Here is a 71,729-nt window from a genome sequence, read left to right as displayed (position 1 = left end):
CACAGTAGATTTAAAGCAGTATTATACCACTTTAATGGTAAGGGTTTTCCCAAAGAATCCTAGGAACTATAATTTGTTAAAGGCACTGAGAGTCGTTAGGAGACTCCCATTCCCCTCACACAGCTACACGTTTCAAAGTGGTTTAAACAACCCGTTCCTCTTCAATCTGGGAATCATAGCTCCATGAGAATACGGGGTATCCAAGCAACTCTCAGGACCCTGAACAAACTACAGCTCCCAGGATTCTTTGGGAGAAGCCATGCCTACTAAAGAAGTATATTCTTTAAATTTAAGGTGCAGATGAGGCCTTGTTTTAGGGTCTGGTAGGGACTCTACATTTGAAGAATTCCTCTAAGCTTCTTTGGGGTTGGGGTGATGTTGAAGGTCCAATAACTGTCATAAAATTTAGCAGTTCTGGTGCAGAATTCACATGGGTGGCACTGTGGTCTAAACCACAGAGCCTAGGACTTGCCAATCAGAAGGTCGGCGGTTCAAATCCTCGCGACGGGGTGAGCTCCCATTGCTCTGTCCCAGCTCCTGCCAACCTAGCACTTCGAAAGCACACCAGTGCAAGTAGATAAATAGGTAACATTGCAGCAGGAAGGGAAACACCATTTCCGTGTGCTCTGACTTCGATCACAGTGTTCCATTGTGCCAGAAGCAGCTTAGTCCTGCTGGCCGCATGACCCGGAAAGCTGTCTGTGGACAAACTCCGGCTCCCTCGGCCTGAAGCAAGATGAGCGGCGCAACCCCATAGTCGCCTTTGATTGGACTTAACCGTCCAGGAGTCCTTTACATTTTACCCTGCCTCTAGTCACCTTTTTAGTGGGGAAAGACATAGAATCACAGAATTGTAGAGTTGGAAGGGATCCTGAGGATCATCTAGTCCAGCCCTCTGCAATGCAGGAATATACAGCTACCCCACACAGGGATCGAACCTGCAACCTTGGTATTATCAGACCACGCTCTAACCAACTGAGCTGAGCTGTGTAATAATGCAAAGCTGTATCCAAAATGCGTTCCTTTCTTCTCCTTCTTGTATATAAAAAAAGCCAAGGTAATTAGTTTAGCATGAGAGTCTTTGTCAAAAAGACTACAAATGCTCTTCTGAAAGAAAAGGGAAACAAAAGGAGACAACAGATTTCTCCCATATGCAGATTCATATAGGCATATAAGGAGGGCTGTCTAAACCGCAGAACAAAAGCTTTAAAGAGAGTTTTCAAAAGCACAGCCGTTCCCTCTGCTTGGTTAGATGTTTTTTTCTGGTAAATGGACAAGCTGTTGTCTTTCATAAGGGGAGAAAGAACTGAAGGTCGGAGAAAGTAAAATAAACTCTCACAATAAACAAGAGAAATACCTCAGCAGAATCCGCCAATAATAATTTAAAGCCCAAGGGAGCCGGCAGTGAAAGATCTCTTTAGCCAATAATGGTTGGTTCGCCGTTAGACTGATCGTTGGAAACGCTCCGCAAAGCTTCTGGGGTTTGAAGTTTGCTGTCTGCATTTATTGTTTGCCTGGAGGAGACAATGGATTCACCAGCGAGTTTTTCATTTCACCAGCACACAGAAAACCAAAACCCTCCGAGTGAGGAATTCACTTGCGTAGGTACGATTTTTAAAAAGTAAAATGACTGCATGGTTTCAGAAGAAGAAACGGGTCATCTCTCTTCTCTCTTTCTCTAGTGCATAACACTAGAACTCAGGATCCCCCAAAGAAATGTACTGGCAAAGGATTTCTTCAGGACAAGGTGGAGGAAATAGAAGTACTTTATGCAGTTTGTAATTCAGTTATGAAATTTACAGTCACAAGAGGCGGCAATAGGCCCCAGCTCAGGCAGCCTTCAAGGGGGATTAGACCAAGTTGCAGAGGAAAAGTCTATCAAGAGCTATTCCGTACCCTCCAGCATTTCTCCGATGAAAATAATAAGACAAGTTTTATTATTTATATTACACCCATCTGACTGGGTTGCCCTAGCCACTCTTGGGCGGCTTCCAACATATAGTGGAACCCCGGGTTGTGGATGTAATCCATGACGGAGGCATGTCCACAAGCCACAGCATTCGCAAGCTGAAGCGCCGCGTCTGCGCAGGTGCGATTTGGCGCTTCTGCGCATGCGTGAGTGGCAAAACCCGGAAGTAACCCATTCTGATACTTCTGGGTTTCCCGTGGTCCGCAACCCGAAAACACGTAACCTGAAGCAAATGTAACATGAGGTATGACTGTATATAAAAACCACGATAAAACATTAAACTTTTTTAAAAAAAGAACCTTCCCTATTCAGGGCTGCCTTCAGATGTCTTCGAAAGGTTGGATCTCCTTGGCTCGGTGGTTGCATAACTCCGTACTCTCCAGTGAAAATAGGGACGTTCTACCATACCCTCCAGCATTTCTGTGAGGAAAACAGGGACGTCCTAAGGAAAAGCGGGACATTCCAGGATCAAATCAGAAACCAGGATGGCTTCTGTAACTCCGGGGCTGTCCCTGGAAAACAAGGACACTTGGAAGGTCTGCTATTCTTCATGGTGACTATATGGAACCTTCCGGTTTCAGAGGCTAAAGGCCTCTTCATACTGGTTGCGAGGAGCCAGCATGAAGCTGTGCCGAAAGAGTGCTGGACCAGGCCCAGGGACATCCAGGTTCAAATCCCCACTCAGACACTGGGGGACCTTTGGCTACTCAACACACCTCAGCTTAACTTGCACCTGAGGGTTGTTGTGAAGATAGTGAGAGAATTATAAGCCAGCCACGTACACTGTCTTCAGTGACTTTGGGGGAAGACAAAATACAAACCTAAGAATCAAGACTTGTTGCCTTCATGCTCTAGTTGTCACTTCCTGGCTGGCCACTGGTTGAAACAGGATCAACCTTCCTTCTGATCCAGCACAGTACATGTTCCCTTATTTACATTCTCTCTCTCTCTCTCTCTCGAAGGGATGCAGGTGGCGCTGTGGTCTAAACCACAGCACCTATTGGGCTTGCTGATCAGAAGGTTGGCGGTTCAAATCTGTGAGATGGTGGTGAGCTCCCATTGCTGTGTCCCAGTTCCTGCCAACCTAGCAGTTCGAAAGCACGCCAGTACAAGTAAATAGGTACCGCTCCGGCGGGAAGGTAAACAGCATTTCCGTGTGCTCTGGTTTCCATTACAGTGTCCTGTTGTGTCAGAAGCGGTTTAGTCATGCTGGCTACATGACCCAGAAAGCTGTCTATGGACAAACGCTGGCTCCCTAGGCTTGAAAGCAAGATGAGCGCCGCAACCCCATAGTCGAATTTGACTGGACTTAACCATCCAGGGGTCCTTTACCTTTACCTATTCTCTCTCTCTCTCTCTCTCTTACACCCACCCACCCAGAGAGAGAAAAGAAGGAGGAGGAGGAGGAGGAGGAGGAGGAGGAAGAAGAAGAAGAGGAAGAAGAAGAAATCTAAACCAGGAGTGAGCAATCATTTTCAGCAAGAGGGTCACACTGCCTCTTGGACAGTGGCAGGTGAGGCCAGAGGCAAAAGTGGGTACCACCACACAAAGCTGGATAGCTCAGCTGATTAGAGCGTGGTGCTGATAATGCCAGCGTTGCAGGTTCGATCCCCTTATGGGACAGCTATGTATTCCTGCACTACAGGGGGTTGAATTAAGTGATCCTCGCGTTCCCTCCCAACTCTACATTTCTATGATATCCATGACAATATTCCTGCACCAGTGCCTGTTCTCAAAACATCCCAGTTTCTTAACTCCAGCCATGCAAATGTCATCGGTTTACACCCACCCCTCTGCATCCTCTATTCAGGGAAGGCACAGAGTGCTAAACAGGGAAGTACTTGGTGAATAAAAGGCTATTCTAAGCAAAAGGAGCAGAATGACAGGAGAAGGGGAGGAGGCAAAAGGGGCTGACAAGCCTGAACAGCGTCTGGGGATTTGAAAAGTGGCCTACATGACAGACAGGGGAGCAAAACAGTCAGGAGGAGATAGGAGGAAAGAGCCTTTGCGGAGTAGAAGAAATCCCTTTCAAATTATCGCTTCCTGGGAGATTCCCCATGCAGCCTGCAACGAAAGACTAGGAAAACAGAAGGGAAAAGAAGAGGTGAAATGGGAAATGGTGAGACAGGAAATACAGGAAGAGAGTAATATTACACAAAGCACTCTACACCTATCCCTGTAAACCAGAGGAAATACCCTTCTAGGTTCTTCTGTGGCTATGCTCCAGATCAGGGGTTGTCAACCTGGTCCCTACCACCCATTAGTGGGTGTTTCAGGATTCTAGGTGGGCAGTAGGGGGTTCTACGGCACAAGCTGAATCCTCCTTCCATTGAGCACTGGTGGGCGGTAAGGAAATTTTACCATCAAGAAAGATGCGTTAGTGGGCGGTAGGTATAAAAGTGAGAGCTGGACCATAAAGAAGGCTGATTGCCAAAGAATTGATGCTTTTGAATTATGGTGCTGGAGGAGACTCTTGAGAGTCCCATGGACTGCAAGAAGATCAAACCTCTCCATTCTTAAGGAAATCAGCCCTGAGTGCTCACTGAAGGACAGATCCCCCCCAAAATCCACAAAATTCCCCCAAAAAAATCAACAAAAAATTCCAATACATTTTTTTCTAACAAAAAAAAATTATATTGCCTACTTCCCATCGCATTTTCCATGAAGTTTTTCTTATGCCCCAATTTGCTGGACCCTGTCCTCCCTCTTTTTTTAACAGTTGTAACACAACAATCTTTAATTATTTCTGCTGCTCGTAGTTCAAAACTTGCTCGCGGATTCTTCATAATGTAGTATTTTTTTCAAAAAAACTACCATGCAGTTTTGTATACATGTGTTAAATCACCTCTTTCTCACATTTTCACTACACTAAAAGCCACAAGTCACAACCTTCCTTAAAGCAGAGTAGTTCCAGCCCCTCGCAGGATTGCTCTTTCCTGAACCTTTTCCCAATTCTACAGTACCCATAACACAAGTTCACAATAGAATTCTAGCTTATTTAGATGAAACTCTCCTGCTGTTCAACCAACAGGGCTCCCATATATTTCCTTTTAAACAGAGCAAATACGAAAGGAGCTGTTGCAACCATACAAAGCCAGTCACTCAAACTGGAACTCAGACTTCACCTGTACTCAGATCTGTTCCCGAACTGTCAATGTTCAGATTTGAACTCTCTCTCCGCTTCATAGTTCCTGAAATTTTACGTTTTTGATCCGTCGTATCTTGCAAATACAAATTGGGGGTGGTGTGGGATGCTGTTTTCAAATTCTTCCATATATATATACCGTATTTTTTGCTCTATAAGACTGACTTTTTCCCTCCTAAAAAGTAAGGGGAAATGTGTGTGCGTCTTATGGAGCGAATGCAGGCTGCGCAGCTATCCCAGAAGCCAGAACAGCAAGAGGGATTGCTGCTTTCGCTGCACAGCAATCCCTCTTGTTGTTCTGGCTTCCGAGATTCAGAATATTTTTTTTCTTGTTTTCCTCCTCCAAAAACTAGGTGCACCTTATGGTCTGGTGCGTCTTATAGAGCGAAAAATACGGTATATATTTTATAGTGGAAAACCTTACGTTTTCATCCTCGTCAAAAGTGTCTTGTCAGGAGCTACATTTCTGGGCGGAACATAAGAGATTAAATGATGGCGCCATATACACAAGAGAAGCTGGTGGCTAGAAAGACCCCTTAGGGGAACATCCTTCAACAGAGAATGCCATGTTTAGATTGCAGAGCACATCAGCAAAAATGGCTTTCCGAAACAAGAAAATAATAATGTTTATCTGGAATATTGTTTAGATAAATATACCCTTCCCTTGTGGAGTTTGGCTCTCCCAGCTGCTCATCTGGCTCAAAATTCTCTGCAGCAGCACAGCGCAGACTAGAAAGATGCAGGGAGCGGTGTTAGTGGGAGGTTTATGAACAGCATGCAGCAGCTCTGATCCTACCATCGCCAGATGACTCCGGCTGTATCAATTACCGTTTATTAAAAAGGGGGGGGGAGCCAAGAGAAACCCACACATAACACAAAATTGATAGATGAAGCATCAGCTTGCAGAGAAGCGATGCCAACAACAGGTTGCTCCTCTCCGAGGTCTTTAACAAATTCAAAACATTAAAAAAAAAATGGCACTGCAGTGAACCCGCTTGAGTTCTACTAGTCCCCACGTAACAACGGGACAAAGATGCAAACCATGCACATCTGCCCACCTCTGAAGAGCATGATGCAGATGTACATGAAGATGTGGATCTGATCCCAGACATGGACCTCTCTTGCTGGATCAGAGCTTATGTCTGCAATGGCTTTCTATAACCTTAGACATAATTCGAAGTAGGTAAAGGACCCATGGACGGTTAAGTCCAGTCAAAGGAGACTATGGGGTTCGGCGCTCATCTCGCTTTCAGACCGAGGGAGCCGGCGTTTGTCCACAGCTAGCTTTCCGGGTCATGTGGCCAGCAGGACTAAACTGCTTCTGGCGCAACGGAAGACCCTGACGGAAACCAGAGCGCATGGAAATGCCATTTACCTTCCCGCCATAGCGGTACCTATTTATCTACTTGCACTGGCATGCTATCGAAGTGCTAGGTTGGCAGGAGCTGGGACCGAGCAACGGGAGCTCACCCCGTCGTGGGGATTCGAACCGATGACCTTGCAATCGGCAAGCCCAAGAGGCGCAGTGGTTTAGACCACAGCGCCACCCTGAGCCTTGGGCTTGCCGATCAAAAGGTCAGCGGTTCGAATCCCCGCGACGGGGTGAGCTCCCGTTGCTCACCGTTGCTCAGTCCTAGCTTCTGCCAACCTAGCACTTCGAAAGCACGCCAGTGCAAGTAAATAAATAGGTACCGCTGCGATGGGAAGGTAAACAGCGTTTCCATGCGCTGCTCTGGTGTCGGTGTTCCACTGCACCAGAAGCGGCTTAGTCATGCTGGCCACAACTCGTTAAAACTGTCTGCGGAGCGGACAAACGCCGGCTCCCTCAGCCTGTAAAGCGAGATGAGCGCCACAACCCCGGGGTCGTTTGCGACTGGGCTTAACTCTCAGGGGTCCCTTTACCTTTACCGTTACAGTGGCATGTGGACAATTCAGAAGCTGCCTTCGGACATCAGCATTTTCTAAGACGTGAGGGTGTCCAGGGTGACTTTTCCAGTGCCAGTTCACCAACCTTGGACCTATTGTCCACCAGAAGTCTGAAAAAGCCCAAGATATGGGGCAGAAGCAATAAGAGATTTTTTGTGGACATGGATAATGAGCAGGGAGTGCTTTCAGTGTCTGGTTTGTTTAGACAGGGGCTAGGCACCTTAAGGCTTTGAGACAGGCCGAAAAACATGGCACACATTTAAAAGGGACACAGGTTATGCGCTATGCAGGAGCGATGCCTTGAAATAACGAACACTTGACACCTTTACTCCCACTGGGTTCATCTGACAGGTCTCGCTGCCTTCTGAAAATCATAGAGCCGAAAGGGACCACGAGGGTCATCTACAGTGGTACCTCAGGTTAAGTACTTAATTCGTTCTGGAGGTCTGTTCTTAACCTGAAACTGTTCTTAACCTGAAGCACCACTTTAGCTAATGGGGCCTCCCGCTGCTGCCGTGCCGCCGGAGCACGATTTCTGTTCTCATCCTGAAGCAAAGTTCTTAACCTGAATCACTATTTCTGGGTTAGCAGAGTGTTACCTGAAGCGTATGTAACCCGAGGTACCACTGTAGTCCAACCCCTTGCAATGCAGGAATCTTTTGCCCAACCTGGGGTTCGAACCCACGCCCGTGAGATCAACTGCCTCGTACTTGCAGGGAAACAGGCAGGAAATATATGAGGACATGTGGCTAAGTATTCACAGGTGAGCTTGAACAGGAGCCTGGATAGCTCAACTGGTTAGAGCGTGGTGCTCATAATGCCAAGGTTCGATTCCCGTAAGGGACAGCTGCATATTCCTGCATTGGAGGGTTGGGATCAGGGTCCCTTCCAACTCAACATTTCTATGACTCTATGAGCATCAGCCCCATGAACTGGCAAGGCCCTGCGCACCTGGAACAGCCTGTATCTTGTTTTCTCCCTTCAGACGCCACAAAAGTGCATCTCTACCCAGCACTGGTGAAGGGAAGCGCCACACAAAAAGATCCTGGAGCCCTATCAGGCTTTCATGTACCCAGAGTTAACACCTAACCCTTCAAACAACACAAAGACAGCTTTTTAAGCTTGTACCTTCAAGCATCCGAGAGAAAAGAGCTTCTGTAAGAAGCCTGGAGACAGCAAAGCATTTGAGGTCAGGTGAAAGGTTTGGATGTGGTAAACACAGGTTCAAATCCCAATTATCCTTTCAGCTTCACAGAGTTGTAAACAAAGCCAAGTCTTAAAAGTGTATTGTGTACAGTGGTACCTCGGGTTAAGAACTTAATTTCTTCTGGAGGTCCGTTTTTAACCTGAAACTGTTCTTAACCTGAGGTGCCACTTTAGCTAATGGGGCCTCCCACTGTTGCTGCGCCACCGCCACGCCATTTCTGTTCTCATCCTGAAGCAAAGTTCTTAAGCCGAGGTACTATTTCTGGGTTAGCGGAGTCTGTAACCTGAAGCGTCTGTAACCTGAGGTACCACTGTATACCAAAAAGCAGCATGGTTTCAATTATTTTACTGGCCGTACGAAGGGTATAGTGGCATAGCTGCCCAGATACAAATTTCAGTCAGTTCCACCTGTATAAAAGCAAGGTTCAGACTTGAGTAAGCAGCCCCAAAGTCTGTGGAAATGTGGGGGATGTTGGGGACAGAGGGTAGTGAGAAACTGCTTTGGCAAAATGGAGGGTTTTTCTCTTGACCATAGCCACCCAGTAATTAAACTTATATTGCCTCTTCTATGGTTCAGGAACAGCTGTGAACTTAGCAGTTCCCATACACTGAGGGAAAACTCCACGAGAATTCAATGCATGCCATTCTCTCCTATGGAGACGCCCTCACTCACTGGTCCCTGCTTGAGGTGGAGCCTCTATAGAATCACAGAACTTTAGAGTTGGAAGGGACCACAGGGGTCATCTAATAATAATAATAATAATAATAATAATAATAATAATAATAATAAAAAATTTTATTTATACCCCGCCCTCCCCAGCCAGAGCCGGGCTCAGGACGGCTAACACAAATAAAATAAAATGACAGTAAAAACATAAGAGGGGGGAAAGAGAGGGAGAGGGGAAAAAAACCAATTTAAAATACAGGTTAAAATGCAGCCTTGTTTTAAAATAGCTGATAAATCAAGACCATAAGAGATGGGAAACATAAGGGTCAGACCGAGTCCAGACCAAAGGCCAGGCGGAACAGCTCTGTCTTGCAGGCCCTGCGGAAAGATGTCAAGTCCCGCAGGGCCCTGGTCTCTTGTGACAGAGCGTTCCACCACGTCGGGGCCAGTGCTGAAAAGGCCCTGGCCCTAGTTGAAACCAATCTAACCTCCTTGAGGCTCCGGACCTCCAAAGTGTTGTTGTTTGTGGACCTTAAGGTCCTCCGCGGGGCATACCAGGAGAGGCGGTCCCGTAGGTACGTGGGTCCTCGTCCAATCCCGTGCAACGCAGGCATCTTTTGCCCAACGTGGGACTCGAAGCCATGAGCCTGAGATTAAGAGTCTCATGCTCTACCGACTGAGCCCTCTTTCCCACAAAAGAACGAAACAGCTGCTTAAGTAACGCCCAAACGGTGCTGCAGTGAAGTGGATGCGTGCAAAGCCAGAAACCTGCTTGCTGACCAGAAATAACTGGTCTGAGGTAGATGTGTGTGTGTGTGTGTGGAGAGAGAGAGAGAGAGAGAGAGAGAGAGAGAGAGAAGAGGCCATCCTGTCGGTGCCCATCTCCCTTGATCCTTTGCCTGTCAACCAGGAGGTGGTGTTTCCCAGAGGGGCAGTATCCGGAACCCATTCTCGACCTCATGTAGATGCTAGATCACTTCCTGCCACTGAAGGGGAAAGCTCCTGCATGCATGGTTTTCCTGTGTGTGCATCTGCACACTGGGTGTGCAGCTTTAAATCTGTGCCCACATTCCCATTTGTAAGCTCCCCATCTGCGCCGTTGGTTTTTGTTCTCGCTTTCCCGACTCTTTTAAGAAACGAAGCAGGCTATAAATCTAAATGCAATCAATCCACTTGCTTGGGGGGAATCTCCCAAAGGTGCGGAGGACATCCATTCTGGGTCTCTTCTTCCCTCGGAGGGGGAAAAAAGGCCACACAAGTCCCTGAACAGATTACCTTTTCTGCCTGTGTGTCTCTGCCTCCCCGGGGAAGTCGATTGCCAAAACCAGCCTCGCTTTCCAGTCAAGCACCTCCCTGAAGAAAAGGCAAGGCTGGTGATGTCAAGGCCCGTTTAACTTGTTGCAAGTGTGTCTTGCATCCTGCAGCTGGAAGCCGAGGCGAGAGACTCCCTGAGCAGTTATAGCTGCTCCCGCAAACCCAATGGGGATGAAGTCTTTGTCATGTAGCAGCGAACCTTTCAGTAAACAACACGGCTCTTTCCCTTGGAAAAAAATCAGCCAGCTTTCTTGCTCATACCTAGAGACAGAGATGCTACGCGATCCGACACGAGAAAACCTTCCTGCTATCGGAAAACACTTGAAATGCTGTTTCAGACTGTATCTAGGTGTCTCGCACTTACACCAGCGATGCATTAAGAAGAGGTGGGGGGGTGAAGCGGGAAAAGAGAACCAGTTTTCAAAAGGACACACCGCCATGTTTTTTTGCCTGACTTACAAACCACTGCTAAGAAATGACTGTGGTGGGTCAAAGGGAAGTTTCACTTTGCCTCTGGAACTGGTGTGGGAAACTTGTGGCCTTCCAGGTGCTGCTGAACTACAACTCCCATCATCCCTCAACACTGGCCTTGCTCGCTGGGGTTGATGGGAGTTGTAGTTCAGTAACACGTGGAGCACCAATGGTTCCCCCATATGTCTTAGAAGACGTGGAGCAATGGTTATTCCAGAATCTGGTGAGCGGAGGCCATGAGGTTTCCATTTTTTAGTGATCGACACCTAAAAGCTATTCATAGACCTACCTGCCATGTATCTGCCTAATAACTCTTTTTCCAAGCAGGGGAACAGGCTGCTGCAGTCAGCATGGGGTACGGGTTCGAGTGCCAAGACTAGGACTGGCAAGACCCAGGTTCAAAGTCCTGAACGTCACCTTGACATCCCTGGAGGAAAGTCAGGCTACAATTCTAATAACAACGTGTGCTTGGAGAGAAGCTAGAGTGTGCTGTATTTCCAATGGCAAATGCAGCCTGGATTAAAAAGCTACCCTGGCTGTAGATTGTGAACTGTAAGGGCTGCTTCAGGGCTATCATCATTGCCTCATCTTAAAAGTCCTTGCATGCAACTCTCTTTTAACTTCTCTTCAAGGCAGCATAGCACAACATCATGTTGCTAGCATTTTTTTACTGTGCTTTTCAACTGTGCAAAATGTTCCACGTACAAAAAGGCATCAGCAAAGCTCAAGGATGCAGGCCAGCCAGGGGAAAACATTCAAGGAGAGGCAAAGCAGGACTAGGGAGGAGTGTGGCTCAGGAGGGAGTATGGCCAGGCAAGAGTCCTCTGGGGCTGCATTTGGCCCTTTATGCTGTGAACTGCCCTGAGATCTACGGGTGAAGTGTGGTATACAAACAATAATAATAATAATAATAAAGTGGTACCTCGGGTTACATATGCTTCAGGTTACAGAATCCGCTAACTCAGAAATAGTGCTTCAGGTTAAGAATTTTACCTCAGGATGAGAACAGAAATTGTGCTCTGGCAGCGCGGCGGCAGCTGGAGGCCCCATTAGCTAAAGTGGTGCTTCAGGTTAAGAACAGTTTCAGGTTAAGAACGGACCTCCAGAACGAATTAAGTACTTAACACGAGGTACCACTGTATTACATTATTAGCTCAGTAACCCTTACCACCAACCCTGCAGGGTGAGTCAGTATTATCCGTGGAGATGGTGAAGGGAAGAGGCTGAGAGAGAACAGAGGCAGCAGCCCAAATCGTTCCCAATTATAGTGTCCCACTCAGTTATGATAACCTTACTCCCAATTTACAGTTCTTTGCATCGGCTGCCAGCTGTTCCGCCCACACCCAAAACAAGTTGCGGCTTCTTACATCTAATTACCTATTCCTTCTTCTCCTCTCCTTTTCTCCTCTAATCTTTTTTAAATTCTCCTGCTTGGTCTCTCCGTTTTTCTGATAACTGTTCTACTTGTTAGTTTCTACTTCTCTTGCTCATTTGCCTCTCTTTTCCATCTTGCTTCTTTTTATCGTTTGGGATTTTCCTCTCTCCTCATCTCGTGTCCTGGTGGCATACTCTCCTTTCCCCAAGACCTTATTCAAAACCTACCTTTTTCCCTCCTAGAAGCAACCAGTATGTCTGGAAATCAGCAAGAAATCTCGTTTATGTTCATGACACTTCTGAATTTCCTGTTTCAACTTATTCCTTCCCCCTCTCTCCATTGTGCCTTGTTTTGTTAAGACTGTAAAGCTGTTGCTGTGGACTTGCCTTGAATTTGTACTAAACCTGGCACAATATTATATGTATTATATTACTCACCGCCGTCTGACAGCAAAATTCCTCAGGGAAACGGCAAGACACCAAATATACATTTCAAAAAGCAAGTCCCTGGCCTCTGCTCCCCATCTATAGAAAGTGAGTAGCAGAAAACTTATTCACAAGGGGCCCGAATACAGAAACTAGGGTGTGAAACACTGCATGTGACCCTGATATTCTGCTCTAGAGTCACAGTGGAGGCCCCTAAAATAGTATAACCCCAGAAAGAGCTTATTGGATTTGACAGCAGGCACGCTGTACAGCCTGAACATTAAGAGAAAAGCTTCAGAACTTGCGTAACTATTATGTTCTCCTCTCAACTCACCTCAATTAAGAACGTGGGCACCTATTTACAGGGGAATCTTCCATAGAGAGCGATCTCCACCACAAGTGATTGCTACTGAAATCAGAGCCAAAACGTATCCAAACTCCAAGGTTCAGGGAAGCACAACCCATCTTCAAAACATGAAACAGCCCTATGAGGAACAAACACTTGTGGTAGCTGTCGAACGTTGACTATCAGGGAGAGAAGAAAAACTAAACATTGCCGCTGGTGGTGAAAGCATGGAGAAGAGGAGAATGCTCTGCAGGTAACAGGGATTCCCTGCAACATAAAACTTTGGGGTGGGGGTGACCCACCCACCATGTTCATTCATCGTCATCTTTTCCATCCCGCCCAAACTTATGTTCTTCTACTTATTCAAATGGCAAATTGAGACGAATGCGGCTGTTATCCAAATAATTCATATTGAGATATTGGTCATACTGTGCCGCTGTTTCCGGGAACTTCTCCTCAAGCTCGGAGCTGAAGATGGTTGTGAGCACACCTACCACCCTAAAGCTTGCTGCTTTAGGCAAAGTGAGGGGATTGGAAGAGGCTGGACCCCTGATTCTTGGTCCCAGGGGGTGTACTGAAGGGTTGGCCGGGTTGTCCCCTGCCAATGGTGCAGGTCCAGGGAGGGGGACGCAAAAATCTCCTGTCTCCACTCTGGCCACCCATGTGCTTCCCAGGTTGCTTTTCCAAGGAAAAAGGAAGGAAAGCAGGAAGGAAGGAGACAGATAGACCAACTGACGGAGGAGAGGAGGTGGAACAGAGCAGACCCGACCCCGGTGGCCATGGAGGAAGTCATTGGCACAGCGCAAAAGGCAAATAAAAGTAAACTTTTGAGATTCTTGCCCATGGCTTCAGAGGCGCCAATACATCTCCTTGCCAAGGATGCAAGGGAGCCTAGATACACCTCTGAATGGTCCAATCACTTTATGCAAAACCGAAGAGGAACAAGCCAATCAGGAGCATTGACCTCCTCTGCTAAGTCCAGGAGCGTTGGTGGGAAAGGTCGGCTCACAGATCTAGCTCTTACTGAAATAGGAAACCAAAGTATCTTGGTGGCAGCTGCTCCAGTTCCTGGACTGCAAATAACATCAGCGTAAATAAAGCAGACACATAAACCAAATATGAACTTGAGGGGAAAGGTCTTTCTCTTTTTTTATATAAAAAAAAGTGAAAGAAAGCCATAAAGACAAGACAGAACAACACACAGTACAAAAGAGTAATTATATTTTCAAAAAGAAAAGGAAAGGGGGTGAAAAAAAAGAAAAGCTTTACCAGTTATTTTGGAACTTCTTGCCTGTAAAAGGAAACTGGCTTAGAACGGAGAAGGACCAGAATCTTCTACAAACCAGCGGATTGGGTACAAACACTCGATAAGAATCATTTTTGCAACGCAGGACAAGAAACCTTTGACACAGTGTTCATGAACGATAAAATTTCTTTTTTAAAAAAACAAAACAGAAAAGGATGTGAAGAAATCACAGGAGTTCAGAGGAAGTAAACTAAAACAGGGAAAGAGAGATACCAAAAGAACAAAAATTCCCACAATATCTAAACAGGTAACCATTGTTCTTGGACAGCCAATTCCAAGTCCAGAGCATCACCAACAGTTCCTGAAAGCCGGTCATGGCTGTCTCCATCCTATCCAAGTCGTCCAGGGAGCGTATCCTCACACCAGCCCCCTCATCACTTTTTAAAAGTTGCCAGTTTGTGAGAGGGGCTCGCTTTTGCCGTCCATGTACACAAGTGCTACCGAGAGAGACCGTTGTCGCCTCATGGCTGGAAGGCGGATGGAGGGATTTCACAGCGGCCGGCAGCCTCTCCCTCTCCCAAAAGTCCCGATACAAATCCCATGGATGCTCCTGTGAGTGGGCTTCATCTCATCAAGGCAGAATCATTCCCCACCCCACCCCCGCATTCCCCGTTGTCATTTCCGGAACGAAAGAGAGCGTCCTCCTTGCTCTGATCATGCCCGACTTCTTGTTCTGTGCTGTCAGATGCGGAGGCCATAACGTCGTCCCTTTTCCTCTCGCCTTAAATTCCATTTAGCACTGTTGGGATCTGTTGTCTCAGGCCAGCACCCGGCCAACTCCTTAAGTTCTTGACTTGGCCAAGTCAAAAGGGAAACACACAGACATTGCAGCAACAGGGATATATTAGGTTGAACAGTCCCCTTTAACCCAAAGTCCACCCCTCCCCATTCGCCCCAAAGTTTATTTGCTGCTGATTTTTTGTTTTGTTTTAAAAGTCTGCACGTCTCAAAGCAGTCTCTTCCCCCACCCACCCACCCCCACAACAGAGTTAAAAGCTCCACAGGTTGCATCGTCTACCTGGTGGTCAAGGTTTGGAAAAGCAACTTGCTTCTGTTGCTACTTCCATTTTTTTTCTTTGTTTAAAAAGCCACACATACACACACGGGGTTGTGCGATGGGGTCCGGCCTTAGGATTGCTTCAGCCGCTTGCGTGGGGGTCCCAGAAAAGGGCACTGCGCAGAGGCCAACGAGCGATACGCCTCGGCCACCAAATGGGGGTGAGACACGACCATCGACTTCCATCCTGAAGTCTCCATGACGTCGGAAGCATGGCTGGAAACAAACAACAAAGGAGCCAAGGTTACCGGCTGGGGGGGCGGGGGATGAACGCACACAAAAGTTGACAGTGAAAGGCAAAACACACAGAAGGGAAGGGGAAGTTCTCAAGCTGTCAATCGTATCGATACTTCCACTTTAGGGTTTCAGCAGCCGATTTTATGTCTTATATAAATACCTTATCATCTGCTGTAGATACTCTGTGGTGCAATGTAAGCAAGATGACACTACCTTGGCCTGAAACATGGGTAGGCAAACTAAGGCCCGGAGCCCGGATCTGGCCCAATCGCCTTCTAAATCTGGCCCATGGACGGGCCGGGATTCATGTGTTTTTACATGAGTAGAATGTGTGCTTTTATTGAAAATGCATCTCTGGGTTATTTGTGGGGCATAGGGATGCGTTCATTTCCCCCAAAAAAGTATAGTCCGGCCCCCCACAAGGTCTGAGGGCCAATGGACTGGCCCTCTGCTGAAAAAGTTTGCTGACCCCTAGACTGAAAGAATCAAGGCTGCTTCAGGGGCTATTCCCCCCCCACTTGCACCCCAAGTCAGAGGCGCTCGTTTTGCATTTAGCAACTCACCATTCAGACGCAATGGGTGTGACATCTTTAAGAACTCAAGCAGTTCTAAAAGAAACATCCAATTCATCCAAGAAAGAGAAAGAGAGAGGGTATTTTGCACTGGTTGTCCACTGCAGAACACACCTGTCTTCTCCTCTCTTACAGGATTTGCTTTCGAGGCTCCTTGTTTGTTTCTCTTGGGATGCTTAAGAGAGAAAGAATATGAATGGAGCTACCACTGTCCCCCTTGGCAGAAAACAGTGGGGCAGAGTGCCCTTTCGGAAAAGTGCCTTCCACATTCCTCGGAAAAGGAGTATGCAACAGCCACTACTTGATTCTCCAGCGCAAGGGCAAAAAGGGAAGAAATTATGCTTGATAAAAAAAGAACCTGCAGGTGCGCCAGCAAGAGAAACCAAAACAGAGGAAGTGGAATAAATATTTTTTTTTGGGGGGTGCACCAATTTTAGCTGGTTATGAGTGCTTGAATACAAAGAGGTGCAATGGGGCTTTGTTCTCTAAGGTTCTTACTTGTCAATTTCCCCACATTCTGAGGGGAGGGGGAGAAAGGATAAAACGTGCTTACTAGTTGATGAAGTCAACCGCCTGAGTTTTTAGCTGGTCAGCACTGTGTAGATCAGCCAAGATGAGGATCTCCGCTGCATTTTCTACAGACAGGTTGCTGCACAGAGCATCCTCGCACATCACCTTCAAGCGTTCCAAAGCATACTTAAAAGAAAAAAGAGTACAGAGAGGTACTGAAATGAGCTTGCCCTGAAAGAGGAAGACCCAAAAGAGGCTGCGTTGTGGTGGCAAAACACTCTACAGGTGGGTTTTAGCACCGCTATTTTGAATGGCTTTTGTAGGTGTGGTGCCCCACTTCCCTTAATCCTATAAAGTTCTGTGCTAGCAGTCTTCTCCTTGTTGAAGCAAATGTTCCAAGTCTTGTGCAGTGCTTCTGTAACTATAGCATAGCACTGATACATGCAAAGTGTATTGTACTGTATTTTTTTTTCAATTATTCAGTAGTAATGTTTGGAAGCACAATATTCAAGAGGAAGAGAGATGCATATTCTGGGCAATTGTCAGCATATCTCACCAAAGTCTGAAGCCTTCTGGCTGGGGAGGAAAAAAATGAAGAGATATCTTAAGTTCTTTTGCCAAAAACACACATAATGAGTGCCAAACCTAACTGGAGAAGCAGAATTATGCAAAATTGTAGTAGGTAATCTGCATAACTTAATTCTGCTTGCAGAGCTTGGGAGGGCTGGGAAAAGAGAACACACAAGCCCAAGCAGCTGGACGAAAGGTCAATGGAGTCTGGGTCTTTAGGTACGACAACATCCTTTCCCATCCTCCTCAATAAACACTTCTGAAAGACAAAGCCTAACTCTCTAATCGCATCTTCACCCAAGAGCCCAATGGCAGGTCTCCAGGGTTTAGGATATGCACTGTGTTTTGTTTATAGTATAATTACGTATTTTCCCCAAGAGACTGGAGGAAGACAGAACAAGCTGTTCCCAAGCCTCTCGGGCAAATATTAAGAGGCTTCATGTGCTGCCATAAAAGGTTTTGCTTTCTGTTCTTATACAGACACCCTGGAAGGATTAGGGGGTGGGGAAGAGCTATATAAAAAGTCACAATTAAAGACCCCCCAAACCTTACTGTCTGATCAATGGGCTGGACAACTGCTGTTGCTAGGCAGGGCTGAAAATTAACTTGCCACTAAACCATCCCCAGAGGCCAATATGGGCTTCTGCTGGGCAAGTGTGCAAGACTCACTTGGCATCTGCTGCTGCATGGTGGTATATTTTGATTTTGTGAAGGGGGCACAAATTTCTACACCCCCCTCAAATTAAAACTGTGATATTCCACCCTAAATTCCCCATGCTACTTTTCTTCCCTGCATACATGCGGCAGGGGCTTTTTCACTGCTATTCTATTAACGACTTGAACCAAGCGTTGGAAATTCCAATTTGGAGAAGCCCAGCTTCTTCACCTCTGCCCTTTTGCCCCAACCTGCCACACACAGGTAAGGAACAGCACAAAACCTCACAAATTCAGTGGCGTAAGATGTGACCTCGAAGCATCAGCATAGCGTCCTTAACTTGCAGGTACCCCCATATTCCTGGAGTTGTGAGAGGCTGGCTCTGAGGCTTTTTCACTGAGGCAGTGAAGTCGCATTTCACAGACAAACATCACATCCCTTTTAATCTGGTCCAGGGGGTGACAGTGATTTACTTAAATGGGAGTGTACAAGAAGGGCACACGCTGCTCTCAACAGAGCAGGGCACCCTCTCTCTGCACCATGAGGGGTGTACCTAAAGATTGCTGTCTCATCCTGGAAGTTTCTACAGCAGACTGTTCATCTTTCAGTGCATTCCTGCAAAGATCAGGAAGCAAGAGTTTGTCTCTATTGGCCCTGCTTCTCCTCTCGCAGGTCAACACCTTGAGGATGGGACAGACTACTAGGAGGAGAGGGGTTAGCAATGCCTCATGGCTGACCAGGCCCTGGGCCTCTTGACAGCAGTGGGATGCGGCCTGCCTCAAGTATACAGCCACCCACAGCTTACAAAATAGGCTGGGCGGGCCAAGGAAATCTCTTTCAACTGCGCCCAAAGACCCAGGAGTGAATCTGGTAAGACACCAATCGAATGTTCATGCCAGCAAGTCCCCCACAATTTCGTCTCCAGGAGACGAGAACCCACAAAACCAAAGGCCTAGGTATCAAGTATAAACACAATGATGTTGAAGCCATGGTTTCTGTGCTGGTCCCCCTCTCCCTTTTCGCAAGAGGAGGAAAAAAAGTCAACGGCCGGCCAGCCAGCCACCCAAGCATCCTGTGTACCTTATCAGCAGCTGCAAGCAAATCATCGGCCATTTTGTCGAGGTTAGGTGCCTTCCCCGTGTAAATGAAGCACATCATTTCTTTAAAAACTTCAGGTTCCACATCATTGATTTCAACTCGATTCTGCACCGGAGGGGAAAAATTAGGGTTACTCTTCTGACACTCAGGCAACAGACCCAACTGTTGGTCTCCTCCCCCAGATCTCTTTTTCGGGGGGGGGGGGGCAAACTGGAACTATTTTGAGAGAACACGTAAATATTTGGGGAAGAAGATGCTGAAGGAACAGAAATGTTCCAGTCTCCTTTGCCTCTTCCAACTACAGAAGAGAACGTGGTGAGACTTTTCCTTAAAGCTTCGCTTTTCCACTGTCTCAGGCAGCAGCAAGAAGCCAGCATTTACTGTTACACAAATGCCATCACAACTTGTAATGGCAGCACAGGAGTATTAACTCCTCCTACAGTGCTTTCCAAATTTCATTTCTGGCCTGTCTTGAAGGTTCCTGGTGGCTTACAATACGCCCATCTCTCAAAGCTTAGTTTCACAACAAGGCTGCAAGGTAGGGATGGTGGGGACAGTGTATCTTGGAATGAAAGGAATCAGCTAGTAAGCTTCTCAACTGAACAAGCCTTGGACTTGCACCCAGGACTCTAGCTCTGGCTCCCTGAAATATAAAAAACTGGAAGGCAAATGTCCACCCACAGTGAATTTTTTTCATGCAGAAACTGGAAAGGGTGAATGCCAAAATACATATTAGGGCAATGCCTTTATTAGGTCCAGCAAAATGCCACAAGATTGATGAAGGTTTCTGGAGAACTCGCAAGCTTGCACATTATATTGTGTGATATTTTGGTTGGCCTAATAAAGGTATTCCCCTGACCTGGTTTTTGTTTCCATTGGCAGCGCTTGTTCCCCAGCCATTCCTCCGGTCAAGACCTATCTATCTAAAATACAGTTCACAATGTCAGCTCTCTAGCATTCCTTCCCATAGCAAGAGGCCTTGCCAACCTGGACACATGACAGCAATGTATTTTATTTCTGCTTTGAGCCTCTGTGCTGAGCAAGACCTTTGCAAGTGGAGGTCAAAAGTCTGCAGTATTTTTCAGCTGCTTGCTGGGGGAACCAAGAGTTGTTCCAGCTCCTGAGTTATCTCTCCCAGTCTGCAGATCTGCAAATGGCTCTTCCTCATGACCAGAAAGCTGCTCTTCCCACTTACCTTTTTACTCTCTTCCATCTCGTGTTCAAACATAGCGCTGAAAACCGGAGAACGTGCTGCGGCCAGAGGGGTGGGGTGGGGAACACAAGAGAGAGAGATTGGGGAGGAGGGAAAAGAACACCACAAAATGCAATTAAAACTATGTGAAGAGATAACCTTCCTCTCCAGAGAGGAACTGACACATGCAATCAGTACCTGCAAATAAAGGTACCAATATAACAGGGCGTAAAAAATAAATAAAACGATCATGAGAGAAATGTTATCAAATGTCTTCCTAAGGGCATATGCACACTAGAGAAAGGAGACCAGCTTAAAACTAGCTTTTCCATCAGCCCAGCCCACCCCGCACCCAAGAGCAGCTCTGAAAATTGCAGTTTTGTGAAGGTGCAGACCACTCACAGACATTCTTGGCTCCATTCCCTCCCACTACAGTTCAGAGGGTTTTCCTCCAGGGACCCGTGGTGGTTAAACCAGCTTGGAGCAGAATATATACGGGGCCGTGTGCACCCTCTGCTTAATAAGAGAGACAAAAAACGTTCTGCTCCCAGGCAGACATCTTTCTGCTCCGAGAAAAGCTAGGTTCTGCAACACGCATGAATTATGCAAGTTGAACAAATTTTACAAGCTTGTCACAATTCATTCCGGTTTTGCTAGCCGCACAAAAGTGAAAAATCTACGCAGGGGCCTAGCTGAGGGGGTAACACAAGAGAGCATACTCCTAAACTACTTGGAAATCGCACTGAGCAATCCATCTGGGATTCCAGCAGGAATTGCCACACACTTTCAAGTACAGTCATACCTTGGTTGCCAAACACCCTGGAACTTGTATGTTTTGGCTCCCGAACAATCGAAAACCGGAAGTGAGTGTTCCGGTTTTCAAACAATTTTTGGAAGCCGAACATCTGGCGTGGCTTCAACGGCTTCTGATTGGTGGCAGGATGCCGCGCTTTGGTCTTCGAACAGTTCTGGGAGCCGAACGGACTCCCAGAACGCATTCTGTTTGAGAACCAAGGTAAGACTGTATATCTCTGCAGTCGTAAGACACAGAAACTTGCCTTTCTAAAAGAAAGCTGAATGGTGTATCCTGAGCTCCCTTGAAACTGGATTATATACAGCAGGCATGTCCAACAACTTTGGCTTCCCCGAAAAAAGTTCAACAACTTTGGTCAATCTAATCTAATGCGTAGATCACTGCCAGTTTTTTCATAGTGGGAGTAGATCGCAGTCAACTTGGGAGTTGAACATGCCTGATATAAGTCCTAGAAGACCTCTGGCAAAGCAGTTTTTACAACTAGCACCTTCCCCGCCCTCCCAATAGCATTAAGTGGGTTTTTTAATCTGAGGTTTTGATATGATACATTCCCATTGCCCCTCATTCCCCGGTCAAATCAACTGTTCCCATCTTATAGGACCCGCTATTTGGGGCCCCTTTCTGGAAAAGAAGGGAAGCAACCTCCAAAACACTCATGAAGGCAGTCGGCTTGTCCCTGATCAGTCCATCCGCCATCCTGCTAAGCCTCGCGCCCATGTCGATACCGACCTGCTAATATGGCTTTGTGAGCCTGGAACTCCTGGCCTGCCACACACAGGCAGCAGTCTGTGAAGCGAGAGTTTTCCCAGAGGCCTCCCAACTCATCAGCCAAGCGGCATTCAGGTACCTTCACCATGTTCATGGAGTTCTGGCCGGAGATATTGACAGAGTCCTGTACTACACTCACCTGCAAGGAAGTACAGGGGGTTAACAAAAGATGAAGCAGCAGCAGCACAGTGAATTTAAAAAAAAAAAGTGGGGAGGAGCACAGAGGGTCAGTGGGGTAGGGTAGAGGGAAACAAAACCCCAAAACCCCACAGATGTTCTTGGGTAAGGATGTTTAAGACGGAAACAGCAATGCACTGAAAATAAACTGTGCTCCCACCCACACACCGGCACGGCTGCCTAAGGATTCCCACAGATTTTGATGGAATCAGAAGTTCATCTAAGTTCTCTCCTTTGGGATAAAAGGCAGGGCCATCCATTTCTACAGATTGGTCCAAGGCACTACGTGCCGCAAGCAAGGAGCAGAGATGTCAAAGAAAACAAATCTGCCGAGCTCCACATGGCTCCAGAAGACAAAGCTATCAGGCCACAAGCGACAAAAACCTCTCTACAGATGAATACCAATGAACACTTACTATATGGCAACTTACAATGGGGTACAGACAAACGCAAGGGAGCCCAGTCTTCTGTACGCTCTTCCTGAACCTCCTTGTTCCTCCTGATTTCATGTCAGGTATATGGAAGTGTAGTAAAATTATCGTCACCGCTTGGCAGTGTCACAGGCCAGCTTCCCAAGCAATTACAGACATACTGCAGCAGATTACCACTGTATGAAGTCATTTCAATTCAGCCAAAGTCACTAGCCTGATTCCTTCCTGACCGCACCTACATCTGTTTTATCAGTCCCTAACCTTGAGCACAACCCAGGCTCCAGGTCTTTCAAAAATGAAGGCTCAAGTTAACTACTTCAGAGGTTCACAAACTTCCTCACCTGGAGTTATAAGCTATTTCGGAGGTGATTTAAAAAATTAAAATTAAGAGATATAAGAACATCCCTGGAGCATGGAGGTACCATATAACCATCGTGACTGGTTGCCTCTGATGTGACTTATCCTCCATGAATGAGCCTATTGCCCATTTTTAAGACACATGGCCATTACAGGAAAGATGGGGAAGCTGATGCTGTTGACGGGCTCCCAACTCGCATCAGTTGCAGCTGGAGTGGCCAACAGCCAGAAATAGTAGTCGGTTCCCCATCCCTGCCTTACGGGGCCTTGAGGGCATGCTGAAAATTTTCACAGCCCAAAACTCCAGCACCAATTGGAGGTTTGTTATCATCCGTGTTGGATGACAATACGCACATTTAAAATGTTGTCTTTCCCACTCCGACACTGCTTTCCAATGGGAGACAGGCAGCAAAATTTCAAATAAAATCAAAAATACAATTTGCAAGCCTCTTCTGAACCCCCACCTCTAAAACTACTGCTTTAGAAATGTTACTTGCCCTTATAAACAATGCCAAAGTGAACTGTTCAAGAATCAGTGATTTCAATGGAAGTTATGCATGCACTTTAAAATCTTGCCCTCATAATTAACAGGGCTTAAATGTTGTGAGATGTTGGGTGGATTGTGTCTGGTACCTCTGAAGTCATGGAAGGCATTAAAATTAAAACAAACCCTGTTTTTTTTACTGAACAAAAATCGAGATCCTGAGAATGCTGCAATTTGCTCTGAATCCTGCAGTGGAAACATGGAAAACAAAGAATCGGGTGCCTGCCCCTTTGAGACAGCAGCCACTTCAAACTGGAAACGGATGCTGCAAGGATCTCAATGTAAGCTAACTGGCAGCTCCACAGGTACTAGCCAGCAAAACAGGGGCTGTGCAAGAGCAGGTGTACCAGTATCTCATGTGATCAGGCCAAACTTGCAGCCTGTGTTGCTGCAGGTTGACAGAAGGAAGATCCAGCAGAACTAAAACGAATTCTTTTTTTTAAGACAGACAAACCCTCTTTCTCAGCAGTATTCCAAGTTTTAAATAAAAACCCTGGTAACAGTCTCCCAGCTCACCAAATGTTATCAAATCCTTAGAGAGCCTCAGCAGAGGGGAAAAAACACACACACACAGACACACACCCTCAAATGCCATTCCTGCCAAATAAAAACACAGCTGTAAGCACCTGTGGCAAGGAAAGGGGGGGGATTCGCTGAGCATATGGCACTAAATGGCAGGAAAACCTCCTGGCATCAGCAAAAACTAGCACAAGTTTTCATTTCTATGCATAACTTCTGGCTTGCCAGATCCAAAAGCGTTTTTCTATGACAAAAGCCTGATACTTTCCAAGAATGAATCCCATGCTGTGCGGGGACAGACAGGCCGCCTTGTCTATTGACGAAGAAGCCCCACACAGAGCGAAGCAAAGGCCTGGAAGAAACACGATTTTCTCTATTGTGCTGTACCAGGACCCTTCCCCACTCCCTACCCCCAATTTATCCTACAGAAAAACTGAAAATGTTGGAGATCACTGAAAATACTCCATCAAAAGTTGCTTTCTCTTTTGACACGAGTCAAATGCTTTTTAAGGCAAGGTTTTTTACTCACTCAAAATGTGAAACATGAAGGTTTTGATGTTAAGGCTACCTGAAGAACATTAAATAATGGCAAAAGTGTACGTATGTGACACTCAAATCCAAGATGCATTTCGACTCCTAGAGGTGCTGCCCTCTTCATCAGAGGACCATTTGGGGCCTTTGTTTTTTTGTACAGTGGTACCTTGGTTGTCAAACTTAATCTGTTCCGGGAGTCCGCTCGAAAACCAAGGCGTGGCTTCTGATTGGCTGCAGGAGCTTCCTGCACTCAATCGGAAGCCGCGTCAGACGTTCGGCTTCCAAAAAACGTTCGCAAACTGGAACACTTACTTTTGTGGCATCCGGGAGTTGATTTGTTCAGGAGCCAAGCCATTCAACAACCAAGGTATCATTGTAAATTGCTACTTCCTTTCTTCTGGGAAATTTTCATCTAGTGTGGAGATACTAGAAGCTAATATCCTGGCATCTACTGCCCTTTGGGCATGTCCAAACCAACACTGCAATCCAGGAGCCAAGGTTCACTGAATGGGGTTTACTTATGAGAACACATGTTTTAGATTTCACTTTAACGCACTGATATTTTTTGAGGCTGCAATCCTATACATGCTTACCGGGGAGTAAGCTCCACTAAACAAGAGTGGGTCTTCCGAATAAAGATGTACAAAATCATTTTATAAATTTTATAAAGGTAAAAAAAAAAAGGTAGTATTCCCCCCCCCCCCAGGATTTATGGAACTATACATTTCTAGTCACACATCTGTTTCCTCATCCTCCCCTCCACAGGTTAATCCACGTAATTCACATGACAGCATGCCACAAGCGAGAAAATGTGCTTGCAGAGAAATAGCTCCAGACAACTCAAGCAAGCGAGCCAAGCCACACCTTACGGAGGGAGTTACAAAAGGCCCCTCTCCCAAACAAAACACTCAGGGTCACCATTCAACTCCAACTACTGTGCTCAGTTCAGAAGGAATGGTGGACAAAGGGATTGGACATGCGATGGGAGCTGAGCGGCGTCTCTGCAGCCCTTCTGCGGTTTTCTTCCAAATGAAACAAAAGGTTTCGTGTCGTTTCCCCTCCTTACCTCACAGAAGAGAGTGAGCTTGTCATCTGGGAGGAGTCCGTTGGCCTCATCCAAGAGAAAATCTCTTCTAATAAACTTCTTGAATCCCCAGTCTTTGCCTTGCACAAACCGGTAGGCTCGCTGACTCTCTGGAAATATATAAACAAGTGGGGGCTCTTTTTTGAAAAAGGAAAGCCAAAAGACACACAAGCAGGGCTCTACTTCGCTCTCGCTGCCTGTGTTTAAACGGCAACTGAAGCGCAAGGAACCGGCCACCAACTCTGCGTACCCATCGCTTTCGTTTCTTCTCCTTTTGCGTTCAGGATGGAGAACTTGAATTTGGCTCGGACTTCGCTCTTTGGACAGCTGACCAGTAGCAGGTAGAGCGAAAGGTAATCTTTACTCTCTTCGTCCAAGCCCTTTGGATTGACGCGCAAACACCTGCAGAAGCAGAAAGATAATCTTCATCTTCTCGATATGGTCTTAAACCTGCTGGCAGAAACAAGTTTCCACACACAGATCTGTTTGCACTGGGTGCACAAAAGAAAAGGCAATGTAGGAGACAAGGGAGGCACAACCTCTGATAAGGCGATGCTTGCGGTTACTCCACAGAGATCCCAAAAGAGGAAAAGGGTTGTTTGGACATTTTTTCTCTCCCTTGCGTGGGATTTGTGCTCCCACATCCTTAGCTTTCTTCCGGAGGAGCAAGGACAACCAGAAATAGATATTAAATAGGATGGAGATGCACCCAAGTGCTCTTCCTTTGGATTCCTCACTAGGTTGGATTTATCTTGTAAGGGTCCCAGTTTAAACTGGCCAGTGCCCATGGATTGCAAGTATGGCTTGGCTCACTTGCTTGAGCCATCTGGAGATATTGATCTTGTGGTGTGCCCGTGGCTTAGATGGTTATGCCTTGCTGCAATCTGTTAGACAACACATTTTGGCCCTTTGCAGATGATTCTATAAAATTTCTTAGCTGCATTTTCATATTTTTAAAAAATAAATAAATTTTCAAAATATATTTTAAAAATATAAAAATATATTTTAAAAATATTTTAAAAATATTTTTCACTATTACAGTTTCCAGAACCACATTTACATTGAAATCAACATTTCCCTCATTCATATCTTACTTTATAATAAGAGAATCATTTATGACTTCCCTTCTTGCCCTTTCCTGGTTCCTTTGATTTCCCCATCATTTCTGCATATTCTTATGTATCAATTTCATTCTCTTTTCCTTTTATTATGCCTCTATTTTATGTTATACTGTTGAATTTACCTTAATCCTGCTATTTCTCTTACATATTTACAGTTATTTTCCAAATACTCCACAATTCACAATTTTTTTTCCATTTCTCTTTATATACTTGGTCCTATTGTTCTTTTATTCTACTAGTTAAACCTGCTAGCTCTGCATATTCAATCATTCTTAGTTGCCAGTCCTCCTTGTTAGGGACCTCGCTCACCCTCCATTTCTGCAGCAACAAAATCCGAGCTGCAGTATTGGCATACATAAATAAGTTTTCCTGACATCTGGTTATTTCTGCCTGTACCATTCCCAAAAGGAATGCCTCTGTTTTTGGGGGGGAAAGTTTTTTAAAACATTTTTCTCATCTCACTGTATATCATTTCCCAATACTCTTTAACTATTTTGCTTATCCACCACACATGGAAGAATGTTCCTTCTACTTCTTTACATCTCCAACATACATTGATTCTGATTTGTACATCTTAGCTAGTCTACTGGGGGTTAAATACCATGTGTGAACCATTTTCAAACAGTTCTGTTTCAACGCATAACATGCAGTAAATTTTAAACCTTTCTTCCATAATTTCCCACTGTGGTCAAATTCTATACTATGCCCTATGTCTGTTGCCCAATGAATCATTGATGATTTTACCAGCTCAATTTCTGTTTCTTATTCCAATATTATCTCATACATTCTAGATAATAACTTTTGATTATTTTCTAATAAATCTCTTTCAAATTGCGAGCTTTGGTCTGAAAATCTGTTTTTCTTATCCATTTTGAATCACTCATTTAATTGATAATATTGTAACCAGTCTGTTACCTGGCTACTTATTTCCTCCACAGTATTGAGTCTAGGTTCCCTCTCTGAAAAATCCAATAAGTCTCTTTATGTCGTCTTGTCTATCCATATTAATTCTCTTCAAAACAATTGCTTCTATTGGCGATAACCACAATGGTGTTTTCCTTTCCAGCAAGTTCTCATACTTATCCCAAACTCTATATACCTTCTTTCTAACCACATGGTTTGAAAAACATTTATGTATTTTAGCTTCCCCATACCATAGACATGCATGCCAGCCGAATTTAAGATCGTAACCTTCCAAATGCAATAGGTGGGTGTTTTTCAATACAACCCATTCCTTTAGCCAACAAAGACACACTGCCTCATAATATAATTGTAAATCTGGCAGAGTGAAGCCTCCTCTTTCTTTACAATCTATCAAAATTTTATGCTTAATTCTTGGTTTCTTCCCCTACCAGAAAAATCTAGTGATATCTTTTTGCTGTTCTTTGAAGAAGAGTAAATTGTTGAACACTGGGATGGATTGAAATAAAAATGTTTTAGGTAATATATGCATTCATTTTAATGGCTGATATTCTACCCACTAGGGAAAGTTTCACTCTTCCCTATATTTCCAACTCTTTTTTAATCTCCTTCTACAGCTTTACGTAACTATATTAAATTAAGTTGAGATTCCTCACAGTCAGCCATATCCCTAAGTACTTCACCTTTTTACATATTCTTAACCCACTCACCATTTCCAGTTCTTTTTTTGAATGGTCATCCATGTTTTTACCAATATCTTAGTTTTTTCTGCATTTATTTTAAGGCCTTCCACCTTCCCAAACTTTCTTATATCCTCTAATACCTTAGGAATCCTTTCAAGTGGCTGTTAATGCCACATCGTCAGCAAAATACCACATCATCAGCAAAAGCCTTTAGTTTATAGGATTGTTGTCCCACCGAAATTCCTTTAACTTCCCCGTTCTTTCTTATACTCTGTAACATTACTTCCAGCATCAATATAAACAACAGCAGAAATAATGGGCAGCCTTGTCTAGCCCCTTTCATTATTTTACAGTTATCTGAGAGATTATTATTTACAATTATTTTCGTGGATTGCTCCATATAGTTTGCTAATTCCTTTTAAGAAGGTATTACCCACTTCCATCTTTTCTAACACCTTGGTCTTAGCTGCATTTTCAATATGGATGGATGGTATTGAGAGTCACAAGTAAACCACAGGGATATTGATATGAAGCATGTTTGTATATCGTTTCTCCTTTCCCCTGAAGGTCAGGGCAGTTCATTGCCTCAGTCATTCTGAAGACAACCCCATGAGTCAAGTCATTATTGTGCCATTTTACAGAAGGCAGGATTGAGGCTAAGCATTAGCAACCTCCCCAAGGCCTCCCAGTGAGCATGATGCTAAGCAGGGGTTTTGAACCCAATTCTAAGCACCACAAGCTATCAAATGTCATGTTCCTTGCTGGTCCCCAGTGTGCACTGCGTAATGATCCTTACCACTTCAATTTATCATTAGCTCCTGATGAAAATGTTGAACTTTTGATGACCTCTCCCATTTCCTCCCGGCAAAAGCTGAAGTTGTTGATGGTCCACATGTAGGAAAATTTGACCACTTTGATCTTAAGGGGGGGAAAGAACAGCAGAAACACAGTTACAGATGGAAAGAGAACATACCTTATTTCCAATGATGATACGTTAGACCAGTCTTTCTCAACCTGTGGGTCCCCAGATGTTGAACTACAACTCCCATCACCCCTAGCTAGCCAGGCCAGAGCTCAGGGATGATTGGAGCTGTAGTCCAACATCTGGGGACCCACAGGTTGAGAAAGGCTGCGTTAGACCATTAGATGGCTCAAACAGACCTTAGCAGGCTATCCAGAACATGGAAAGCAGGGCAGCCATTCCTGGGAAACTTGACACTAACATCACACGGGTAACGGGATTCCCTGCTTTTACACATCAGATTCATCACTGTTAAAAGTGGGCAGAACTCAACCTTCAAGTTTTAGAAAGCATCACACGCTGCCCAAAACACTGGCTCGGGACCATGGCAATTTGAACAAGGCACCAAAGATGCCAGCCAGTATTGCTTTTCACTAAGATATTCTTTGCCCCTCCGTGGGGCAAACGAAAGGATTCCAAAATGCGGACTTACTTGAGTGTAACACCAGCTCTCAGCAACAGGCCCACTTGACATCTCTGCCGGAGGAGGAGGACTCGGTACCCTTGACATCGCCAGTTTGGAGGTCAGACAGGATTCCACAGGTTAGTTAAAGAAATCTGTGTGCACAAACTTCACCCTGATTAAAGAGGAAGAGGGATATAAAGGTTAGTTAAAACTTCCCAGCAATTGTTAGGTGACCTCAGAATAGCATGGGTTCTGGTTAGCTTTCCAGTGCTTTGTTTTTAAAAATTTGTCTTATTACTGGAAAAGTTAGGCACTGCGGATTTCCCCACCTCTGTTACCTTACTACAGTCATACCTCGGGTTACAGAAGCTTCAGGTTGCGTTTTTTCAGGTTGCAGGCCACCGAAACCCGGAAGTACTGGAACGGTTTACTTCCAGGTTTCAGCAGTCGCACATGCGCAGAAGCGCTAAATCACAACCCGCGCGTGCGCAGGCGCGGGTTGCGAACACTGCAGGTTGCGAACACTGCAGGTTGCGAACGTGCATCCCGCACGGATCACGTTTGCAACCCGAGCGTCCACTGTATATTGTAAGGCTTGTCTCTACACCAAGTTTAATTTGCGGAAGGAAGATAATGCTTCGCAATATTTACTACTTACCTTAATGCCCCACTGCAGGTCACTAGTTTCTCAGCTACACTAGTCAAATAAGGGTGTTTTAAATGCATTATAAACATGCAACACAAGATTGTGCAATAGAGCACAAAACATTTCTATGTGATTTTACATAGGGTTTCCCCACCCTCCCTTTTGCTATAACGATTTATTTTATGACTTATTTATAGCGAGGGTTTTCCTGAGCGTAGATCAGGACTCTTCTTTTACGGATGAGAAACTGAGAAATAGGGAATTACAAAAGCAGAGATGGGATCGGAATCAAAGCAAGCCTTTTAGCTAGTTGAACAAAGTGACTGTCAAATCATGCACCACGGATGGGTTTGCAACTTCAAGAGAACAACCAAGCCAAACAAGAATCACGAGCCTAGTGAAAAATATGGACCTTGTTTTCGATCCACAGAAATAAAAGGGGACGAGCAAGAAACAAGGTAAGAGTCGTGGGACAGGTAACAAGGTCTTGCACCACTCTACGTACAGAGACAACTATAATTGTTTTATTCCACGCTCTACCTGTGCTTTTTCAAACACAAGCTGATATTTAGCAGTGTTTGAACAAAAGGAACCTGGGGCCAAACCACCATCACAAATAATTCAAAGGTTTTCAGTAGCAGCCCTGTGAAGTGTTGGCTTGCATCCAAACAATACAGCCCTGGAGACATGAGATGCATTCTTATTCTTGCCCACAAGTTACCCCTAAACCTAAAAGTAAGGAATATCACAAGGCTCCCTTCCAGAGTCAACTACTGCACCTTTCGTAGCACTTGTACACTGAAACAATATAAACCCACTTCAGACTCACTCTAGCTAGCTAACTCAGGTGCTTCGCTAGCTCCAAACTTTGCACCATTAACATTCAAAATAAAGAGCACTGTTAAGGTACACTGTACATTACTTTAGAGAGATGGCAGTCCTTGCCCCAAGGAGCTTACAATTGGAATTTTACCAGTATGTGAGGCACTAGATTATAGGGACTGAAGAGACTGGCAAGGACAACAAAAGCTGCTGCGTGCTATACAATTATATGAGTCTATGAACCAAGTTGAGAGGTATGTTCAATTAAAATTAAAGTAAAATTAGCGAACTCTTGCAAATGAGCGGCTGGCTGCTCACTATTCAATCTCTTTGGAAAACCATTATTCACACAGGCCTTTCTTTGCCAGTCAGCTTTTACTTATGTTTTTGAACTCTAGATTAGATTAGTGAAATGCATTATATGTGGGGCTGCCTCTGAAGACAGTTCAGAAACTTCAGCTACTGCAGAATCCAGCAGCCAGGTGGCCCACTGGGGCAAGGTAGTTTGAGCATATTACATGAATCCTGGTTTGATTGCACTAGCTGCCAATTAGTTTCTGTGCCCAATTGAAAGCGCTGGTCACAGCCTATAAAGCCGTAAATGGCCCAGGACTGCAATACTTCAAGAACTGCCTCTTTCCATATTAATTGACCTGGACCCTGCAATAATAATATGAAGTCCTTCTACGTGTGACTCCTCCACAAGAGATACGGAGGGTGACAACATGAGGCTGGGCCTTTTCTGCAGTGGCTCCGTTTGTGGAATGCTCTCCCTGGAGAAGTTTGGCTGGCGCCTTCATTATACTCCTTCAGGCATCAGACAAAATCGTTCCTCTTCAACCAGGCTTTTGGCTGATTGACATCTGATGCCCTTTTAAATGTGTCGTGGGAAGGGGAGGGATTATTGGCTTGTTTTTGTTCTTATTTTTATTATGTATTTTGTGTTTGTTTGCATTGTAATTTTATGTTGTGAACTTGCTTCAGATCTACAGATGAAGGATGGTATGTATGTGTGTATAAATGTTGTAGGTTATGTTTTTAGGCTGTGCACCACCTTGAGATATTGTATATGAAAGTGTCTGTGCATAAAAACTGTCTAAAAAAAAAATGTGGCTCACTTATGTTGGGAAGATTATACAGTGGGACCTCGGTTTTCGAACATCTCGGAAGTCAAACGTTTCGATCATCAAACGCCAAAAACCCAGAAGTAACTGCTTCGGTTTTCAAACGCTTTTCGGAAGTCAAATGTGCCACACAGCTTCTGTATTGAGTTTTCCAGAAGTATATGCTTCGTTTTTCAAATGTTTCGGAAGTCTTCTGGAATGGATTACGTTTGAAAACCGAGGTACCACTGTACCTTAGATTTGCTCCTCAAAGCCTTGCTCACATGCTTTGGTGGAGTAGCTCAGATAAAGAAGAATTGCAGGTCCTTTTCTTTGTGCACTGTGGCTTGCTGGTTCTTTACAACCAGCACCATCCTTTTCTCAGACTTGCAGAACTATGAGCTACCTGCCCATCCAAAGCAATCTGGGTCCTCTGGGAGCAGCACAAGGCTCTCTCTTCCCATCCCTTGTGGCTCCCTAACACACTTGACTGCTAACAGCTGGCAAAATGTGTGTATCCACCAGCCCGACAAAATCTAAAATTAAAAAAAGAAAAAACACACCAAAACAATCAAAACTGCCACAAACAGCAGAGGTGCGAGAGATAAGCTAAAGAAAAAAACAGATGTTCTCATAGAATTTGCAGTGGAGGGAAAGGGGAGAAATGAACGGAACTGCTGTTTTTTGTTCACGTTCCAAAAACAACAAACCTCTCATATATATATTTTTAAAATTGGCACATTAGTTCCAAGCTCTGATACAATTTTCAGACGCTTTCTACCTTCCAGGGTGCCCAAGATATAAACACATTCTTTATCTATTCTAAGTAGAAAAACTGACACAAACTGCTTAAATAACAGATGTACAACCATCAGCGATCCAAGACAATTGCCTTCCTGTACACTTTGCACTCTCCAGAAGGCTGGTAATGAGATGAATGCTACCTCTACAAAAATATTCATGCTAAGTAAGGAATAAGCCTGTTTTCCTACTGCTACAACAGTGTTTTGATATAGCACCCTAGTTGGGGTGTATCAGGCCTCATGCACACAAGACCTGGACAAATCTGTTCACACCATCCCACAAAGGGTCAAACCTGCACATCAGAGTGTCATTTCCCCTTTTGCTGGGAGCTAGCACTGGCAGGTCTTTAATCCAAGCACTTTTTCCACCGCCATGTACTTCTCAATAGCCATGCCAACAAGCCAAAGCACTACTGAAGCCCCGCTTTTATTCACTTATGTCAGCAGCAGTTGCTTTAGCTGCCGTCACATATGCTGCAGTGTTTAGGCAGTGCTGCACAGTGGTCGGAGTGCCGAACAAGGTTTCGGGTGAGCGGAGTTCAAATCCACTCTCAAGTGGCTCACTGGGTGCCCTCAAACCTCCGCCACTTCCCCTTCCATCTAAAAGCATGGATGTGAGATGAAAATGGGGGGGGGGGGGAGTACAACTCTGAGCAACCTGATGAAAGAATCACAGAATCATAGAGGTCTGGAAGGGACGACGAGGGTCATCTAGTCCAACCCCCTGCAATGCAGGAAACTTCCACCCATCGTAGGGCTCAAACCCACAACCCTAAGATTAAGAGCGGGCATAGGCATAGGCAAATTTGGCCCTCCAAATGTTTTGGGACTACAACTCCCATCATCCCTGACCACTGGTCATGTTAGCTAGGGATGATGGGAGCTGTAGTCCCAAAACATCTGAAGGGCCGAGTTTGCCTATGCCTGATTAAGAGTCTCATGCTCTACCAACGGAGCTATCCTGGCTGACAGGGTGGGACAAAAATGAAGTAATGCCACAGCTGGGCACTCTCTACACACAGAAATCAGGCAACTTGAACTAGGGATGAAAGATTAAAAATTCAGGTAGGTAGCTGTGTTGGTCCGAAGCAGTAAAATTAAATTTAAAAAAATTAAAAAATTGTTCAGTTGCACCTTAGATACCAACTAAGTTTGTTCTGCGTATAAGCTTTCGTGTGCATGGTATCTGAAGAAGTGTGCATGCACATGAAAGCTTATACCCAGAACAACCTTAGTTGGTCTCTAAGGTGCTGCTGGACAATTTTTTAAAAAAAATATTTATTAAAAATCACTGCTAAGAAATGACTGTGGTGGGTCAAAGGGAAGTTTCACTTTGCCTCTGGAACCGGTGTGGGAAACTTGTGGCCTTCCAGATGCTGCTGAACTACAACTCCCATCATCCCTCAACACTGGCCATGCTCGCTGGGGTTGATGGGAGTTGTAGTTCAGTAACACGTGGAGCACCAACGGTTCCCCCATATGTCTTAGAAGACATGGACCAGAATCTGGTGAGCGGAGGCCATGAGGTTTCCATTTTTTTGTGATCAACACCTAAAAGCTATTCATAGACCTACCTGCCATGTATCTGCCTAATAACTCTTTTTCCAAGCAGGGGAACAGGCTGCTGCAGTCAGCATAGGGTACGGGTTCGACTGCTTAGCTATAAACGGACCCCTTCATTTTTTAAAGTAAAGCTGCACGTTTTGAAATCCATGAAATAATACAATTAAACTACACATTTCTAAATATTCCCTCAAATAAACACTTTAAACTTTTTTTAAATGCTTAAAAAGAAGAAGACGACAAAAACTGTTTCAGAACATATGAGAATTGCAAACGCCAGTGGGTAACTAAGTTCCAATCAACACATTGGTCCAAGAGATGCAGGTCAGGTCATACTGGAAGAGGCAAATTTCTAATTTCTCAAGCATCCCTAGTTAGAACATAATGCCTGGGGCTTGCGCGACAGGCAATCTATGACCTGATTCTCAGATGAAATGAAACCACGGTTTAAATAAACATTAACAAATGCTTATGTCTGAACCCAGCACAGTACCTTAACTATGGTCTGTTCAGGAAAATAAACCATTATTTGTTGCTGGCTTACTGAACATAGCTATGGCTTAGCACATGCTAACCCAGGCTCCTCCTTAACCCATAGCATGTGGTCTCTTTTATCACCCTGCCCAAACAGCACACCAAGTGACAGAGGCATCAGGCAAGAATGGCTGGAAAATAAAGCCTCTCTCCATGCTCAGATCCTCTTCATTGGCACTTTCCCGGAAGCCAACATTGCCGCTAACTCTGTGACACACACACCATTGACAACCACACCTGCACTCCCCCCACAACATCTGTTGCTGAAGTTTTTTAAGCCGCACGTGTCTCATCCGATTTCCAAGTAACGTTCCTGCACAAAGACCTCTGGAGTGACGCGTTTGTGCTGCTAGGGTGGGCGCTTCAAACAGGCCGATGTTCACACCTCTGTAGAGTTGGACAGCTTAGCAGGGTTGGGATTTTACCAGACTTTTTAGCAGCTGGAAGAGGTGTGCATTTTAACACGCACAAACAGAAATTGTACGAGTCAGAGGGTTAAGATGCAGAGGGGCGGCGAATTTCTGTTTCCAAACAAATGCACTTTCCCCACGTAGGTAAAGGTTCCCAGCAACTTTACGCTTTGACAGCAAAGTACAGAAGAGAGTCTGTTGAGTAGGGTTCAAAACCTCAGGTTTGGATCCTGAAATTCAAGCCACCTAACAGGTGAAACGACTTAAAGTTTGCACTAGTAAAAGCAGTCTTTCAGCAGCAGAGTGCTTACTAAGCGCAAAGCATAAATTCGTTATGACACTTGATTGTTGGATGGGGAAAGGAAAACAAAAAAGCATGGTTGTACAGGGGAAGAAAGGGGTTTGAAAAACTAAAAGCTGCAAAGGAGTAGGGGCATTTGTTTATTGGGAGAATGGAAGGGGAGAGCAGCTGCTTAATGGCAGCTGCACTGAAGATCGCAGAGATTTCCACACCCTCGCTCTCACAGCCAACTAATAGGAAGGGAAATGGTGACACTGTGAGGCGATGCCGGTCTGTGAGTACAACAGACTTAAGGGATGTAAAGAAGAGGCAGCTGAGGGTGACTATGACAAAACAAGCCGTAGTTACGTTCGCATTTCACATCACATTATGTTCGTTTATATAATCCAGAGTACGCACGGCTGACGAAGCCCGGCTGGGCGAAACAAGGAATTATCCTGGAATCCTTGTCTTATTTTCTGCATGTGCCATTCTTCCAAGTTTTTCGTCTGATACCTGCATACAGGGAATTCTTAAAAGCATCTTCGCGTGGAACACGACAAGCTTGATATAAGAATTCCACACTGTGGATATTGCCAATATAAGAACTGAATAGATTGTATTTCCTGATCAGTCTGCTGGACTTTAATTTCTAATACAGTGGTACCTCGGGTTACAGATGCTTCAGGTTACAGACTCCGCTAACCAAGAAATAGTACCTCGGGTTAAGAACTTTGCTTCAGGATGAGAACAGAAATCGTGCTCCAGCAGCAGGAGGCCCCATTAGCTAAAGTGGTGCTTCAGGTTAAGAACAGTTTCAGGTTAAGAATGGACCTCCGGAATGAATTAAGTACATAACCAGAGGTACCACTGTAATATGTTTTGTTTATCTGATAAGTTGGTCTATAGAACCATATATTTTGATATATGTTGAATTGCATTTAAAAAGAATTTATATAGTTACATACAGCCTGTTACGTATGTGTTGTCATCAGTACAGTGGTACCTTGGGTTAAGAACTTAATTGTATGTAACCCGAGGTACCATTGTAGTTACTTTTGCCTGCAGAGAATGACGTCTGGTTGGTGCAATAAACAACTGTTAAATAAGTTGCGGTTTAAGAATGGCCTAGCATGACATGCACACTGCACCTATGTCCCAATCTTTCCTGTGTCACGCCGGAAAGAAGGAAACCAGAGGGCTAGCTTAGCATTATGTGCAAACCGCAACCTGCGGCTTGTGTCTGTCCAAGCAAACCCCCTTTTGATTGCTTACTTGTGGTAATCCACAGTTTGGCTTCCCATGGCATCATCATCATCATTATTATTATTAAACTGAATTTACATACTGCCCTATACCCCGAGGTCTCAGGGTGGTTCACAGAATAAAATCAAAATATAAAACCACAAAATACGCAATCAAAATAAAACCAACAACCCAATAATGCTTCCCCCCTCCAAAAAAACACAAAAAAACCCTTCACATTTTAAAAGGGCATAGAAACCAGGCCACTGTAGTTTCCTAAAAATACCAGCTTACATGTAACGTGGAATCCCAGCTCAGACAAAGCGCAGAGACAAAGCTGAAAGAGAAAGAATGCCAAAGGCTCAGATTTCAAATGTGTGGCTTTCTGAAGCCTCTCCCACATTTCCATAAAACTATCTGCCTGCATGTTCAATGGTGAGGGCTACTAAATTTGCCATGTGGTATGTGCCTAGTGTTGCTATGAAGGTAACATCACTAGCCTATAAATCTGACTGGAGTAGTGTGAACTGTTCCGAGAATTGCTAAGGTTGAAAAATGGTATATATTTTATACAAATATCCTGTAGAGTGGCTGGGGAAACCCTGCCAGAAGGACAGGAAAGTAATAATAATAATAATAACAACAACAATAATAATAATTCTATAGGTAAATACTTACAGAAGACACACAGGAAATAATCCCTCTTGTGGTCTTTATTTTTCGTTACTGCTAGTAGTTTTTACATCCCACTTCTGAAGCAGAAAAGCATTCATAAAGCAACTCACAATACAGCTAAGATTATAGATGAATATTTATAACATAAAGCGTAATAAGAACTAAACAATACAGTTGGTAGTATTAAACTAAGTTTTACTCAAAGTAGACCCACTGAAATTAACATTCGCAACTTAGCCATGATTATAAGTTATTTGGGCTTTAGAGGCGATCCCCAGAATGTAACCCCCATGCAAATTGCAGGCTTACTGCATTTTCGCAAATAATGGGAAATTCTAAGAGCAGGGAATTCAGATGTTCCAGTCAGGAAGTCTGAAGTGGAAATGTCTTCTGTTTGATTCTGCACACAGTTTAACCAACAATTTGCAGAGTCATTTGTGTTTGTGTGTGTAAGGGAGGGACAACAAGATCCACCTTTGGATATGGAATGGCGCATATTTGGGGCATGGTTTTTTAGTCAGAAGCTAGCCACAGGAAGGAAGGGAGGGAAGCAAAGTCCTTCACGCCACCAGGCCGAAGCTGGGAAAAGGAACTCCTGGCCACACAAGCCACCAGGGTACCCCAAACTATGCACCCAACTCTTCCAAGAACAACGCAATGCAACCCCATCCAAAACAGCTTGCCTCTCTCTAGATTGGCCAAGTCTAAAACTGTATAGTTGAATACGAAGTGACCACAAGTCCCAGATTCCATTTATATAGCATTTCTATTCACTAAGTGTTTGGAAGCATTTGCTATGCTCACGTTCATAACTACCTTGTGAAGCTGGTCACTCAATTAAAAACTGAGGCTGAGAGGAAGTGCTTTACCCAAGGCCACATCTGGAATCCCATGGAGAAATGGGGTATGAGGCCAGGTTTCCAGATCAGAATCCAACTTTCCTGTCTGTGGATCTCAAGTCCTGTACAGTGGGACCTTGGATCCTGGACGCCTTGGTACTCAAGACGTTTTGGCTCCCGAATGCTGCAAACCCGCAAGTGGGTGTTCCAGTTTGCAAACGTTCTTTGGAACCTGATCGTCCGTCGGGGCTTCCGACTGGCTGCAGGAGCTTCCTGCAGCCAATCAGAAGCCGCCCTTTGATTTCCAAACGTTTTGGAACCCGATCGGATTCCAGAACGGATTCCTTCGACTTCCAAGTACAACTGTATTCCATATAGCCACCCTGAACTAACCAACTCTCATCTTCTTTCCTAAGTTGCTGCTCCATCTACCAATCCAGCTTCTTGCCCCAAATTACATCCTACACTAAGGACACTTGTCCCAAAGAGGAAGGTGGGTTATCCTGAGTGTCTGGGGAAGGAAAACCGAGAATTGTCAACTGTGTACCCCCATTGCAAACTATATACACACACACACACACACACACACCATATTAAAACAGAAAAGGGGGGTAGTGAATCCCTGCAATGTGGAAAGAAAAGTAAGAAGTAACCAACAGAAGGTGTTAAAAAAAAATCCATCACAAAACAGACAAATCTGCACATACCATACACATCTGGCTTAAAGCAAGCTGATAAGAGTATTATCAACACAGTTCTGAATCACCAAGAGAAAATTAAATAGATTTTTCAAAAGGCAACAAAGCTTTCAGAAACACAGCAGATATCGAGATTAGCCTGGCACAGAGAGATTACCCGCCACGCTGCTTCACTCTCTGAAAAGAAGATTTCACACACTGCCATGCCAGGGCATCAAATTACTACTTGGAATGAGCCATTAATTTGAATCCTGCTGTGCAGGACTTTCCATAAGCAGAAGCTTCCTAGGTTTTTACACACCCTTAGGACACCACAAGATCCATGGAAGCTTCCTGTGAGATGAGGGAAGGGAAAGCTGTGCAGGCTCAGGCATTCCTCCCACTCCCACTAAGTGCCTGGCGGTGGGTGGGGAGGGCAGCAAGAGCAGCAAGAACCCAACAGGGGTTGGAAATGGGCAGCTGAAATCAAGCTTACAGGCTCCTGAAATTTCCCCAACCAAGTCCCAACAATAATAGGGATTCGGACTCCAATTTCAACCCCTAACAACCCTCTAGGCAGGACAAACCAAGAACTAATGTGTGTACTCATTGTAGACACACAAAGCCAATCTGAGATGCTGACATTCGCCTGAGTGAGGCCAAAATGCAAAGCAGGTGGATTCTTCCAGGATTTGATTATATCGAGAAGCGGTGTTGGGGAGTGGATGGAATGCCAGACTAGGATCTGGAAGACAAGGGTTCAAATTCCCACTCGGCTAGGAAGCCCACTTGGCAGCCTTGGGCCAGACACACACTCTCTCAGCCTAACAGGAAAAAACAGGAGTAGGGAGAACCAAGCACGCCAACTGGAGCTCCTTGCTAGAGACACAAATGTAATACAGAAAGGATGGATCCTGCAGAACAGGAGCTGGGACTGCTCACAGGGTCCTTGCTACTCCCTATACTTGCATAAGATAACAATTGCAGACACAAAGGTACAAAGCAAAGCCTGACGTTGAAACTAGTTCTGGGGCTCAAATTAAGGCCTGCTGCCAGCAGAATAATAAAAAATCTCATGCAAATGTCCAGAATTCCTCCAGATTATAGAGGGGGCTATGGCGTGGCTTGCTTTGCATGATCTCAGGAAAAGCACTGATTATGTCAGTAGAGAACATCCCCCACTCCCATGCCAGCGTGAATCCCATGGCTCTTGAGGACTGTACAGTAGAGACAATCCTGGAAGGAATAAGCCCCCCTCATCTGTTCCATTAGCACTTTTGGCAAATTTGGGTGGGTGAGATGCACTAGGAAGCTGGAAGGGAGATGTAGTTTTAGGGACTAGCAACAGGTTGTGTGAGAAGGAGAACAATCTGACCAGAGGAGGGAGCAGTGGAAGATGGCCCATTAGGACAAATGGAAGTCTGCTCTCAGCCAGTCTGCTTACTTACCATCAGTCTAAGTTTCTTCCACTTTGGTTTCAGTACTGGTCTTGTAGAACTTGGCAAGGAAGAGGATGGCAACAAAACAAATTAGTTGGATCTGCTTCCATCCGTTCTGGCTCCACTTACTCTTGTCTTCTGCCCTACCAGCCCCAACTGGAACCAACGACCACTTAGAGCAGCCTTTCTCAACCTGTGAGTCCCCAAATGTTGTTGAACTACAACTCCCATCACCCCTAGCTAGCAAGGCCAGGGCTCAGGGGTGATGGGAGTTGTAGTCCAACAACATCTGGGGACCCACAGGTTGAGAACTGCTGACTTAGAGAGAGTTACATCTAAAAGACTGTAAGATTTTTGCATTTGATTACAGTGTTATTAAAGATTTGCCTGGCTTTTGGAGTTTCTTTTTTAATTGAAGCCCATGACATGAGAAAGAGAGAAAGAAATTCTCAAGGTGTCTAAGTCAGGCTTCCATTAAGACGTGCAAGCATTTGTTAGGAGGACACTTAGCCTCTCCCATAGACAGAAGGAAGTATTAGACTGACTCCACTATCCAAGTAAGCAGAACTGGGGAAAAATATGTCCAAGCCCTTGGCACCAACCAGCATTTAGTGGCCAGGGGAATTTCACCATCCTGACCAAACTGCTGTTGCACTATGTGGGTGGACACTTCTGGCAGACGTTTGCTTTGCTTTGCTTCCTTTGCAAATTGAGAGCGGCCTCTTGCTAATATTTCTGACATGGTCCTCAGTGCTGCACACAGATCACAGCCATGACTTATATCCTAAGCATTTCACAGAAGCTCTCCAATGAATTTCCCCCTGATGGTTCATTTCCCTTCTTCAATTACATAGTCACCTATTTCAGGCTGAAGATCGCTGAAAACAACAACAGATATGTTTGATAGCTAGGTTCCTAAGAATGTTTTGCTGACATCCAGGAATTTGGACTACTGCTTCAGGTTTTTTTTTTATTGCTTAAAAGAATTTTATTTATTAAAAGTGATTCCTAAATTGCCAAACGCAGAGGGAAAGAAAAGTCCTTGCTCACTAGAATGCCTAGAAATTTGAACAAAGAAAAATCCAAAGGTAAAGCTGAATTTCTCCACCCACACCCCAAATAATGCTTATACATTTTTAAGTTTCTAATCAGGGGTCCACAAATGCACTTGTCAGCAGAAAGCATCTCTTTTACTTGGAGAGAAAGTCTGTGATGAGAGCAAACTGAGCAATAAGCAGCAGAAGCTCATCTGGGACCTCACAGTGGTCTTCAGAGACAACTGGAAGTAGCAAAACTTCTAGCTGGTCCAAATGCTTTCAAAGGCCAGCAGAACTGCAGGGAGCAACTTCCATGCCTCCCCTGAGCTAGGAGGGCAGACGGAATTGACAGCAACCACAAATTTTGGCTGGCTAACCAAGAAAGTGTGCAGATTGTCTGTTTCACTGCAATTTATAAACTACCTTCAATGCAAATCTTATACTGAGCAAAAAAAGAGAGCCTATAATACTTAGGGTACAGTAAAAGATGAAAAAGGTAAGGGTACAGTATTGCCCTGCTGACAAACTGATTGTGATAACACAGAGATGCAGCTAATGACTATTAATAATACTGGAGGACTTCAACAACACTCAAATTAGTTGGGTAAATGCAATTTTGGATCATGAAAGGAGACACAAAAATGTCCAGGCAAAACAAACAACCGTGCCTTGGAACAAAGTCAAGAAACCGACAAGGAGAAGACGTGTTAAGGTAAAAGGAAGCTGAAAGGTATAATTAAGAGGATCGAATCTCTGCAGAAAGCTTAGAGGTTATTTACAAACAACCTAATCGAGACTTAAACGACATAGAAAAGAAAAGACACAAACAAGGCCAAAAGTTTGCCGGTTAAGTAGATGAATGGATAGAAGGTTGCTTTATTGTATACATGAAGAATCTTTTTTTGTTTTTAAGCACAAATTCTGGCAAACCAGATAAGAAATGACAATAAGGAAGTTATTTAAGCTGTAAATGTCCAAAGCTATAAAACACTAAAAAACAAAAACCCCTTTAAATTCTTGAAAAGCAGGAAACCAGTCAGAGGCAGCAAAAGTGTTAAATGTGAAAAATAGAGAAATGAAGGAAGATATTTAGGCTGTGTACATACTGCTGTTTGCATATATTATGCTCCCACTGTTGGTTTGGAAGTGGTGTCCGCACGATGTTAACCACAATCCATCCTATATCTATTTCATTGTTTCTTATGAAATACTGAGTTTTGATGTTTCTCCACAAATCACCTTGGTTCCGAATTGAAAAAAAGAATCACCTACCTGCCTTTTAAACCAGTGATAGGTACATAGTCCCCTTTTCTCAACTCAGACTGAAGCTGGGTTGGGGGGTGAATGCATCACAATGCATTATTTTGTAAGAAACTGCAGGTATGAATTGCAAATGATGTTGTGCGCACACCAATTCCCAAATCAGCAGCAGAAGCGTACTGCATGCAGAGTAAACAGGTGTGTGAACAGAGCCATAGGCTATATTTATTTGACTCATAAAGGTGAGATATGAATGAGCTGTTTGGCCATGCCATTGGCCCCTTTGCTTCTCTCTTTGTGTAAGGAAACCAGAAAGTCTTCCATTAGCTATAGTTTCGCAGTTCATCCAAAGTGGGAAAAGATGGTTAATGGCCAGAATATGAAGCCAACTTAAAACTGTGCCTTCATAGCCTGGCTTGCTCTGAAACAGCTGTTTCCCAGATTCAGGTAGGTAGCCGTGTTGGTCTGACGCAGTCAAAATAAATAAAAAAATTGTTCAGTAGCACCTTAGAAACCAACTAAGTTTGTTCTGGGTATAAGCTTTTGTGTGCATGCACATACGCAGAACAAACGTAGTTGGTCTCGAAGGTCCTACTGGACAATTTTTTTATTTATTTCAACTGTTTCCCAGTTTAGATGAAACGGGAAACTACAGATCACGGAAGATTTCCTGGTTTGCTTGCTTCCCTGCAATGAAAGGAAGACCAGAAAGGCAGCATGCACCCCCATAATGCTTGTTCATATCTTGGCTCATTAAGATATTATTGTCCAAATTAGTCCATTATGTGCACTACGCTGGCAGCTGAATCATAAAAATAGTATCATGAAACTAGAAAATGTACAAAAGATAAATATTTTTTGGATTACAAAGATGACGACGGGGAGTGGGACTGGGGGGAAGGGGCCAGTCTGACGAAGGAAATTGGAAACTATTACCGGATGGAACCCTCCGGAGACCCACTCCCCAAGAAACCAACAATAGACAAAGAAGTGCGTAAGCACAAACAAGAACAAGAAAATTTGCAGAAGGGGCCTAGAAGAGATTTAAGGGCCTCGGACATAAGAACACCAGATTGATGGACTGGATGTAATGGACAGAAAGGACTGACACAACCCGAAACCAGGAAGAAGGGACGTTGGATAAAAATTAGAGATATCAAGGGAAATTCTTTTGTTAATTTTGGAATTAGTGCAACATTAATGAAATATCAGGGAATATGCTGGAAAGGAACTAAATTGGCTTTAGCAGAAATGATTTAAGGAGATATGTATGAATATGATGTAAACTTTGAAATTTTAAGATTTTTAAGATAAGATAAGGTTAAAGAGATTAAGGTAAATTGAATAACAGATTATATTAAAAGATGGAAAGGTTATGTTGAATCAACAAATAAGACAGATTGTGAAGATTAATCATTTAAATTAAAATTGAGAAACATGGGAAGAATTTGCTGGAATAACAATTTAAACTAGAATACAAAAAGGGAGGTGTGAGGAGGTTCAAGAAATAAGCAAATGAAAAGTTGTAATCTGAGATTTGTATTTTTCTTCTTTCTTTTTTGGTTTTTTCTTTTTCTTTTATTTTTTGCTGTATTTTTCTGTTTTTCTTGTTTCTTTTTTCGTGTTTATGTATTGATGAAATTTTTGAATAAATATCATTTTTTTAAAAAGGGGAAAAAAGGAAATGTACAAAAGAGGCTTTTTAAATCCAGCAAACGTGACCCAGGGAGCGCATGAAAGAAGTATATAAAAGCATAAAGAAGAGAAATTCCTCTCTTCCAAAAGACCCAAACTCTGGATCCTTCCAATGAAGGTTCACAATAAATGGAAGTCCTACTTCATCCCAAATTAACTTGTGGAATTGAGCGCCACAAAATCCAGTGATGACCACGAGATAAGGTGGCTTTAAAACAGATTAACAGACAACAGGTGTCTCGACAGCTAAATAGAACTGTGATGTTCAAAGGCGTTATGCAGAGGCTGGCGATGGGGGTAAGTATAGTAATGTGCACCATGCCCTCCTTGTTAACTTCCTAAGGGCACCTAGATGCCGCACTTAGAAACAGGCATCCTTAGGTCGGATCCAGCAGCGTAATATTTTATGTCCTTACAATTAAGCTAGCTGTGAACAGCCATGTACTCCTAGGTTTATTTATAGTGATCTGTTTTGACACCAAGAAAAAAAGCAACTTTGGTGCTTCATTTCGCCCTGAATATTCTGAAAACAACAGAGATGTCTTCCACAGAGTCGTATCACTGGTCTGCTGCTGTGAGCTGTTCCTCAAAAGCTCAGTCAAACTCTCCTCTTCCACTTCCTACCCATGATCCTTTAATTGGTGGTGTCAGTGATTTTATCTAGAGCTCATATGGGCAGTATTGTATGCTGGAAGCCTGCTTCTCTCTAAATAGTTTCCGTTGTCGTATTTCTTTCAGATCCTAGTATTCTGAAGCCTATCTACATATCAGAGCAATCCGTGAAGTACTGTATTTCCATGAGCAATTTTGGGGGGGAGGGGAAGGGGGTTAAAAACATAAACATGTGATCCTTTGCTTTCATTCTCAAGCACAGAGAATCTGGTCACATTCTGAATGATCAGTCTGATAGTCAGTTTGCTAGAATTTTTCTTTCCTTTGCAACACAGGACTGATGAAAAGGATATGTGCAGAGTACCTTTTCTTTGGTACTGAGTAGCCACAGAAGATTGGTGGAGTGGGTGAAATTCTGGATTACGGAAAAATTTTATTCTATTCATTTCTAAACGGAAAACTAAAACAGTAAGGGTATCTATGCGGTAAACAAAATCTCAGTTAAAACCAAAATGTATGCATGGCTACAATGTTGAGGTGGTGTACATAAAGAAATCCAGAGAGTTAAATTCTAGATGGGTCTCAGAATACAGTGGTACCTTGGTTTTCGAACGTAATTCGTTCCGGAAGACCGTTCGACTTCCAAAACTGAAACCCCAATAGCCGACAGCTAGGATCTTGCACTCAGCCGAAGCCGCGTAGCATGTTCGACTTCCGAGTTTGAAAACCGAAGCATTTACTTTTGGGTTTTCGGCATTCAAAAACCGAAACGTTTGACTTCCGAGACGTTTGAAAACCGAGGTACCACTGTATCTGTCTTATTTCCCTGCTCCCCAGTAGTCATGGGGCAGTTCTTATTCTGGGCTTCTCATGGCTAGACAGACACCCATAATCACAGGTTTCAGGAAGATACAATCAGCAGGGCAACCGGATCCACCAAGTTCTCTCTCCAGGTTTTTACTGAGCACTTTATTTTATTTGGTGGGGAAACAAGTTTGACAGTTGTGCACAAAGTGCTGGTGACTCTGCTTTAACTGTGAGCCAACTCTGGATTTCTCCAGAGGCGAGGGCTGTTGTTTTGCATCTCGGAGTCCAGAATACTGACAGAACATGGGACAAGGCAGCTTACACAAGGGGGTGGTTAGGCAGCTTGACTTTCTACTCTTAACTTCTGTGGCTTGGCATGCAACCACATACCTTGCGGCCTGTCCCCCTGGCTGCTTCTTCTTTTTTATTAAACACCTGGTGTCCAAATTGTTTATCAAATGCCCGCCTTGAAGCCTCTGTGCATTCCAAGCCCTGTCCAAAATTTGCAACTTGTTCCCAGAGAGTAGATGTCAGCATAGCTAAGGAGAAGGGGGAAGAAAACACCTCAACAGATGAATCCTAACCAGAGGTCAAAGTTTCTCTGGCCAACTTCTAGCAGGGAGAGAAGACAGGGACAGAGGTAAGTTCTCCCTCTCCCTGCAGTTGTTTATTATTTCAATTTAGATCCTGCCTTTCTGCACATAGCACTCAAGGCAGCTTGCAGTAATAAAAATATAAAAACAATTTTTAAAGTCAATAACAATCTCTGTAAAAGTGAATCACCAATAAAACGAAGAAGAGCAGATAAAACCAATTCTCTCTACTCCTGCATGTCTCAGATTCCTTTTTTTTTCTTCTCGAGAACTTGCGGCAACGCAACATTTGAATCGCCAAGAGCAACGTTCACCACGCTGCCGAGGCATATCAGAGATGGGCTGAAGCAATTTCAGCAGCACAGCCCCTTCTCCCCTAAAGTAAAACAGTTTATGCAAGAAGGAGGACGAACAACTATCGGAACAATCCTAACCACGTCTATTCAGAAATAAATCCTAATGAATTCAATGGGGCTTAACCTCAGCTAAGTGGGGTTGGAACTGCGGTAAAATCAGTAGTTTGTGGCTAACTACAGTACTTTGTCACCAATGTTATAAACTCAAATCTATAATCTAATTACCAAATGGCACCTTAAACCTAGGCTGGGGTCGCCACAATGGAATGAATGTCTAGGCACTGTTTCCTCTGGGTTGTTGTTGTTTTTATTTCCATTTCTATATTGCTTTATATTTTAAAGAACAAAATTACAAAGAGGTATACCACATATTAAAACATCAAATAAAGCAATCCAGAATAAAACAAATTCAAGCTTCAAGGAAACTATTTCAGATCCTTCTCTAAGTTTTTGCTTTCCCCAGTTGCCAGCCTGGCATCCAGAGATCTCCACATGGTCGCAACTGAACTGCGCCAGTTCCAAAACGCACCTGGCGCCTGGCTAATTTCGAACACTGCCTGTCATCCTTCAACATGGGAGTGCTCAGAAGCAACGGCATACCTTTCCAAGTCCTGGTTTTAATTCCTCCGACACATTTAGCTCCCACACCTCTTCAAAGCTATTTACAAACTTAAATAAAGCACCAGCAGTGTAATCCATGATCCTAAAACTAGCAGAGCCAGCAGCCCTATTTAGTCATTACTCACAGAAACAGGCAAGACAAGTGGGGCTACACTTTTAGCCCCACATCTGCTGTCCTGTGGTGCCTTCCAACTTCCGACAAGTTCAGAGCAAACCTTTAAGAAATCCTTCCAAAAGTTCAGGGTCAATGTCTGCAGTTAGTTACAGTGGACTTACAAAAGCTGGAAGAAGCTGCTCAACAACTGGCAGGGGGCTAAATAAAGGCAAGGCCCTGCAACCCCTTTGTGCCCTTGTTGTCCCATCATGTGAGTACCGACTGAATGGCGCTGCTTAAAACAAACTCTGTACAATTGCAACTCAGACTTTAAAAGCCTGAATCTTCAGAATGAATTTTCTGGGTGCACATTCCACAGCACTGGGTCTACAGCAGAGCAGACTCTGGCCCCAATGGCTGCTGCCCCATAAGGACAGGATTCTGTGCACCACCTTGTGGGCCAAACTACTGAAATCTATATCCAGGTGAGAAGCCTGTTCTACCTTTACCTGGCGTTAGATGCACATTTTGGATTTTTAGCAGATGGCCAATGTGAACTCCAAACTTGTACGTGTCATCATATCTTCTAAGTTTGCTTCCATAGATTTATTATGTATTGACGCAAGTAATATTTCAGTTCTCCTAAGCATATCGCCAATCAAGTTCTCCAAGAGATCCTGAAAACCAGTCTTTAAAGAGATTATCGTCTCTCCCGCTCTATACTATTTGCCATCTTTTCTACAAATGAATATGGAAAACCACCTTAAACAAAGTTGGTCCATGTAGCTCAGTACTGTTTACACTAACTGGCAAGGGATGCGGGTGGCGCTGTGGTCTAAACCACTGAGCCTCTTGGGCTTGCCAATCAGGTCAGCGGTTCGAATCCCCATGCTGGGGTGAGCTCCCACTGCTCTGTCCCAGCTGCTGCTAATCTAGCAGTTTGAAAGCATGCCAGTGCAAGTAGATAAATAGGTACTGCTGTGGCGGGAAGGTAAGCAGCGTTTCCATGCACTCTGGTTTCCGTCACGGTGTTCTGTTGCACCAGAAGCAGTTTAGTCATGCTGGCCACATGACCCAGAAAGCTGTCTGTGTACAAACACCAGCTCCCTTGGCCTGAAAGCAAGATGAGCGCCGCAACCCCATAGTCGCCTTTGTACTGTACTGTACCGTCCATGGGTCCTTTACCTGGCAAGTGCTCTTCAGCATTTCACGCACAACACACTCCCAGCCTTACCTTGAGATTGAACCTGGGACCTTCTACATGCAAAGCAGATGCACTACCACTGAGCTGTGGCCCTTCCTCAAACTATGATGTCTAAACTACAGTTGGCAACGCCATTTCCACCAATGTGGAGGCTTGCCAGAGTTCAAAATAGACTTATGTTCGGCAAGAGCAGGAATGGGAAAACTGTGGCTCTCCAGATAGTGGTGCTAGACTCTAATTCCCACCAGTATGGTAGGGTCAGTTCTGATTAGAATTAAAATCCAGCAATATCAGGAAGGCCACAGCTTCCCCACCCCTGGATTAGAGTCTCATTTTCATTTCTGATGTGGGAAAGTCACCATTTTTAATACAGAGGACATTTCTTCTCCTCAATGTGCACCCATGTACAATGACTACAGGTATGTCATGTTCTGAACAAGTTTAAGAAACCCACATTTTCTAAGGTATGATAAATCTCCTAACTTAAGTGTCATAAGTTTACCATGGTGAGGGTGCAGGAGAGGCAATTACCGCCTAAACATTAGCGCATGATTTTAATTGGCTACCGTTTCCATTTCAGAGCTGGCTTTTCAGACAAAGCTTTTGAAATGGAGCAGAAACAAATAAACAAGCACTGATATCTAGAGAACACGGTTGGCTGGACCCAAACAACATTAGCAGAGACAAATGGATCTGGGGACCGCCCACACCAAAGACAGTGAAATCTCTCCTAATGTGAAACCTTTAATAAAAGAGATAGGTGTTAGGGACTCAGGAGGGGGGGGGATATCACACAAAAATGAGAAGTAGCATATTCCATAGATAATGGGAAGGTGCAAAGGCACTAATGTGAAAGACACAATAGAACCAGTATGGCAAAAGCAAGAGATTTGATGTATAATTAGGAGAAGGATGCACACTGATGAAATAGGAAAAGGAGTTTGAACGTCAAGCTGTAAAAGAAGCCAAAGAAGAAACACTGCTCCATTTATCAGGAGGATTACTTAGCAGGCCGGAATGGAAAATTGCTGTTAATGCTGTTCTTCAGCGCTGCCAGAGCTATATAATTTGGTATAAAGCTGTTGCTACAAGAGAATGAGAGACAAACGTACCAAAAAGAGAGGGATGGGGAGAAGAGGTAAAGGTGAAATGGCACCTAGCTGTATCCCTATGGAAGCAGCAACCTATGATGTTCGGCAGCAATGCTTTTGGCTGCTCTTGGTGGCTAAAAGATGCTCACATGTTTCACCCTTCTTGGAGCAGCAGGGAATACAGCTCAACCAAATGTAGTTGCAAAGGGGAAAGAACCAAACCAAAAGGACAGAGGGAAGGTAACAGCATGGAGCACATTTGACTCTAAACATGTATGCCTTGCCAACATATTTTCAGACTTCATGGAAAGAACTTGGTGCATCTTTCAAAAGCAAAGTTTCCAGTGTGAGCCCCCCCAAAGTGGATTGGGAATTTGGTGTGTGTGCACGTTTGAACTTTCAACGCTTTGGCTTCGCTACAGCCCTGAAATGGATCAGGGCCCCACACCTACTATTTACATGGAGAGAAATCTCCTGCAGAAACACTATTAGATCAGGGTCCTCCTGTATGATGGATGTGTATATTTAGTTGAATAAACTGAATAGAGTAAAAGATTATGAGTCACTGGGGGGAATGTGCATGTATGAACTTATTTCTAGTTGCTATTTTGTTAATATTGTTTTATTAGATTTGTAAATGCCTTATTTATCTGTTAAACATATAATATGACTTAGGCTGCAATTGTGATGTTTGTCTTATTTTTTAATTGCTGGTTTGTTAATAGTGTTTCATAGATTGCAATTGCTTTGATGATTTGTTAATTATATGATTTACGATGTATTTGTGATGTTCCATTATATTGTTGTTATTTACGGTTTGTAAGCCAAGTCATTTGAATAGGAAGAAATACAATCAATTGACTTCTGGAATGATAGTCATGTTCAGTGTTAGAAACTCAGATATATAATCTAATTGCCAAATGGCACCTTAAACCTAGGTTGTGATTGCCACAATGGAATGTCTCAGTGCCATTTTTTGTTTGCAGTGGAATTATTTATCATCATTTTTATACCATTTTATATTTTATAAAACAAATCTCAAAGCAGTTCACAACACATTGAAACATCAAATAAAACAATAATTCAAGCTTCAAGAAAAATATTTCAGATCCTTCTCTAAGTGACATTTTGCTTTCCCCAGTTGCCAGCCTGGTATCCAGAGATCTCCACATGGTCCCAACTGGACCTGCGCCAGTCACAAAACACACTTGGCTAATTTCTAACACTGGTCCTGTTTGTTGTGTTATCTGCAACAGATGAAGTCAGCGGTTCTCAACCTGTGGGTCCCCAGATGTTGTTGGACTACAACTCCCATCATCCCTGAGCTCTGGCCTTGCTAGCTAGGGGTGACGGGAGTTGTAGTTCTACAACATCTGGGGACCCACAGGTTGAGAAAGGCTGGACTAAGTCTTAGGGCCCCTTAAAGATCAGCTTCATCTTTTAGGTGCCCCAACACTGTATTTTTGTTTTCAGAATTCATGACCTGGTAACACTGTGATCACTGGGTAGAGAAGCAGACGCCTTGAATCAAAGCAGGAGAGAGATATTCCTCTCTTTAATGCATCAGCAAATAAGTTATTTTTTCCACAGCCTCTTACCAGAAGTGCACCCTTTGGCAAAGTGAAGTTACACAAAAACCTCCAGTAGGACCGTAGAAGTGCATTGTTTTAACATTCCACACCCAATAAGGATCTTTAAAGATGCACAGAAAGACTGCTTTCAGTATGCATCTTATTTCTTATTACGAAATAAAAATCTGAAGGATCTATCAGGGCAAGCTGCAGTTCAAGAGAAAAGACAGTAAAACATAAGCAGCAAGTGCTCAAATGCCCTAAGGAACACGCCTATCTGGCAAGAAAGAGATTGCGGGGTCCAAAATTAAACACACAAGACTCAGAGCGAGCAGTTGGCCTGGCTCCAGCAAACGTTAAGAAAAGCTCTTATGTGGGGATTGCCACATTAACTTCAGCGTCACAGAGCTGTCTTGGAAGGTAATAAAGCGATCCACATATGTGAAGCTGCGTGTGCACACACGTTCCTCAGGACCTGGCCAACAAAAAGGGTGTTAATTAGCTCCTCAGTTGCAATATATCAAGTATCTGTAGTTAAAGTTGCTGAGGTTGCAGGCTACAGTTGGGGAATCACGTGGGATTAAGATCTATATAACAGCTGCATGTGCACCATTTAAGTCAGTGGTTCCCAAACCTTCCCATAAACCGCTTGAAAATTGCTCAGGGTCTGGGTAGACCACTTAATAATTTTTTGGCCTTTTGTAGCAATTGTGGTGCACTTGCCAGATGCTATATGATCTTCAATTGTATTTTTACAAGCCACAGACCACCTGAATGAAACTCGTGGACCACAGTGTGGGAAACCCTGATTTAAGTTCAGTGTTCAGTGATAATCAGTTCCAAAGTTAACAATTTCTTAGGAAGCACTCATTTTTGACAGTGTACCTTTAATTACTGGCCTTCACCAGGTTCTCCAAGTACTTACTGGGAAAACTGGGTATGTTGAGGAGGCAATTATATTAATCTTTCAGTGATAAAGAACCTCAACTAAACCTTTACGCTAGCAACTGATTTTTTGGTAGCTAATACAGTGGTACCTCAGGTTGAGTACTTAATTCGTTCCGGAGGTCCGTACTTAACCTGAAACTGTTCTTAACCTGAAGCACCACTTTAGCTAATGGGGCCTCCAGCTGCTGCCGCGCCGCCGGAGCACGATTTCTGTTCTCATCCTGAAGCAAAGTTCTTAACCTGAAGCACTATTTCTGGGTTAGCGGAGTCTGTAACCTGAAGCGCATGTAATCTGAAGTGTACCTGAGGTACCACTGTTACACAGCCCTCTCAGTTGCCAATATCAGGCAGGTGAATGATCAACATTTGTGACACTGAAATCTTGTAGGAGGCCTGTTGATTGATTGATTGATTGATTGATTGATTGTTAAAACGGCTTCTAAGCATTTAAATGGGGGGGGGAGTAATGGGGCTTGGGCCCTCCCTTCCCCTCATTCACTTGCCAAAGTGAGTTTCTAGTAGTTCAAATCAGCTAGAAAAGGAGAGCTTCCTGATTAAAGATTAAGTCTAAACTAAATGAGCCATATAGTCCAGAAAGTTCCCTGTATCTTGGGCTAGCTGGCCACTCAACTTAGCAACCAGTGTTAGAAACTGAGATATATAAGCTAGGCGCCAAATGGCTCCTTAAGCCAGGGTTGCAGTCACCAAAACAGAATGCCTAGTTGCCATTTTGGGGTCAGACAGCTTGAAAATCATATTTTTCAATACAACTTTTTGGCTTCTGAAATTCGTTCTGATTGTGCAGATAAAATATAACGGACAGAGTTCTACAGGATGTGTTGCTAGTGTGTGAAAACAGTCAAGATCCAAGGATCCCCAGGCATGCACTTCCAGATGGTTCTGACGTCAGGCACCATTCTGGAGCCTGGGCATCTTCACTTGGTCGCAAGTGGCCAATAGTCAGGTGCAAAATGCGCCTGGCAAATTTCAAACACTGTTAGCAAGTATAAAGAATCATGTCAAAGACTGTAATATTAATCTTATGTAAAGATAGAAGACAATGGAACAAATGCAGGAACATTTTGAGAGAATTCACAAAGATGAAAATCTGAGGCATTCCTCTTAAGCAACTGTTTTAACTTGATTAATGATGCTCAAGTACAATTCAGATGTGCAGGTGATACCATGTGCCAGGTACAGGTACATGCATATATAAATCACAGCTTTCCCCCTTTAAAACGTGTGAGCATGGAGAAATTGGGTACCTGCCTCCAATACCTAGATGCGAATATGGCATCTTCCCAAACTGTCAGCGCCACTTCTCCATTGAAAAATGCTGGCAGGTCGTGATCAGCTTGCAGGGAATAAAAGGGGAAAGATGGGCTCAAGCCTTCCCACACTTATCACTGAAGACAGGGAGACTGCAAAAGTGGTGGGCATGGGAAAGGGTTAAGCACTCCCACTCCTCTCTACAACTACCTCTGTACAAATCACACACTCTCTCTCAATACTATTCTGAAAAAGAGAAATAGAGGAAGCTGGGACTTGGAAACACAACCTGCTGACAATGTGTAGTTCCCCCACCCCCATTCTTCTTCTTTTGTATATTTTTATAACTAATTAGCAAAATATTATAACAGCCACATGTTGCTCCAGCTTAAGAAAGCAAACATTCTTCACAAGCCCTGCAGTTTTGCAGGGTTTTCATCAGCCATCATTAAACCAGGCTAAAAAAGAATGCAGCCTAATGGATATTTAATTTATACCCACAGATGAGAACTCCAAGTGTTCTCCTGCAAGGCTCCAGTATTTCAGCTGTTTCCCAAAATGTCTCGATTCAGGACAACCTGCTGCTCTTCTTCTGAACTAAGCACAGCAACTCTCTAGTGCCTACTTGTGTTCAGACTTGGACACAAGTTCTTTCCCTTAAGCCGTGCTAACTTATTTTGCAGCGTTTAGCCAACTCACTTTTTGCAAGCTACATATGAGTATTTCTACTTCTTTTCCATCTGCAGAAGAGCTAAGACCTATTACTACCACTGCACATTGATTCAGAGTCGGTGCTTCTGTGGTTACCTTGACAAAAGACCTTACAATCTATTATGTGTTAGACAAGACAGAGGTGGAAGGGAGAGGTTACAGATGGAGAAACTGTGATTGAGAAAGAGGTTTGCTAGAGCAGTCAATGAAGGGAGATGAAGGAGTTGCTTGAAGGAGGTGCAGGAAGCATAGGGAACAGAATGGAAGAAGGAACAGAGAGGAAAAAGCAAAAAGTAACTCAGGGGTCGGCAACCTAAGGATCATTGGCCACAAGTGGCCACGGGGGTTGTTTAAATGGCCCACGAGCCGGCCCCGAACCAAGCCGCCCACTCAGTGAGTCCCTGCGCGCGGCGCTAAGCCGGTGCAGCGCGGCGCAGGGACTCGCTTCCGCAGTACCGGAAATCATGGGCATGTGCGCGATTTGGCCTACAGAAGGATCTCTGCTGGAGTGAACCAGCCCAGGCGAGGTAAACCTTGCTGACCCCTGGAGTAACTAGTAGACTACATAGAGCAGCCTTTCTCAACCCGTGGGTCCCCAGATGTTGTTGAACTACAACTCCCATCACCCCTAGCTAGCAAGGCCAGAGCTCAGGGATGAAGGGAGTTGTAATCCAACAACATCTGGGGACCCACAGGTTGAGAACCGCTGACGTAGAGAAAGTGAAGGAGGTGGATAAATTATACACACACCCCTATATGACACCGTATAACATAAAAAGTAGTCTGGGCACTTTACAATAAATAAGTAAAAAATCAACTGGCATTCCAAGTAAATTAATATAAAGGAAAATAAAACAATTAAATCGGAGGACCTACATAAATACCACACAGAAAGCACAGCAGACACATTCCAAATTAAAACAGTGTTTGAAAAAGAGCCTGAGGCTAAGGTATTTAAAGGTCTGGATGGACAAAGAGGTCTTCACCTAGCCCAGAAAAGACCATGACACCAGGAAAGTCTCCCAGGTAAGGTTATTTCACAACCTCTCACTGGTGGTTACCCGCCACAATTCATTTGGCAGCAAGAATTTCCAGGTTCAGGGAAATACGTGGAAGGATTGAAGCAGCAGATCTGTGAGGAGTAGCCAAAGTACAGGGAGCTGACGGAAAAGGATATTGTGATCAGAGCAATTGGAGAAAGATGGATTTAGCAAAGGCATTTCAAACTGACTGGAGAAAAGGAGAGACAGCAGGAGGGGAGGCAAGCAAGGAGGCAATTTTATTTTATGTATTGGTTTTATTTCAAGCGCTGATACCTGTACAGAGCCCTCTCGACTGGGCAAGTTAATCTAAACTAAATAATGTTTGTTCTGGCTGGCTGAACTAACTGGTCCCAGCGGAGAGTCTATATCAACTTTGCCTTCCCAATACAGAAGTATTTGAAGCGAGTGGGAGAAGAGTTATCACAATTAAGGGATAACTAAATGGGCATTTATCTCTTTCTATATTGTAGCAGGAGGAGGCTGGAACTGGGGCGAGCTGACAAGTTGTGAGTTATTTATAGTAGAGCCACAGCCAAGAAGTTGGACATCTTGGCTTTCCCTCGTTTAGAATGTGGACTCCCAGAACATGACTCTTGTTTAATAGTATGAAAAGGTGTCCCTTCCCAAAGCCTTTAGATGGGCCAGGCTACAAATCTAAAACTCTTGCACAGGCCAGAGTGGCTGGGGAAACCTAGCCAGATAGGCAGGGTATAAATAATAAATTAATAATAATAATAGTAATAATAATAATAATAATATTAAACAAGTTAGCTACCGCTAGATTTTCCCTACACTAGGGCTGGGTGATATCTGCTTTCCAACATCGTAATATACTGCTAGCTAAACTTCACAGTATGGCGGTATATTAAGATGTCAGAAGAAGGCAGTTGCCGGTCAGAGATGTTTGGCATCACCTTGCAACAGCTTCTGCCTCTTCCTGGCAAGGCCGGTTGGGCGGCGCTGCACCAGGTGGAGTGCTCACTCCTACGATAGGTTCGCTGCGGCACGGTCCCGCTTGGCGCCAGGAGGAACAGAGGGAGGAGGCAGCCTGCCAGTGCCTGGGCAGCCAGGGAAAGAAATGAAAGCACTGGCTGGCTGGCAGGCAAGCCACACTTTTTAGGCTGGCGGCTGGGCTGCGGAGGGAGGGAGTGGGTTAGCAGCAGGCGACTATTGGGTGGCCTGATGTGGTGTGGGCTGTGAGCAGGGCTGGGGGGATTCGCGATACACTGCCCAATCGGAAATTCCGAAATCGGTCTCACGGTTTTAACTTTAAATCGTGGTTTCAGGCAATGTATTGATACATAGCCCAGGCCTGCACTACACTAACAAGAATACATGCAATGCTCCTTGAGAATTCGCACATGTCCACTTCTCTAGGACTAGGAGCATTTCCAAATCTAAATGCAGTGCAGAAGGCAAGTAGAGACTCAAGAAGAATGCATCCTTGGAAAATAGCTTTCTAGCCTTTCTGAAATATGTATGAGTCACAACAGAAATCATTCCCAGTCAGGGTTGGTTTTATATTTTGGTATTGTTGGGACCCCTGACCATTAGGTCCAGTCGTAGCCGACTCTGGGGTTGCGGCACTCATTTCACTTTACTGGCTGAGGGAGCCGGCGTACAGCTTCCGGGTCATGTGGCCAGCATGACTAAGCCACTTCTGGCGAACCAGAGCAGCGCACGGAAACGCTGTTTACCTTCCCGCTGGAGCGGTACCTATTTATCTACTTGCACTTTGACATGCTTTCAAACTGCTAGGTTGGCAGGAGCAGGGACCGAGCAATGGGAGCTCACCCGTCGTGGGGATTTGAACTGCCGACCTACTGATCAGCAAGTCCTAGGCTCTGTGGTTTAGCCCACAGTGCCACCCGCGTTATCCCTCAATCTCATCCCTCAACTGTTCCCAGGCAGTGGATGAGTAGCTATGGGTAAGAGAATGGTAGCCCCCAACAGCAGGCCAATATGTAGGGGTGGGATCACACCCTGTAGGCGGAGCTCACTGCAGGGACACTACAACAGGCCTTAGTAGCCACCATTATTTTTCCTCTGACCAACAATTCCTGCCCATGCATGTTTCATTTATCCTACCCAGTGTAAGCACTATAATATCATGCAAATTAGTGGTGAGGGTTGCCATCATAACTCACAGTAGTCAGGGAGAGGGCAGCACTTAGAAGTTAGCATTATGTTAGGCCAGTAGTAATGAGCAGGAGAAAAGGAAGTTTAGTGTGTAAAGCTTTTTTTCCTTTTTAAAAAAAAGTTAGCAAACTTTTAAGAGCCTCTGGTGTTGTCTCATTTGCAGGCCACAATGTATCTAGTGCTCTACTGCCTAAAGCAATTTAATTAGTCCTTGATCTCACAATAAGAGGCAAGCAACAAAACACTTGATTTTTCTGCAGCACAGACTCCTCAAGAACAGTGGCACAAAATGCAGAACTTTGGAAAGGGACGGCATGGGATCTTACTACTCTATTAGATCCATCAGACAAGTCACACCACCAAAGCCATGCCCTAAAACGTGAACTGATGCTAGTTACTTAGCAAATCCAAAACAAGAACTGCTGCTGATTACTTAGCAAATCCATTTACTAAGCAAATACCCAGGGGCGGAGGACCTCTGGCCTGCAGGCTTCTCCACTGGGCCCACAAGAGGGCCAAACATATTTAACACCTGGCAGGTGTGAGGCAGGTGTAGACACAGATGGGCCGAAAGGGGGTCTGCAACCACTGATCAGTAGTAGCACCACCACTATCAAAGTTTTGTGCAAAGCCCCATGCAAGACCTGATTTGCAAGACCTGAAAATCAGCTGTTCATCAGTGTTTGCAAAATGCAGTGCCTTTGCCAACACGCCGTTTGACCTCTAACTGCTTTGGAAAAAAGTGAGTCATCTAATGCCATTGTGGCATCAGTTGACTGGCATGTGGGCAGCCCTGCCCTCTTGTCAAACGGCCAGTAGAGAGTAGGGGTCATAAGGATCCAGCCCACCAACAGAATGCACTTCCCCATCTTTGATTTATGCCGTATCTACTTACTATGGTTTGCTGCTTGTATATCCAAGGGGAGCCCTAATTACACAGACACAGAAAGAACCAAACTATACACATCTGTTAAGTTAACCATAAGCAGAACTATAGGATTTGATCCAATCCATTTATTGTATTTAGGGGGGTGGGGGTGGATGTATAATCGAGTGAACAAAGCAGTCAGATATAGATTAAAGCTCACCTCAGCTACATTTGGGTGCAATACTAAGCCACAAAATAGCATATGCTTAAGCACACCGGGTGGGACGCGGGTGGCGCTGTGGGTAAAACCTCAGTGCCTAGGACTTGCTGATCGTAAGGTCGGCGGTTCGAATCCCCGCGGCGGGGTGAGCTCCCATCGCTCAGTCCCAGCTCCTGCCCACCTAGCAGTTCGAAAGCACCCCTAAGTGCAAGTAGATAAATAGGTACCGCTTTATAGCGGGAAGGTAAACGGCGTTTCCATGTGCGGCACTGGTGCTGGCTCGCCAGTTGCAGCTTCGTCACGCCGGCCACGTGACCCGGAAGTGTCTTCGGATGGCGCCGGCTCCCGGCCTCTTGAGCGAGATGAGCGCGCAACCCTAGAGTCGGTCACGACTGGCCCGTACGGGCAGGGGTACCTTTACCTTTACCTTTTTAAGCACACCGGGTGCAAACTGTGTGGTGAGGCAAGCAGGTCGGAGTGCTCCAGTTTCACACCTCCTTCAGTCAAGCAAACCACAGAACAGATAGTTCAGCATTGCACCTGAACCAGCAGGTGTTTCTCCCTAACAAACCACAACTAGGAAGCCAAGGGAAAAACTATGGCTTCCCAATCGTAGCTGATCTGGAGAGAACCTTCCAAGTGCTGGTTTGGATGCAATGCTATAAACCAGCTGCTCTGTGGTAAGAGAGGAGCAAAGTGGGGGAGCTCAAGCTGCAGGCACCAGCACACAGCTTGTGCACAGTATTTTAAACAGACCATCCTATGCGGCTTAGCACTGTGTCTGAACACAGCAACTTTGTGGTCTTGAGTAAAGTCACTTATCTCTCAACCTCCATTTCCTATCTAGAAAAGGCAAGCAGCAACAACCTCCCGTCCCAGGTCTCTTGGAAGTGCAAAGGCTATGGAGCAGTTTGAATTATTAGAAGCATTCTCAGATTGATAAATAGCAGGAAGCACTAGCAGCAGGGCAGGCCTTATTTTTCACCGCAAATTTGCTTGAATTTCAGTTACAAGAACCATCTTAGCAAAACTGTATTCACATGGCTTAGCATAAGTTCTTGCAAATTAGATGGCAGCTCCTAAAAAAAAAATAGTAGCCTGCCTTTCCATATACATTGGTACCTCGGGTTACATATGCTTCAGGTTACAGACTCCGCTAACCCAGAAATAGTAAGAACTTTGCTTAAGGGTTAAGAAATTTGCTTCAGGATGAGAACAGAAATCGTGCTCCAGCGGCATGGCAGCAGCTGGAGGCCCCATTAGCTAAAGTGGTGCTTCAGGTTAAGAACAGTTTCAGGTTAAGAATGGACCTCCGGAACGAATTAAGTACTTAGCCCGAGGTGCCACTGTATATAGGTTAGTTATATCTATCACATCAATGGCTTAGATAAACTACTGTTTTAGATTTCACAAACGCTTCCTTGCCCAATCACCTGCCTTTAGCCGCTGGCTGAATTACTATGGTACATAACACATTCAAAAATATTTTGTTCTGAAGTTCGGGATGGGCGGGCAAGGATCATCCCGTCAATTTTGGCATGCTAGGGTCTAATAGATCAGTGGAAGGGACAATCTGGATTATACTGTCCCTCAATCTGGACTCAACAACCACCTAAAATGGTGGTGGTTCTCAAAGTATAAGGCAAACCTTCCAGAGGAGGTCACGTTCTTCCCCAACGCCTCCTGACTTACATCACTGGCATTCACTGACCAATTCTCCATTAAAGAAGCTTGTTCAACTGCCCAGGGCAATTGTTAAAGATTACACATGTGGACAGGTGTCTAACCTGTCTATGTTGCTGGGCTGTATCATTTCAGACTGCAGATGCGGATTAAATGCCTGAATGCTTCCCCACAGAAAATACTCTACAACACATTCAGAACTATTATATCAGGGAAGAGATTATAAGCTAGTCTTCTCCCTGACACGCTTGCATTGAATGTGAAGGGCCTATTCTTTTAAGCGGGAGAGTATTCAAACATTTGATTCCACATGCAGTGTCAAATGGTACAGCACAGCAGATAAAGCATGTGAAACTTCTACAATAGCTCTCTGCATCAGGTGTTAAAAGGAAAGCATTTCAGGCGAGTTTCTGTTCTAAGCAGTGTTAGAAACTCAGATATATAAGCTAATCGCCAAATGGCACCTTAAACCTAGGTTACGGTTGCCACAACAGAATGTCTAAGTCCCATTGCCCCCCCCCCATGAAATTTATTCTTCTTTTCATTTCTGTACCATTTGATATTTTAAAGAAAAAAATCTCAAAGCAGTTTACACACAGCACATTAATACATCAAATAAAACAATCCAGGAAAAAAAACAAATTCAAGATTCAAGGTAAAATATTTCTGATCCTTCTCTAAGGGGCATTTTGCTTTCCATATATATATATATATATATATATATATATATATATATATATATATATACATACACACACACACACACACACACACACACACACACACACACAGCTGCCCCATAGCAGAAGTACCCTCTAGGAAGCCAGTGTGATGTAGTGGCTGGACTAGGCCCTGGGATAATCCCTACTCAGTCATGAAAATCACTGGGTGACCTTGGGCCAGTCATAACCTCCTAACCTACCTCACAGGGTCATTGTAGGGATTGACTGAGGAGAGGAGTGAACCATGTACCCCCTGGAGAAAAAGGTAGGATATTAACACAATAAATAAAGTCTTCTGCTTAAGAAAGCTGGAGAGGCCAGCCAGCTGGAGATGTCAGTCGCCAACCTGGCAACCAGAGATCTCCATGTGGTCACAACTGGAGCAGCTCCAGTCAGAAAACGTGCCTGGGGAGTTTCTAACACAAATTCCAACATCCTCTTAACCCCCTGCCCCATCCTTTTCTTACAGTATGTTTGGAGAAGGGTGAGAGTTGCCACCCAGCAAATTAGGCACCTTCAGTTTGGTCTGTTATGTACCTTGGAATGTTCAGGCAACCGACACTGATCTGTTTCCTAATATGCCAAAGGGAATTCTACATTCTCTAGGCCAACTGCCTTCCCACTTTGAATACATTTTTGAATGATGCTTTGGTAGTTGTAAGCCCACCATTTTACAACACAGCTTTTAGCTTGGAACATCCCTGGCTCAAGAGCGGTCCACAGAACAGGCAACCTACTCCTGTAGAGCAGCCATTATTCCAGACCTTTTAAGACAGTCCTCCAAATAAATTTACCGAATTATTAGTTCACACTATTTTCCCCACTAGCTTTGCTGCCCACACATGTCAATGTTAATGATGTTTGGCTGAAAAGAAAATAAGAACCACTTTACAAAAGCTTCCCTGCCTGATCACTTGGAAGCAATTCATACCCATCATGGGTGCCTAGTTGAGTGGCTATTTTTAAAAAACCCTGCTTTTAACTTATCACTCCCACCTTCTCTGCATGCCATGCAGTTGGTAACTTACCCATAAATCCCCTCACAGCTTGGTGAGAAATGCTGACAAGAGTGATTTGGCGTGATGCTAGCACATCATCATCTCTTCCATCAACTCCTTGTTCCAGTAACACTTTACTCTTAGGTTTCTCTCTCCTCTCACCCACTTCCAAACATAACTGACTGAGCTAAGCTTTCTCCAAAGAAGTATGCCAAAATACCATGGTAAGGCACACTGAGAGATTTCACACTCACATCTTAGTTATGGTCCTCTTCCCAGAAGTACCATCAGGGCCTAAGTCTCAAAATATTTAGGAAGTGATGGACGATCTTCGTTTAGCCAAGTGGTCATATGAATGAGTAACGAATGTGCTTTTAACAGGTGTGGGTTTGGGGGTTTTTCGTGGAGGGTATGTCCAAATGGAGCCTTTTTAATATTAAATGCTGTTATACATTCAGAACTTTTGGGGACTGGGTGGCTTAAAAGTCTAAAATCTCCTGATTATCAGTTTGCTTTGCACACAAGCTTTTATTAAGTACACTCAGTTGCTTATTTTGGCTGTGCCGCCAGATGGTTTGAAAACAGTTTGGATGAGTTACATAGGTGCTACAACAACATAAGCAAGGCAGCACTTTTGTAAGTCTAAAAAAGGCACAGCAACAACAAAGACTGGAGGTGCTGACAACTTCTGCATGTGACGGTTTGTCCAGACGTTACGATGGTCAGTTTCAATACAGGAGAAGAGATTCCTATGCCTTCAGTAGCTGCAGAGCAGAAAAACTTTCAGCAGCTGCAGCTTTACCCGTTACTACAAGACTATGACAGCTGAAGCTGCAAATTTTTTTCCCTCATATGCAACTACCACACAACACAGGAGCCACTTTTGATTCTTAATCTAGTTAGTCCATTTATCTGCTCTCTCAGACCTCTGGGAGTAATGGTAAGTTAAACTGTGAAATAACTATTATGCCTCTCTTCTTTTTCTTCCTTTCAGAATCGAACTCACTGCACCGCATTCATCATGAAAATTATCACTCTTTACTGGATCAATGAATGGGGCGGCAAAGTATACGAAAAGGGCCTCTATTTTGTTTTCTACCTCTTTCCACCTCAAAGGCTCTAAGTTTTCAAAAGTAAACTTACACATTCCACAACTCCAACTGACTTGTGTAGTGGTGGTGATTTCAGAACAAGAGAGGGAACTCAAGAGCCAACTCATGTAAACCTGTCACAGGGCACACCCACCCATTCATTGGCATGATCTCTGATCCTAAAGTTTCCGATCCCTACAAACAAAAAACAAAACAAAAACTTGATGCTATCATTACCATTTTAACAGGTGTGGGAAGTAGAAGCCCTTACCCACAGACTACCTGGCTTTTTTCTCCCCCACCCTCCAGGCTTTTACCAGTGATTTCACACCATGTCTCCCAAATCCAAAACCAAAACTCATTGGACCATACAAGATCCCAGTCAAGGTTTCAAGGATCAAACGCCACCACTCCAGACAATTCCTTTATTAACAGATCTATCTCTCCCAACCACTTTTTCCATCATTCAGTTAGAGGGGGTGGGGGTGTATCAGAAGGGTGGAGCTCTTACCTGTTGGCCTCAGTAAGTAACTTCTGCCACTTTGTTCGCTATCAGAATAATCAGGGGTGGTAGGCCAGTGACCCAGGCAGGTGAGGTGAGTGGGGTATTAACGTAGGCAAAAAAAGACACCCCCTCCCTCTCTACTCCACCATCATTCCTGGCCCCCTTCTTCCTTTCCCCTTGTGAAAGCTTAGCAACAGCACTCGCGGCTCACTATTTGGCAGCATGTCTCCTCTTGCAATTCTTTCCCCCTTGCGCAGCTGCGGAGGATCATTATTCCGCAAGGCCCCTGCAGCAACATTATGCGCAAGCGCAACAGGAAAGGGATAGGAGGTGCGGGAGGGGGAGAGAGGAGATGGGAGAAGGGAAGCCAGGAAGCTGCAGGATGTGGCTGTTGCCCTTCCACTCCCCTTTGCGCAGGCGCAGTGGGGCGGCGTGCTACAAAACTTTTCGCGCCGCATGCGTGCCCGGGACCTCACCTGCGCCTCCTTCTCCCGCACGACGCCGAGTGCACAGTAAGGCGCCTGCGCAGCTCCCCGGCAACCGTTTGAACCTAAGGCGCATGCGCCTGCAGTTCCAGCGGCACAGAAACCACACGGCGCGCGCATGCGCACCTCTCGCCCGAGGCTTCTTTCTCTCTGCCCCGCCCCTTCTCCCTGCGTCAGGCCTTTTCAGCTCATTATCTTGCGGCCGGTCGCCCGCGGCCGTTAACATACGTCTCCCTTTGTCCCTACGGCACGGCGAGCCACATCCGCCGCCCTTTCCACCTCACCTGACAGCGATATGCGGTAGCTGCGAACGTCCCCTTGTGGTCTCCTCATAGCGCCCTGACCTGACACATCCGGGACTCTCCCGTGACGTTGCCACGACGCTTCATTCACTCAGCAGGAGGAGGGGAGGTATTGCGCATGCGCCGCAAGGGACCTTCCCTGGAAAGAAAAATTGGCGGGAAAAACAGCAATTCGTCGAAATGCTGATTTTAGATTAACGGGGTGGGGAAGCATAAAGGAGAGGTGAGGCAGGCAGACGGTGCACAGTTGTTCCTCAGATGCGTTTAAAACCCCTGGCTTCCTATTCTGAGTGACTACACGTATTTTGTACGAGTATCATATGTCAAAAGCACAACTCTTTAAGTGCAGACCCTCCCAACATTTCTCTGATAAAAATAGGGTCGTCCTATTCTATTTCTTCTATTAATATTATTAAAATTTATTTATTTGGTTTTTCAAATTAAAATGTTACAGTCACATATCCAACATACAACATAAAAACAAGATGCCAAAGAATCTCCTGGACTTCCTTCCTACCCTTTGGGGGTCCTGTTGTTAGTCATTTCCTCCTGCATCTTTTATAATAATCCAAATCTTTGACATCTCCAATATTTCCAAAATTCACCATTAAACTACAAGTGTTATTCCAATCCTGCTAACAATTTAAACTGTTTACAATGCTTTTTAAGATAAATTGTAAATTTCCCCCATTCCTTGTTAAAATTTTGGTTTTCATGATTTCTGAGTCTTCTGGTCATTTTTGCCATTTCGGCATAGTCCGTTAACTTAAGTCAATGGACTATGCCGAGCAGTGTGACGCGGCAGCTAAAAAAGCCAATGCAATTCTGGGCTGCATCAATAGGAGTATAGCATCTAGATCAAGGGAAGTAATAGTGCCACTGTATTCTGCTCTGGTCAGACCTCACCTGGAGTACTGTGTCCAGTTCTGGGCACCACAGTTCAAGAAGGACACTGACAAACTGGAACGTGTCCAGAGGAGGGCAACCAAAATGGTCAAAGGCCTGGAAACGATGCCTTATGAGGAACGGCTAAGGGAGCTGGGCATGTTTAGCCTGGAGAAGAGGAGGTTAAGGGGTGATATGATAGCCATGTTGAAATATATAAAAGGATGTCACATAGAGGAGGGAGAAAGGTTGTTTTCTGCTGCTCCAGAGAAGCGGACACGGAGCAATGGATCCAAGCTACAAGAAAGAAGATTCCACCTAAACATTAGGAAGAACTTCCTGACAGTAAGAGCTGTTCGACAGTGGAATTTGCTGCCAAGGAGTGTGGTGGAGTCTCCTTCTTTGGAGGTCTTTAAGCAGAGGCTTGACAACCATATGTCAGGAGTGCTCTGATGGTGTTTCCTGCTTGGCAGGGGGTTGGACTCGATGGCCCTTGTGGTCTCTTCCAACTCTATGATTCTATGATTCTAAGTTGCCATTCTTCTCTGGTAGGGACTTTATCTTCTTCTTCTTATTATTATTATTACACCCTGCCCATCTGACTGGGTTGCCCCAGCCACTCCAGGCAGGCAGCGAGTGGCCTTTTCATACTGTGATTGCAGGGAAAGAAGCTGTGCTCTTTCAATGGGCACGCAGCTCTTGTCAGAAATAAATGTATGGTTGCTGCTGGCAACATGGTGTGTTTATGAATTCCTGCTTTTAATCCATGAAGCAGACGGTTTAGGAGCAAAAGGAGTCCTTTGATTCTGAATTCTGAGACTCGTGAGCAACCTGTATCAAATTAAACCACAAAGGTACTGCCTACGCAGCATGGGCTTTTGAATGAAACTTTGACGGGGTTAAAGATGCAGACTTTCAAGGTGTCCACAGGCAATATTTAATTCTTCTAAGGTAGGATACTGCAGGTTGTTGGTTTTCTTTTTAACAGCAGGCTTCTTAACTCTCCCTTGCGCTTATTATTACAATTGCTTTTCTTCCTAAAATGAAATAGGTGAATCAATCTTATTGTTGTTCTCATATTACAGATGAGGAAACTAAGGTTGAGAGACTGGATAAATCTCCCCTGCCTTGTTCTTGAGCCTGTAGAGGAAATTCCACCAATCTTTTTCCAGTTCTCATATGTGGGAGAATATCCACTGAGGAAGGACAGAGAGCATAAAATGCTTAAGAGAGTTGTGGGTGCAAGTGTGAAGATTACAAATCCTTTTAGAAAAAAACATGAGGGTCTTTACTTGTATCATGTATACTCTTCTTACTCTCTTCTTTGGTGATCACTCATAGCCGAGTAAGATTGTCCTCCATGAACACAATCTTAACGGTAAGTCTGTAAGTGACTGTGGAGGTCAATTCTGGATCCACACATCCTTCCACAGTGGGGACATTGGTTTCTGGGCGGGAGTTGATCACGGTGAGGGTTTGCCAAGTGTGCCTTCCTCTTAGCACGTTTCTCCCTTTCGTCCTGAGTTTGAGCGTCTTCAAAGCCCATGACACCTTTGGTAAAGGCTGTTATCCAACTAGAGCACTCACAGGCCAGTGTTTCCCAGTTGTTGATGTTTATACTGCATTTTTTAAGATTTGCCTTGAGAGAGTCTTTAAACCTCTTTTGTTGACCACCAGCATTACGCTTTCCATATTATTATTTTTTGCAGTTCATCTTTATTGGCTTCTTTTAACAAACATTCATAAAATCACATTATAACTGTCAGGGAACTGCCATCGGAACTAGAGGAGGAGGCGAGGCTCCACAGCGATGCTGGAGAGGGGCCAAGCAGGGAGAGAGGCAGGTCTCCTGTTGGGGAAGAAAATCAGCGCAACACCAGGGATAGAGGGGGGCCGATGGGGGAAGCAGAGAGCAGGCTCCAGGACTCTTCACTGGACACCAGCGGGGAGAGCACAGGTCCTCCGCTACCCACGCCCTCCCTGCGCAGAAGACTTCCGCGCAGGGAGAGTAGGAGGAGACTGGGCGTCAAACAACTTTTATGTTGGAAAAGGTTTAAGAAACGCCCACTGACGGATTCTGCCAGCGACTGAACAGCCACGGAGTGGATGGCTGTCCAGCGAGAAATGGTTTAACCAGCCAACCTAGCCCAGAGCGGCAGCAACTTACGCACAAGCAACCCCTAAAGCCATTACAGCAATCCGTCAGTGCCTGAAGTTGCTTGTGCGCAGCGACAGGCAGGGGAGCATAATGAGTCAAACCGGAGAAGCCGGCGCCACGGAGCGAGCAGCTGGAGTGCAGAATCTGGTGGAGAGGAACCGAGATTTAGAACAGCATGTGGCTCTGCTGACGGCGAGGCTGGAAGAACGGAGGGCTCAGGATGCCAAGGTCAGACCCACCCCCATCGCAAGGAAGGTACCGGGGCTGGTGCACAAGTTTGGGGGGAAGCCCCAGGACTACAACGCGTTCTGAACGGAAATAGAGTACGCTTTGGAACTGCAGCATGATGACTTTGCGGATGATGGGGAGAGGGTGGCCTACATTGTGGGGCATCTGGAGGATGGGGTGCGGGAATGGATCAGGCCCCTAATGGCAACGCAAAATGCCGCCTTGAAAGACGTCAGGAATTTTTTTCAGGCAATGAATGCAATGTTTTCAAGCGAAGTGGAGCAAAATGTGGTTCGACGGCAATTGATGGGGTGCAAGCAGGGGAGCCAATCTGTTAGAGAGTACTGGTTGCGCTTTGCGATGTTAATCCACCGGCTTGGGTGGGATCTGGACGCGGAACCCATTCAGATGTTATTTGAGGAGGGGTTGTCCCCAACGGTCAAGGATGAGCTTTCCCGCACGCCCCGCACGCAGTCGATGGACCAGCTGACCAAGGCTGTGCTTGCAATTGGAGCAAGACAGGAAGCGCGGGCGCAGGAGAAGAGCGAAGGGAGAGGGGAACGTTACCATGACTACCGCATTCCTGAAATACCGAGGCAGCCTCCCCAGCCGGCTGAGCCAATGGAAATAGATGGCGCGCGAGAGAGAGAGGTTTCAAACACCACTGAAGGGCGCAAGAGGGAGGGAAAGGATTGGAAAACCCACAATAAGTGTTTCCTCTGCCAACGGCCAGGACATTTTGCCAGGGTCTGCCCTCAAAGAAAGGCCTGGCAAGGGATGGTGGGAGCTGTGGGCTGTGAGGGGAAGGGGGAAACGGATCAGGACCAGGGAAACGGCCAAGCTTGGCTGCCAATCAGCGGGGGCGGCAGCCAAGCCAACAACCAATAGAAGTGCCCCAACCAGACCCTCCCAGGGCAGCGATAGCCATAGAAGTGGTGCTAGAACTCCCAAATGGGCACCCAGTTAAGGTGAAGGGGCTGCTGGATTCAGGCAGTTCCTGCAATTTCTTCAGCAAGAGCTTCGCTCTAGAACACCAACTCCACCTGCTGCCTCTGGATTTTCCCTTGCAAGTGACCACCATCGACGGCCGGGAACTTCTGGGAGGGGAGGTGACGCACCAGACCCCACCAATGAGAATGAGGGTTTCCAGGCACACAGAGACCATTGCCTTTCACGTAGCCACACTGTCAGGACCCCCAATAATACTGGGAATGAGCTGGCTGTCACTGCATGATCCAGTAGTGGCATGGCATCAGCGGACAGTCACCTTTGGGTCAGCTTACTGTTTGGAACACTGCATGGGGGGGGGACCCCAAGGATGACAGTGGCCAGGGTGGCGGGAATGGCGGTGGAGCCAAAAGGGAAGGTGCCACCCCAATATGCTGACCTGCAGGAGGTCTTCAGCGAGAAGGAGGCGGATAGACTACCCCCCCATAGGCCCTTTGACTGCCAAATCAACCTACTCCCAGGGGCTCAGCTGCCAGTGGGTAAACTGTATGCCATGTCGGACAGGGAGATGCAGGAGTTGCGGGAATTTATTGACAAGAACCTGAAAAGAGGTTTCATAAGAGAATCAAAGGCGGTGGGGGGCAGTCCGGTGTTCTTTGTGGACAAAAAGGATACTAATCAGCCCAGACTAGTCGTAGATTTTAGGGCCCTAAACCTGGTATCAGAACCCGTGACCTTCCCAATGCCCAGGATTGATGACATTTTAACACGGGTGAGGCAGGGGAATTTTTTTACCAAGCTGGACCTCAGGGGGGCATACAATTTGATCAGGATGAGGGACGGGGACGAATGGAAAACCACCATGTTCACCCCCCTAGGAGCCTTCAAGTACTTAGTTATGCCCTTCGGATTACAGTCGGGCTCCGCCTGCTTTCAAGCGTTCATGCACCACGTGTTGGGGTCCCTGCTGTACAAAAACTGCGTAGCCTTCTTGGACGACGTCTTAATCTATTCTGACAATGAGAAGCAACATGTCAAAGATGTCAGGGAAGTGCTAAAGAGACTGCAGAAGCACCAGTTGTGGGTCAAGCTGGAAAAATGCCAATTTCACACAAGGGAGGTCGAGTTTCTGGGGTACAAGTTGTCAGACAAGGGCCTAGCTATGGACCCCAGCAAGGTGCAGGCGGTACTGGAATGGAAGGCCCCCAAGACCCAGAAGGACGTGCAGAGGTTCCTAGGGTTCAGCAACTTCTACAGGAAGTTCATCAAGAACTTCGCCCATTTAACGGCACCCATCACAGACCGTCTCAGTAGCAAAAAGAAGTTCGTCTGGACGAAAGGGGCCCAGCAATCCTTTGAAAGCCTGAAGAAAGCGTTCGCGTCGGAAGAGCAGCTCCTGCACGTGGATCTGGAGAAGCCCATGAGGCTAGAGACCGATGCGTCAGACCGGGCCATAGGAGCCGTACTTTTGCAGCCAGGAACCCAGCAAGACTGGAGGCCGTGCGCCTTTTTCTCGAGGAAGCTGAACAAGTCGGAGCAGAACTACACGGTGTATGACCGCGAACTGCTAGCTATCTATGCAGCATTTCGCCGATGGAGACATCTGTTAATAGGGGCGCGGCACAAGATCCAGGTTTGCACGGATCACAAGAACTTGGAGTACTGGAGGACTGCGCGAGTACTCAACCAGAGACAGATTCGATGGGCACAAGAGTTCTCCAAGTTTTCCTTCGAGATCCGGTATGTGCCGGGAGAGGAGAATGTTAGAGCCGATGCTCTCTCCCGGAAGCCGGAGTACATGGAAGGAGAGGGACCGCCGGAAGCCCGACACGTGTTCCCCGAGGACAAATGGGTGTGTGGGGGAGTGTTGGTTGGGAAACGAGAACTAGCTGGTCTCACCAGGGACGACGAGTTCGCCCAAACTAAAATCAGGGAACTACGGGAAGGAAGGGAAAACCATGGAGAGTTTGAAGAAAAGGAAGGCGTACTGTACTATAAGGGAGCGCTGTACGTACCGGGGGAGACCTTGAGGGGAAGGGTACTCAAACAACTCCACGACAACCCAACAGCGGGGCACTTTGGTCAGCACAAGACCATGCTGCTTGTCACCAGGCAGTTCTGGTGGCCAAGGGTAAGGGAAGATGTACGGGAGTACGTACGGGGGTGCGACCGCTGCCAGAGGGCAAAGGGGGAGAGGGCGGCCCCTGCAGGGTTACTGGAACCCTTACCCACGCTGGGAAGACCCTGGGAGGTGGTGTCCATAGATTTTATGACTGATTTGCCCAAATCAAGAGGGAAGACAGCAGTCATGGTAGTAGTCGATCTACTGACAAAAATGTGCCATTTCATAGCTTGCTCACATGCGGTGACGGCAGAGGAAACAGCCAGATTGTTTGTGGATCACATCTTCAGGTTGCATGGGGCTCCCTCGAGGGTCATCTCAGATCGCAGGAAACAATTTACTTCAAGGTTCTGGAGGAAGCTCATGAGCTTGCTGCAGGTCGAGGTGGGGTTCTCGACGGCGAGACACCCGGAAACCAACGGACAAGCGGAACGAGCGAACAGTATACTCCAGCAATACCTACACTGCTACGTCAGCGAGAGACAGAACGATTGGGTAGAGAAACTAGTGCTGGCTGAATTTGCATACAATAACGCTGAACACGTGTCCACGGGAATGAGCCCATTCATGGCCAATTATGGGTGTCACCCCAGGGCCTTCCCGGGGAGGGGGGAGGAAGGGTGGAACGTACCTGCAGCAGAGCAGTTTGTGGAAGAAATGGAGGCCTTGCACCAGCAACTCCTGATGAATTTGGAGAGGGCCAAAGAAATTTACAAGAGGCAGGCAGACAAGCACCGTCGGGAAGGGGAGACCATACGGGTGGGGGACCGGGTGTGGTTGTCAACCCGAGGGTTACCCTTTAAGGGAGGGTGCAAGAAGTTGCAGCCGAGGCGACTGGGACCTTTTGAGGTAACACAGCAGGTGAACCCCGTGGCATTCAAGCTCAAGTTGCCGGACAGCATGAAAATACACCCGGTGTTCCATAGGTCCCTACTCTCTCCGTACAGGGAGGGGCGGGAATTCCCGGGACGGGAGGGAGAAGTCACCACACACCCGCAAGTAGAGG

The 71,729-nt window shown here is 45.2% G+C and overlaps 1 protein-coding gene and 1 long non-coding RNA gene across 7 annotated transcripts; one reads left to right on the top strand and one right to left on the bottom strand.

Annotated features, from left to right (window-relative positions):
- Positions 1–13,963: 13,963 nt before the first annotated feature.
- Positions 13,964–64,477, bottom strand: SPOP (speckle type BTB/POZ protein). Of its 6 annotated transcripts, none has more exons than XM_053361030.1 (11): positions 64,365–64,463; positions 37,122–37,164; positions 29,449–29,593; positions 28,791–28,912; positions 25,520–25,671; positions 25,252–25,379; positions 21,585–21,762; positions 20,045–20,100; positions 18,832–18,954; positions 16,570–16,712; positions 13,964–15,423 (listed from the first exon to the last, which is right to left on the bottom strand). In XM_053361030.1, exons 3-11 carry the CDS (start codon positions 29,524–29,526, stop codon positions 15,279–15,281), a joined length of 1,125 nt encoding a protein of 374 aa, XP_053217005.1. In that variant the 5' UTR covers positions 29,527–29,593; positions 37,122–37,164; positions 64,365–64,463; the 3' UTR covers positions 13,964–15,278. The 6 variants fall into 6 exon arrangements, with proteins under 6 accessions (XP_053217005.1, XP_053217004.1, XP_053217001.1 ...); XM_053361029.1 differs by lacking the exon at positions 64,365–64,463 and adding an exon at positions 63,602–63,985; XM_053361026.1 differs by lacking the exon at positions 37,122–37,164 and having other exon boundaries at positions 64,365–64,477.
- Positions 61,574–63,153, top strand: LOC128399499 (uncharacterized). The gene is made up of 2 exons (XR_008327232.1): positions 61,574–62,223; positions 62,994–63,153. It is a non-coding gene; the product is annotated as an uncharacterized LOC128399499 (long non-coding RNA).
- Positions 64,478–71,729: the final 7,252 nt, after the last annotated feature.

The sequence above is a fragment of the Podarcis raffonei genome, chromosome 13 (assembly GCF_027172205.1).
Source record: "Podarcis raffonei isolate rPodRaf1 chromosome 13, rPodRaf1.pri, whole genome shotgun sequence".
Taxonomy (NCBI): Eukaryota; Metazoa; Chordata; class Lepidosauria; order Squamata; family Lacertidae; genus Podarcis; species Podarcis raffonei.
Note: the sequence above shows the minus strand (reverse complement) of the source record. Positions and strands in the feature narration are given on the sequence as shown.

What these genes read in the sequence shown, in the direction of transcription:
- SPOP (XM_053361026.1), bottom strand. Translation starts at nt 29,526, where the DNA reads ATGTCAAGGGTACCGAGTCCTCCTCCTCCGGCAGAGATGTCAAGTGGG. An exon ending in GCTAATGATAAATTGAAGTG is followed by an intron (nt 25,672 to 28,790) that starts GTAAGGATCATT and finishes CTGCTTCTGCAG; the next exon opens with GTGTTTGCGCGTCAATCCAA. An exon ending in AGAAGAAACGAAAGCGATGG is followed by an intron (nt 25,380 to 25,519) that starts GTACGCAGAGTT and finishes ATATATTTCCAG; the next exon opens with AGAGTCAGCGAGCCTACCGG.